At 42.3% G+C, this 72,089-nt stretch overlaps 2 protein-coding genes across 2 annotated transcripts; both read left to right on the forward strand.

The window, feature by feature from the left end:
* Positions 1-14,996: 14,996 nt before the first annotated feature.
* On the forward strand, positions 14,997-19,871 carry LOC122645038 (homeobox-leucine zipper protein ROC3-like). The gene is made up of 10 exons (XM_043838393.1): positions 14,997-15,177; positions 15,282-15,399; positions 15,531-15,719; positions 15,872-16,357; positions 16,445-16,546; positions 16,947-17,159; positions 17,258-17,426; positions 18,153-18,421; positions 18,524-18,619; positions 19,392-19,871. Exons 1-10 carry the CDS (start codon positions 14,999-15,001, stop codon positions 19,869-19,871), a joined length of 2,301 nt encoding a protein of 766 aa, XP_043694328.1. The 5' UTR covers positions 14,997-14,998.
* Positions 19,872-65,456: 45,585 nt separating this feature from the next.
* On the forward strand, positions 65,457-71,049 carry LOC122646673 (probable fructokinase-4). Its single transcript, XM_043840264.1, has 4 exons — positions 65,457-65,893; positions 67,053-67,385; positions 68,914-69,030; positions 70,854-71,049. Exons 1-4 carry the CDS (start codon positions 65,477-65,479, stop codon positions 70,977-70,979), a joined length of 993 nt encoding a protein of 330 aa, XP_043696199.1. The 5' UTR covers positions 65,457-65,476; the 3' UTR covers positions 70,980-71,049.
* Positions 71,050-72,089: the final 1,040 nt, after the last annotated feature.

The raw sequence follows: 72,089 nt of genomic DNA on the forward strand, positions 1-72,089 counted from the left end.
GTCACCCTGATGAGATGAATTGTTCCAAATTCGACATGGATTCTAATATTTTTTCAATATAAGATGATGCGAACATACCATCAACTGCCTAAGTGAGGTGGAATCAAAGATAAAAAATGTGTCATCACATGAATTAATTTTGTTTGTACATATTGTTTGTCTGTGCATAATTAATCTTTTTGTATCATGAAATAAGTCTCTTTTATTTAAGGCATAATTCCATATAAAAAAGCTTCTCGTTATCTACATGGGCTCGTCACGACGATAGGCTATCCTAAATCAGTTCGATTTGATCCCCAGAGGTCTTAAGAACTTCCCTTTCTCCACTTAACCTTATGAGACAGAGTTCAGTCAATCCTTTCCCAAACAAAACCACCATGCATCCATTAGGCAGTGACATACTTGAAGTGTAGTTGGATCGACATATGAATCAGTTGCAGACTGAGATGGTAGAAATGAGGCAGTTTATGGCACAAATCTTGCAAACAATGCAAGGCCAGTCCCAAGGTGACAAAACCCCTACTTTTGGAGAGCTAGAGTATGCTCAACCTATGACCCCCAGGGCAGTCTCGATAGTGTCTAGGACACCCACTAGGATTTTGATAGCAGTGGAAGAAGATGTCGTGGTTAACACACTTCAGGAGTATCCCGAGATTGAAAGGGAGCGTCAAATGAGAGAGAAAGTTGAAAATTTTGAAGTTGCTATCAAGGGCAAGGCTCACGAGAAGCCTGAAGATGACTTAGTGTTCTTTCTAAAAGGAAAAATATCGGAGGATTTCAAATGGAAACTTGACAAGTTTGATGGGACCAGAGATCCTAAGGTCCACCTCAAGATCTTTATAACTATAGAAAAGACTTGGAACCTTACGGAGAACCAGATGGGTCAAGCATTCCTCTACTCACTCACCAGATCTGCATTGTGATGATTGACGCAACTAGATCAAACACAGACTCAAACATGGTCAACAGTTGTGAATGCCTTCACGAAGCAATAGTTGTACAACACTGAGGTTGACATCACCCAATGAGAATTGGAAACGCTAAGTCAAGGGCCGAATAAAGAGTTTTCCAATTTCATCACGAGTTTCAAGGAGACTACCACAAAGATGTGGAACCGCTTGAGGAAAGCAAAACAAGTGGGGATAATTCTAGAAAATCTATATGGAGAATATCATGATTGTCTCTATTGTCATCACCTAAAGACTTTCAAAGTGCTCATGGCCATAGGAAAGCACATTGAAGACAAATTATTTAGAGATGCACATGGTCAGCATAGTCACACGATGCAAAAGTAGAGCCAAAACTCGGAGATGAATATGGTAAACTCAAGTCAGCATAAGTTCATTGATTTGGGCATGGCTAGGTCACTAGTGTATGTTGAACTAAAAAAGGCAAGACTTTTGGGCATAGTTTCTCCATGACTGGTCTGAGATCTCCAGCATCCTGGTATGATCAAAATCAGTATTATGACTATCACACATTCACACCCAAATGGGGCATCCCACTGATGAATGCATTGCACGCAAGCATACTATCTGGGACTTACTGAAAATAGGAAAGTTCAAGTTGAGGGTAAAATAATAGCCTAACGATCAAACAATCAATGTTTTCGAAGAAGATTTGAGAGAATTTGATCCCACCTCCTTGATCCAAACTTTTTAAGAAAAGGTCACGATAGGTCAGATCTCTCTAGCAATGTCGGTCACCCAAAATGCCAGGAAATTTTCCATTCCTCCCTCGACCAATATGATTATTGCTAATATAGGAGAGCCAAGTGATCTTGAGGTCAATACGGTTACAGAGAACAAATTTTGGTAGAAGTGCAATCTTGGATTAACCATTTACCCTTCCATCTTCAGGAATAGATTATGCATCAGGTCCTTTGAACAAGGGTTGAAGAGTGCCTAAAGTTGTTTCATGAAATTACTCTCCTCAAGCAAGGGAATGACGTTATCCCGCAAAAGTTTGAAAAAATATATTGAGAGGCTTTTGCTACTAGAAGCATCCTTTGACAAGTTATTATTCCGAGCATTTTGGATATATACCAACAATCTTATTGATCGCAACGTCAACAACTTTTGTCAATAACTAGACTAGACCCTATGGGGTTGCTCCTTCATGATCTACATAACACTGTCCTGATGGCAACTGCATTAGCAAAGGATATTAGAAAGAGTCTACCTGACCTAGTTAGCCCAAAAGAAATAGCCACAGAGTCCCCTTTGTGCAAATTCTTTGAATCCTCTGACACACCCAAACAGGTTAAGATCTATCAGGATGTATCTCCCTGGCGGAAGGTACCATGAGCTTCAAAATCGATTCCCTCATGGCACAACAAGACTCATCACCGTAGCAGGCTCAGGGAAAAAAGAAATGGTAAAGTAAACTAGGGGCAACTATGGCCGTGTTATACACCAACCGAGCTAAGAGAAATAAGGCTTTTAGACACCATTCCTCCCCGTTCAATCAACGATCCTCTACAAAAATGGTACAAGCTAAACTTGTATTGCCATTATCATTACCAAAAGGGTCATCCCATTGATTAATGCTTCCACCTCCAACACTCCATCCAGGATTTGTTAGATGCTGGGAAAATTGAGCTATTGCCCGAAGGCATTAAATTACAGTCATTAACTTGATGAGCTTTAATCTTGCTGGCAGACTTAAAATGGATCCAACACTCAACTCTGGTTAGAAGGAGGTACTTTTTGGTGTTACAAGCTGCGCAATCCAGTAACGAAGCAATAACAATACTTTACTCTTGTGTAGACGAGGTTGCACTGAAGGCATCACCGGGTCTGCATCCCTTAGGTTTTTAAGTTTTTGTCAAATTTCTCTTTGTAATCTCGCCCGATGCGTCTTTTCATTAGTTATCAATGAATATGTTTCTTTTCGTACATTCGATTGCTTTCCTTTTTCATTTAATCCAAATGGCATTTTTATGCTAATTCTATGACGACTTGTCCCCTAAAAAAATTTTATCAGTCCATAATGACTAGTTCCAAAGAAGAAAAAAATCCCTTATCAAAGTCTTGATAGCCAAAGATCTTAAGCTTTCCATAAATCTAATCCCCTTTCAACGAGCCGAAAGCTTAGAAGAAGATTTCATCTTATGAAGTCCATTAAGGGAGGCCATCTTTGGTTGCAAGTTATCTTAAATAAATCTTGAGACAGCGTAATCCACTAATCCTTTGTTGTGCCTCAGCCTTTCCTTTGAAAAGCCCATTTCGGCCCAACTATAACCTATTATCTAGTTGCTACATGTCCCACTAGCTTCTAGGTTTGGCCAGGAGAGATCCTCATATTGAAACTTAATGTCACAAGGGCAATGTGGTTCCAAAAAAAATGAAAAAGGAAAACCTATTTCATTTTCACAACCTAACTTGGGCCAATCTAAAAACGAGAGAAAAAAAATGACGAGAGTTCCAAAAAAAAAAACAAAAAAAAAAGAAAGAGAGAGAGAGGATGCATTGGCCCAAGATCTTATAAGCAATTGGGAGCCATAACAAATTTTCAATTAAAATATGGTGGTAAAAATGACCAATTTTCTTAGTTAAGCCTTTTGGACAAAATTGTTAAAATTTTCAGCCCATCTTTGGAGGTGAAATTGCCAAAGTTTTTAGTTAGAACAAGGGGGAAGAACTACCAAACTTCTCAATTAAACTTCTGGAAGGCAGAATTGCCAAAACAAACCTTTGAGATCAAATTCACTAATTTCTCAATTGAACTCTAGGGGCAGAAGTATCAATCATGGTTGGACCCTAAGGACACGCTTGAGCCTTTACCATCTTTTGAAACCTAGTCCTAAGCCCCATTACAACCCAGTAAAGTCTCTCTGGGCTAAAAAATGGTGAGATCCTTATTGACAGCTTTGAGCTCACCCAACTATGATGGAATTTAACTATCAAGGCTTTGATAGCAAGTCACTTGTCTTGAGCTACGTTTGACCTGATCCTATTTGGGGTACATAGGCAACTTGATGAAGTAACAATCAACCTCGGTCCTCCTACATGTATAATTTTCCATTCGTTCATAGAAATTCACATTTTTTGCTTTCCTCATATACAATTTATTCATGCTTTCCATTCGTTTACATCATATCTATCACATTTATGCTTTTTTCCTTTTTCTTGTCAGTATCTCTCTCTTTGATGCGTTACAGTGATGTAAAGTGAAAAATAGAAGGAAGCTCATATGCCAAAATCAAAGAGATTTATGGTTTATGAAGGTATTATCATGATGATCACAATATCAATGGCATTGTGCTCACCCTTCTTACCACCAGTATGGTCACTAGCATATGAAAAGAAGAATCATTTTGTTGCTGGGGCAATATCTATCCAAGATAAGGAGGATAAAAGATGTGTTTCCCCTTGGGGCGAACTACCAAGGCAAGAGCATGTGAAATTGAAGGTACATATGGTCCATGGTGATTGGTCTTAATAATTGAAAAATCTCGCCTTAAGAGACGTGGCAACCTTACAAAAGGGAATGATGATACTGTTTGGGAACAAATACCATGACTATCCTTAAGTATATCCATTAAGTAAGGGAAAAATGGCCCATCTACCCATCTTGTTTATAGCCATATCCCCAGTTCATTTACCCACTGACTCACTTTGTCAAAGTTTTGCCCAACACCTATTTGATCTTGGCCCATTGATGTTCATCGAGCCTACGTGTGTAAAGGGGATGTGAATAACATGCCTATGTGGAATTGTGCACTACCAGGTCAGAATTTGAATGACTATAGGTTTTCAAAATAAAATACTTTTGCAAATGAAATGTTTTTCAAAAGTATCGAAGTACATCCAAAAGGGTGTCGAATCACTCGTACATCCTGTAATTGGTAGAAGGGTGCCAGATCACTCTCGTACACTTAGTAATCGGCTGACGAATGATTATTCCCATGCACAAGTGGCACTGAATTGTTCCCATTCACTTGTGACCGGTCAAGAGGTACCAAATCACCCCTTTTTTTCTTTTTTATTTTCCAATGAAAATAATCACTCCCATATCCCCAGTGGAGTAATTACTCCCATATCCCAAGTGGAATAATCACTCGTGTATCCCTAATGGAACCTTCATACATTTGTTCTCGATTGAGTGATTCCTTATCACCCTCATACATCTGTTCTCGATTGAGTAGTGGCTTATCAGCCTCATCTTGGTTGAGTGATGCCTTATCACCCTCACACATCTGTGATCGGTTGAGCGGTGCTTGTCACCCTCATATATTTGTAATCGATTAAGTGGAGCCACCTCACCCTCAACCCTTAGGCATATAGCCATTTGGACTGCCAATAGGGAGTATCTTTCAAAACCGTCTGATCCTTATGAAAGGTGAAGTAGATATTTTCAAAATTGTCTGGGCCTAATGAAAGGTGAAGCAGATTTTTTCAAAACCGTCTGATCCTTATGAAAGGTAAAGCAGATATTCTTTAAGAATGTCTGAGTCTTAGGAAAGGTGAAGCCTTATGGAAGGTAAAGCGGATATCTTCAAAACCATCTAATCCTTATGAAAGGTAAAGTGGATGTTTTCAAAACTGTCATTCCCATAGTTGAACATAGTTATTTCATGAAATAGCTCTAGGCACTCTTCACACTTTGCTCGTAGGACATGGTGCACAATCTTTTCTTGGAGATGGAAAGGAAAAAGGTCAATCCAAGATTGTAATTTCGCCAAAACTTGTTCTTCTTTGGATTCCTCACTGTCCTCATGCCCACTTGGCTCTCCTGTATTGGCAACAATCATATTGGTTGATGGAGGAAGAGGACATTATCAGACATTTTTGGTGACTGACATTCGTGACCTCTTCTGAAGGAACTGACAAATTTTGGATCAAGAAGGTGAGATCAAACCCTTTTAAATCTTCTTCGAGAACATTGATTGTTATTATTAGACTGCTGATTTGCCTTTCCAGTAGGTCCTGGATAGCATGCTTGAGTACAATACATTAATCAATAGGATGCCCCTTTTGGGTGTGATAGTTATAGTACTGATCTGGGTCATACCAAGATGGTGGAGGATCTTTGACGGATGTGGTGAAACTGTGCCCAAAAGTCTTGCCCTTTTCATTTTAGCATGCACCAGAGACCTAGTCACGCCCAAATTGGTGAACTTACGTTGCCTTGAGTTTTCTATATTCACCTCCGATTTTTTGCTCTAATTTTGCATCGGGTGACTATCTTGATCATGTGTACCTCTGAACAATTTGCCTTCAATGTACTTCCTTGTGGCCATGAGCGCTTTGAAGGTCTTGAAGTGTTGGCAGTAAAGACAATCATAATATTCTTCATATAGATTCTCCAGGATTATCTCCACTTATTCTAATTTCGTTTGATGGTTCCACATCTTAGCGACTTTATCCCTAAACCTCATGATAAAATTGGAGAACACCTCATTTAGGCTTGCATTGTCTTAACGTTTCCAACTCTCACCGTGTGATATCAACCTCAGTGTTGTACGTGTTATACCGGCACCTGAGATCCAAATAAATTATTATTATCCTTGTGACATGTAGATGGTACTGCCATGTATGCTGGTGAGCTATTCTCGATGGTGGTCAAACCTAGCTACAAGATCATTGATTTCAGCACGGGTTTGCCCATCAAGGAAAGATTCCTCAGCCGGGAGTGGGAGAAATTCATCTATGGTGACTTCACCGAATATCCTCCTAGTACAAGCCCTAAGAGTGAAGAGTACAGGAGGGAGCACCCAGTGCAGTGCCATATCGACATTTCGTTCCTTAATGAAGTTAACACCAAAGTGGGAAAGCTCTTCCGGATCATGGGGCACACATCGTGATGGATAAGGAGTAAGTCACTGGCCCTATTTATTACTTATTATCACCCTCTCAAAGTCCTTAAAGTGCGGGCCAAAGCTCGGGTCTTTTTGAAGTGTGTTAAGACCTTTTCCTGGCAACAGATGAAGGGACAAATGCAAGGTCACTGGCTGCATCCGGCCTTGCATCCGATGCTGCTGTCAAGCTTCAATTGAATGAGACTTTGTGTGGGGCCCACATGCCCGTGCCTCGGGTGTTGTTGATGTCCCCGAGCATGGTTAACTCCTACCCTAGCTTCCCTTTACCTTTTTGACTTCATGAGTGGGCCCATAAGATCCAAACCATGCCTTAAATGAGTTATTGTGTTGTGAGCCTTAGGGGACCCTAACCACACAGACCCTAAGTGGGGTATTACTATAAAAAGGGTAAGTAAGACTATTCATTAGTCATTTTACTCATTTCCTACCTAACCAAATCGTGGGAGATAGGGAGAGTTAAAAAGAAAGAGAGAAAGAACAAGGAGAAGAAGAAAGAGAAGGAAGGAGATTGGTTGAGGTTGCTTGACCCCACAAGGGAGGAACCTCTTGGAGCCCATTGATTGGTGCTTCTAAACCCTTGGCCAGGTAAGCTCCTATAATCGATCCTCTCTTTCCCTCTAAATCCTTTTGGGTTTGGGCATCAAGGGTTTGGGTTTTGAACCTAGGGTTCCACTTGAAACCCAAGGTCTGACCCTAGCTTTACATGAAACTTCATTAGTAATGTATTTCACTCTTGTTACACTCCATTAAAACACCCAAATGAACGCTCTTGACTTTAGGGTTTCAAACACCCAAGAAGAACCCTAGATTTTGGATTTTAATAATTAATCTATGAATCCCTCAACCTTTGTATGCTTTGTGTTTATAAGACCTTAATGGACCCTAGGACACCCCCTCCCTAACCCTTGGAGCTTGGGAACTCAAGTGGAATAATTTGGGTTCAAGAAACCCTTTAAAATTTATGTTTAACAAGCATAAGAGGCACAGTCAGATCCAAGCCTGTGCGAGAATCTGTACTTTGATCCGATCCATCTTGCACAGACACAAGCATTAGAGGCACAGTCGGATCCAAGGTTCCCCTTGAATCCGTACGTGGATCCGATGTTTCCTGCTAGTTTGCTTGCATCGGAGGCACGGTCGGATCCAAGGTTTCCCTTAATGCATCTGATGTTACTGTCAAGGCCTGTAACCCTTGTAACCTATGGGGCTTCGCTACAGGGACCTTCCCTACCCCTTCTAACTCTCTTACACACTTCCTTAGGCATTCTTACACGTACGGAAGGGTAATATAAATGGAAATCGATATGCGAATATGAGTTCTAAAACAAACCATCAGTGAGTGGGTTGGGGTAACTGTTTGGGTTTGTTTACTATTGCTTACTCATATATATCATGATATTACCTTATCATTTAAGCATGACTGCATATTGCATTTACTTCTTAATTGATGACGATGATGATGATGACGATGATGATGATGATGATGATGACGTTGATTGTGTCGGGTTACGGTGCCGGTAAGTACCAGTACCGAACCCCAGGATTATGTGAACTTGTACTTGCATGTCATTCCTGCATATATGTGTCGTGTTGTGCTGGTACTCGGGTATTAGATGGAATGGGACGTTGACACACCCGGAATACCTCTCGACACGATAGGATTCATGTAGTATATCTGTGGTTAGGTTCAGTTCCCTATGTTACGATCCTTACCAACAGGGGTTTAGGTGTTGGGTAGCCAGAGCACCTGCCACCTGTGGAGAGTTTGAGAGGCTAGGCCAGGGGTAGTAATGGTTATCGAGGTCTGTCTCTGGGTGGCATGAGGTTACGACTGACATGGGCCCCAAGGTAATAACTGAGATCTCCCTGTGGCGAGAATGGAAGGACCCACAATGTTTCTCGAGTTATTGTAGTAGTATATACCCTTGACTTAGAATTGTGTGTTAGGTGACAAATTGATAATAATTACATGCACCATAGACTATCTGCGATTTATGTGTGTTTGGACATTCTTCATTCCCTCACTGGCTCAGTGGAGCTAACCCCCTTTGTGCACACTATTTTAGATGTTGTTGCAGGTGATGCATATTTTGCTGAACTTGAGGTTTAGGCCTCCGAGTATAGTGATATCGATATTGAGGACCTAGAGGCTATGACTGAGGAGCACGGCGATGGATGTCCTTGTGATGACTCTACTTACGATACTTGGGACTCGTTCCCTCTTTTTTATTCTTTTGGGGCTTTGAACCCTTATATAAACATTATTGTTATACTTGTATTTTGAGTAGTTACATCATGGTCAGTCGGGTAAACAGTAATATAACTTATTCATGTAACACTTAGCCGGTTGAACATGTTATAACTGCTATTTAAACACTTCTGCATATTTCTGATCATTTTGGAGATTTAATATTGTTTCCTTTTCCGTACTCTAATATTAATGTAAGTTGATATTAATTTATGACTGTGGCTTGGGACACTGTATCTATGATCCTGGTAGCTTATTGGGATGACACATGTCATCCTAATCACACCCTTTTATATTATAATCATTATTGGGATAGGGGCGTGACAGTATGAGTAATGCTTTGTGAACGCTTTCACAACTGTTGACTAGGTTTGAGTCTATATCTGGTCTAGTTGTGTTAGCCATCGCAAAGCCGACATGGCTAGTGAGTAAAAAAATATCTGACCCATCTAATTCTCTGCAAGATTCCAAGTCTTTGCAATAGTTGTAGAGTTCTTATCGAGCTTCCATTAGTCCTCTAGTATCTTTCCTTCCAGAAAGAACACCAAGTCTTCCTCGGGGCTCTCATGAGCCGTGTCCTTGACAGCGGGTTCAGGCTTTTCAATTTTCTCCCTCATCTTACGCTCCCTTTCAGTCTTGGGATACTCTTGAGGCATGTTGACTGCGAAATCTTCTTCTTTTTCCACCACAATCTTGGAGGGTACCCTAGACACTGTCGGGGCTGCCCTGGGGGTCATAGGTTGAGTACACTCTGGCTCTTTGAAAGTAGGTGTTGTGTCACCTCGAGATTGGTCTTGCATTGTTTGCAAGATCTGGGCCATAAGTTGTCTCATTTTTGCCATCTCAGTCTACAACTTATTCATTTGTCGACCTAAATGCACTTCGGGTAGATCACTGTCTGATGGATCCATGGTATCTATACTGACAACAACATAACTGGACTCCGTCTTGCAAAGTTAAGTAGAGAAAGGGAAGTTCTCAAAACCTCTAAGGATCAGATCAGACTGGTTCGGGTTAGCCCACCATTATGACGGACCTACACAGGTAATGGAAATTTTTTTTACGTGGAATTGTGCCTTACATAAGTAAGAGAGACTTATTTTAGGACACAAAAAGATTAATTATGCACAAACAAACAATATATACAAACAAATTTAGTTCATGTGATGGCACATTGTTGATCTTTGATTCCCCTTACTCAGGTAGTTGATGGTATGATCTCCTCATCTTATATTGAGGAGATATCGGAATCCATGTCGAATTTAGAATGATTCCTCTCATCACAGAGATCGATATTTTACATTATTCAAATGTGATTGATATAGTCATTCCATAAATCCTTCGCCGTTTGAAAGTCTTGGGTCAAACTTGAATCATAACATGAGAACAAGCAAGATGGCTTAATCAAGAATAATCGAGTGGTTAAACCTACACTAATATAAAATGCCATTTACTGCGGGATAATTTGAGCTCTTTTATTGACATGTTATACTAAATAGTTTACCTTTTTGATGGACAATAAGAGATTCACTTTTATCGGTACACTACTCTAGATAGACATATCATTTTAACAAGGGACAAGTAGAGCTCTCTTCTGATAGGCACATCATATTATGAAGGGTATACCATTGAGATCTTAATTTGAACCACAAACAATCTATTGAGTTAGTTTGTGGCGTACCCTAACCATATAAGGTGTAATTTCCTACATGATGCATGCAATAGGTTGGATATAAAAAGGTCACCCTTGACAGAACCAATATAAATATCACTCGAAGCGAGTTGGGGGTACATGGTTCCTTTGATATACCAATTGGTACAATATCAAGGGGTGTGGCTTCGCTGTGAATTACCCATGATTACACATGGGGTCCAACGACTAACCATGGGGGTGTCGTATGTGTGTGCATGAAAGTGGTGTAGGAAGAGGCTATCATCCGATCTCAAAGTACTTGTATGATTTGCCCCAACTACTCAGGGATAGAGGCCCAACAGGGAGTACCCTAGTCGTTTAATTTCACTTCGAGTACGATGTAGTTAGTACAATCATATTGCAAACAAATGGGTTAGCCAAACATGTTATCATACAAACAATGCGTAAGGGAGAAGATTCTTTCATTTAAAGGGAGCATTTGATGTTAAAAGCTTGACAATTACCACACAAAAAAAATGTTAAAAGCTTGACCATGAATATTCCCCACCAGAGTCGCCACAATTGGTATCACGACTTTCAGATGCGAGGTTCTTCGCCTTGCAGGGGGATCCGGAGAGTTCTTACCTATCGGGGTCCCTTGATGACGGGGGTCTGATTTATGCTTGGGATTCATTATTAAAATGGAAGGTTTAGGATCATGTTACGTATATCAAAATAAATGGAATCGCCACCTAGGATTTAGGCCTAGGGCTCAATGGTGGTAGCCCCATCCATAATGAGGAAAGGGCTACCTGATTCTATATGATTTGGTCAGATAATATAGATAAGTGGTCAAGTTACGAGCATGGGAAGGTATTAGCACCCCATCTCGCACAGTTAAACCGGTCTTTCTACTAGATGTTTGATTTCGAATAATCTCCCATAATGATGTATTCTATTCTAACATGTAAGGCTATATGATGCATCAAATATAAAAAGAAATCAAACATGATATTATAACAAATAAAAATTACTATGTACACTAAAAACAAATTACTTTAATAGTCTACATTCTTCCAAAATAAAGAGAAAAGAATTATTATATATCTATGAACGAAATTAATCAAAGTAAAGAAAATACAAAAGATACGAAATATGATGTGTCTCACAGCTCAAGCGGAGACGGACGATCAACTGGCCTCTCTTTTGTCGGACAGAGTAACAACTATGTAAAATAGATTTTGCTGCTAAGACTTCAGACAAAGTAACGATTGTAATAGGAATATTGCTACTCGGACTTTGGGGAGATTAATGGCTGAAAATGGGACTATCGCTAATCGGACTTCGGGTGGAGTAACGACTGGAAATGGGACTTTTGCTACTTAGACTTCAGGCAGAGTAACGATTGAAAATAAGACTTTTTGCTATTAAGATTTTGGGCAGAGTAACAATTGAAAATGAGACTTTCGCTACTAAGACTTTGGGCAAAGTAACGGTTGGGAACGAGACTAAATATGGTCAAGAATGGTGAAAAAGTGGGCTTTTGGGTGACTCGGGTCACAGACTAGGTAACGGGGGTGAAGGTTTACTTGACCCAGCTGCAACCCTAGGCCGGAAACAAGGTAGGATGCGCAAGATAAAAACATATACTTACAGCTCATCTACTGCCCAAAACCAATTTCTGGAAAATATTTATTACGGGCTTATCCAACCTCTATTCATGCGGTAGGTTTAAGCGTCATATATACATATGCCATACAAAAGAATTTTATTTTAAGAAATAATATTAAATATTTTTTTTTAATGAAAAATAGCTGTACAGTTGAAAATACAAGGAAAAAAAATGTAACATACAACTAAACCTATTGTATAATTTTAAAAGATAACAATTTCTTTCTACGAAAAATAGCTGTATGGTTGAAAATACAAGGAAAAAAAGCAACTTACAACTAAACACATCGTATATATAATCAAGATATTCCAAAAATGTTGAAGCTTACCTGATTTTAAAAGGTAACAAATCTTTTTCGAAAAATAGCTGTACCATTGAAAATACAAGGAAAAAAATTGTAACGTACAACTAAACACATTGTATAATTGAGTTATGCCAGAAATATTGAAGCTTACCTGATTTTAAAAGGTAACAATTTCTTTTAGCAAAAACTAGTTGTACCGTTAAAAATACAAGGAAAAAATTTGTAGCGTACAACTAAACACATTATATAATCGAGATATGTCAAAAATGTTGAAGCTTACCCCATTTTAAAAGGTAACAATTTCTTTTTTCTGAAAACTTGCTGTACTATTGAAAATACAAGGAAAAAATTGTAGTGTACAACTAAACACATTGTATAATTGAGATATTTCAAAAAATGGTGAAGCTTACCTGATATTAAAAGGTAACAATTTCTTTTTCCAAAAACTTGTTGTATCGTTGAAAATACAAGGAAAAAAAACTGTAACGTACAACTAAACACATTGTATAATTGAGATAATTAAAAAATAGTGAAGCTTACTTGATATTAAAAGGTAACAATTCCTTTTTCCAAAAACTTGCTATACTGTTGAAAATACAAGAAAAAAAATTGTAACGTACAACTAAACACATTGTATAATCGAGATATTTCAAAAATTATTTTTTCAAAAACTTGCTTTACTGTTGAAAATACAAGGAAAAAAAATTGTAACATACAACTAAACACATTGTATAATCGAGATATTTCAAAAATGTTGAATCTTACCTGATATTAAAAGGTAACAATTTCTTTTTCCAAAAACCAGTTGTACTGTTGAAAATATAAGGAAAAAAATTGTAACGTACAACTAAACACATTGTATAATCGAGAAATGCCAAAAATGTTGAAGCATACCTGATTTTAAAAAGTAATAAGTTTTTTTTTGTTTTTCTGAAAACTAGATGTACCGTTGAAAATAGAAGGAAAAAATTTGTAACGTACAACTAACACATTGTATAATCGAGATATGTCAAAAATTTTAAAGCGTACCTGCTACATTTTTTTTCCTGGACAAATACCCGATACATAGTGTAATACACCTATCCAATAATCAAAATATCCTATATAGTAGTACATCATTTGCTACTCTTGGGTTTTTCTTTGGTTCATAGTAATTTTGGTTACAAATATTTTTCAATAAACCCCAAATTAAACCTTAAACCAATCTGATTAATTTAAAAAAAAAAAAAATTGTAAAATCAATACACAAAAAACAAAAACAAAAAATCCACAACCGTTTACCCGACCCGATTTCAACCCTTGGCGTGAATAGAAAAAACGTATACTTATAGCTTACCTTACCTACCCCCACAAACCAGTGAGTTGCCTATATTTATTATAAGCGTAGCAGAAGGAAGGAAGGAAGAAGCGAAGGTTGACTTTTCACTCTTAATAAAAACGCTCGTTCACCCATTGTAGCCGTTCCATCTGTCCATGAACAGCCATGCTACATTAACTGACATTATCGGTTTCTGCCCAACGCAGTTATATTCCTCATTTACCTTCTACGGTCATTTTAATTACCATGTTTTTGGCGAGTTTGTCGAGTGAACCAGTAGAGAGAGAGTAGAGAGAGAGAGAGAGAGTGTGCTGGAAACCAAGCAAGCATAGAGAGTGATGTGTATATATATAGATACATGGGGGGGATAGATCATAGTTCATAGATGAAGAGAGGAAGAGAGTTGTAGAGAGAGAAAGGAAGAGAGAAGAAGAGAGAGAGACTTGAACTTCTCTATCTCTGAAAAAAACAGAAGAGTACACCGACAGGTTAATCTTCCCCCACACTCTTTTTCTCCCTCTTTCATCAATTAATTCTTTCTTTTTCTCCTTTATTTGTTGCTTCAAGCTTTTCATGGCAGTTTTGGAACTCTAATAGATCTTGAAGGTTTTCTCTTTCTTTACAGTTTCCAATATAAACTGTTACTGACTCAAAAAATAATGCAGGCAAAGAAGAAGAAGAAGAAGAAGAAGAAGAAGAAGAAGAAGAAGTAAGAAAGCAAAGATGTATGGGGGAGATTGCCAAGTCATTTCATACTTGGGAGGAGGAAGCAGAGTTCCATCGGACACACTTTTCTCATCTCCGATCCAAAACCCTAACCTCAACTTCATGCCAAACATGCCCTTCAGTCCTTTCTCTCCTACTATCCTTGCTGTAACTCTTCTTAATCATTTTCTCTCTATGTCTATTGTGCATGCTAAAATGCGTTGGGGGGTGGATGATAAACGGTTCTTAATCTTTGTTGTAGAAGGAGGAGAATACGATGTTGATGATGACAACGATGATGAGAGGGAATAATGAGGAGATAGAGAGCGGCTCCGGCGGTAGCGGTAGCGGCAGTGGCCATGCTGAGGAAGTTTCCGGTGACGATCAAGAACAAGGGGATGAGGAAGAACAACAGAACCCTAAGAGGAAACGTTATCACCGTCACACAGCTAGACAGATTCAAGAAATGGAAGCGTAAGCCTCTAATCTACACCACACCACTGAGGAAGCTTCTTCTTCTTTTTTTAATATTATTTTTTGGGAATAATTTATTTATTTATTTATTTTTGGACATTTAGGTTGTTTAAGGAATGTCCACACCCGGACGACAAGCAGAGACTGAAACTGAGCCAAGAACTTGGCCTTAAACCTCGCCAGGTCAAGTTCTGGTTCCAGAACCGGCGGACTCAGTTGAAGGTGCGCATTATAGCAATAACCCCCTTTTGTATACTAACATGCGCCTTCCCTCTTTTGTTTTTTTTTTTTTTAAAGCTTTAAATGGGAAGGAAATAAAACCTCACTATCTCATTTGAGATCCTTTTGTGTAGGCACACCAAGACCGAACAGATAATGTGATGCTTAAAGCTGAGAATGAAAATCTGAAGAAAGTGAACTATCGTCTGCAAGCAGCTTTGAGGAACATTGTCTGTCCTACCTGCAGTTCCCCGGCCATTTTTGGTGAAATTTCATTCGATGAACAGCAACTTCATATTGAGAATGCAAAGCTCAAGGATGAGGTATATAAGTTTTTTCTGTTAATTTTAGTTATTTTCTCTATTCATTTTAAGTCGAAATTGTACCCATGTGAAACATTATACTTCACTAGGCATGGTGAGGGGAAGAAAACCCTACTTCTAAAATTTTTTTATTTTTTTATTTTTTTTTGCAGCTTGCGCGTGTCACTTGCATGGCATCCCAAAGATGCGGTGGCGGCCGGCCAATACAGGCATTGGCGGCGCCACCGGCACAATCTGTGCTGATGCCTTCCTTGGACCTTGAAATGGGAATCTACTCCAGGAATTTCCAAGAATCTATTGGAAATTGCAATCATATGGTACCGGTACCATCGCTATCGGAGAACCTGTTTATGGCTGGAGGTGGATTGATAATGGAACAGGAGAAGCCATTAGCACTAGAACTAGCTATGGCTGCAGCTAATGAACTGATGAAGATGTTGCAGACTGATGAGCCTCTCTGGGTCCGAAACAGAAATGATAACAATGAAGTGCTTAATTTGGAAGAGTATGCAAAGATGTTTCCATGTCCTATTAGCTTGATTAAGGGGCAACAGAATGAAATGAGGACAGAAGCTAGCCGTGGCAGTGCTCTTGTAATAATGAATAGTATCACCTTGGTGGAGTCATTCTTAGATGCTGTAAGTCTCCATTTACACAAACAATTTTATAGCATGTTTGAAGCATCTCATAAGATTGAAATACCCTTTATTTTTTTTGTGTTTCAGAATAAATGGATGGAACTGTTTCCTACCATTGTTCCTAGGGCAAAAACTGTTCAAATTATTACTTCTGGAGTTTCAGGAACTCCCAATGGTTCACTTCATCTGGTAATGATCTCAACTGTTCTCTCTATTTTTTTTTAGTACCAAATATTATCTGGGTCCTGGGGAAACCCCAAAATTTTATTAAGATAAAAAGGCAATAAGAAAAGAAGGGGGGGGGGGGGTTACACTGCCCGTACTTGACTCAAGTACATCTAACAGAGGAGGCAGAAATGACTATCCTACCCCCTGCTCGAACACATTGCCCGAGGTGGGGTCTACCTCCCTCTATTAGATGTACTTGATGGTAAAGTACGGGCAGTGTAATTGAGAGGATACAAATTCGGGATAACCTGCCTTACCCCAACCCATGAAGAAAAAATCACTCTCAACTAGAAACCAAATCATCTGACCCTTTCCCATCAGTCTTCTTAGTTCCCACTTTTCAATCTATTGTTTTGGACAGATGTATGCAGAGTTGCAGGTCCTTTCACCATTGGTTCCTACCCGCGAGGTTCTATTTCTTCGGTATTGCGAACAAAATGAAGAAGAAGGAAGTTGGACAATTGTTGATTTCCCAATTGATATCTTACATGACAATCACCAATTTTCCTTCTCTATATACAGAAGAAGGCCATCTGGTTGCATCATTGCAGATATGCCTAATGGATATTCGAGGGTATGGATTGAAATGTGCTTAATTTATTTGACTTTTTAAATGGCATTTTTAGCTTCTTAGTTTCATTTTGATGATTTAATGGAGCCATTTCAACACAGGTTAAATGGGTAGAACATATAGAGATAGAGAATAAACTAGTTCATCAGGTTTTCAATCAATATGTAACTAGTGGAATGGCATTTGGGGCACAGCGCTGGTTAGCAGTTTTACAAAGGCAGTGTGAGAGGTTTGCAAGTCTCATGGCAAGAAATATATCTGATCTTGGAGGTACTTGTCTCTTTTTAACCTTTCCCTACATTGAGATTTAATGTTGTACATTAAAGTATTGGACTTTGTTTTGATACATTTGTGTTTATTATGGTATTAATACATGATAATAAAGCAAATTCTATATAAAGTTACTTAAGTGTGTGTGTGAATGAGATATTGGTATCATGGACAATTTTGGTCTCCGTCGATGAATCGTTATTTTCTCCTGTTACAGCACAGTGTTGTATTGCATCGTGCGGCGCTGCAGAGGTCATGTGGCACAGAGGGCCCCACATGGTGTACATGGCCTCTGCAGCCGCCGTACGATGCATTACAACACCGTGCTGTAATAGGAGAGGATAAAAATTACTCCGTCGATACCAATCCGATATCGATCTGGATCTCCTCCCCACCCCCCCCCCCCCCTCCAAATATCAGCCCAGATCGATTGGTTCTTCGTTTTCATTAAAAGTCGAGGTTTTTATGTATGTCCCATTCCATGGTCGTCAAAGTAAGCCCAGTCTCCCACTCCAGAGAAAAAGATGGAGTAGCTGCAATCCATAGGGAGTCCAGCTTCAACCATGAATAACAGTGATGAAGGGAAAATCATTTTGTCTCCATATCAGAGACAAAATGGGATCAAATGAAAGGTCTATGTACTATTCATTTAGAAGGTTGAAATAAATTTCTATATTTCTAATTCTTTTGGTACATAATTCATTTTTTACTGTGTGTATATTGCAGTGATACCATCTCCTGAGGCAAGGAAGAACTTGATGAAACTGGCACAAAGGATGATAAGAACATTTTGTGTTAACATTAGCACATCTGGAGGTCAATCATGGACATCTCTCTCTGATGCTATAGAAGACACTGTTCGTATAACAACAAGGAAAAACACAGAACCTGGCCAACCCAATGGCCTAATCTTAAGTGCTGTTTCAACAACTTGGCTTCCATTTCCACCTCATCAGGTCTTTGATCTCTTGAGGGATGAAAACCGCAGATCTCAGGTTAGTAAAAACAATTTCTTTTTTTTTTTTTTAAGTCTTCAGTTATCTCTTGGAACAATAAATAGGAAATGGAAAGAAATTACTAACCTTTCTGTTTGACAGTTGGATGTTCTTTCAAGTGGGAATTCATTACATGAGGTTGCTCATATTGCAAATGGCTCTGATCCTGGGAATTGCATTTCTCTTCTTCGCATAAATGTAAGTTCATCATCTTTGTCGTTTGTGTTCTTAGATAGCACAAAATGACCACTCTACCCCCCATGGAAGGCGAAAACCTCACCCTTATTGATGCTTCCGTGCCCTCTGTCATCATGGACCTCTCAATTGTGATAGGGCCACATTGCCTTTCAGGAACCTGTAGTGGAAAGTGCCATAGGGGTCCATTAATCTAAGTCTAGATCAGCTTACACATACGCGTATGGTTATGTACGGTTAGGTGATGACATATGTACTTTTTGCTTTAATAAATACCCCACCATGCCCTCCCATATGTGTAGGTTTCATGTCTAGTTGGGTGATGACATGCCTTTTTTGTTATTTTCATAAATGCCCTTCTATGCCATCTTAATGGCAATGGGTGGGAGACATGTCATCACCTGTCTATGGTAGATGAACAAAGATTCTCCCATCAACTCCATCAAATAAGGGGTGTAGGGAGTTTTATGTCATTTTGGATTGACATTTATGTCAATTTGACTGCATTTAATGTAGATTATGCATATGTACGGCCCTGCGTGAAAACTTTTGCCTAAAGCATATGTCTTATTAGCTTAAGGGAAGCAGTTTTCTATACGGGCCCGCCACACTCCCATGGGTCTATCTCTCTCCTCCTTAAAATAAGGGGGTAGAGGTGTCTTTTCACATGGGGAAGAGAGAGATAAACTCATGAGAATGCCGGCGTAGGTCATACTCCCGTACAGAGATCTTTTTCCTACTAACTTATTATTGCTTCCTTGTGGAATGAATGCAGGCACCAAGCAACTCTTCTCAGAATGTAGAGCTGATACTGCAGGAAAGCTACGCTGAACCAGGTGGTAGTCTGATCATCTACACCACCATCGATGTCGATGCCGTCCAGCTCGTGATGAGCGGTGATGATCCATCTTACATCCCCATCCTCCCTGTAGGCTTCTTAGTGCTTCCTGTGGGTCCCACCGACAGTGATGGAAACCTAAACAACAACAGCATCGACGTCAATGGACCCTCTTCAGGCTCTTTACTCACTGTAGGGCTTCAGGTGTTGGCAAGCACCATCCCAACTGCAAAACTCAGCCTCTCAAGCGTGGCAGCCATCACTAACCATCTCTGCAACGCAGTTCACCAAATCAATGCAGCTCTCAGCACCAGTGCTGCTAACAGCGGCAGCGGCAGTGGCAGTGGCAGTGGTGGTGGTGGTGAAGGTGAACCCACCACTAGAGGTGGAGATGAACCCACCACTGCATCCGAGTGACAGTGTGGAAGTCCCGGCAGGAATTACCTTAAGCCTCCTTCCCTTAGGATTAAGCTAAACAGGTACCCTTGTGCTGAAAATGACAATAATGCCCTCCTTCTGGGCATTATTGTCATTTCTTGTTCAATGGATGGGAAAAGTGAGAGGGAGGCTTTGGTAAATCTGCTGGAAATAGATATAGGCATTTTTTCTTTTTTTGGGGGAAACAGAAATAAAGACATTGAATATAGTGAATTTTAGGTAGCGAGCAAATGGGAATTTTCATATTTTCTATGGGATAAAAGTGGAGAAAAAGGATGTTATAGAGGAAGTCAAGAGCGCACCAAATGAGATCATTGCTTCTTGGTAAGGCGAGGGTTCCCAAATTTCTAAACCCACCACCATTAATGGTGGGTGATGGGGAAGAAAAGCTGGCTTCACCTGTTAGCAAGGGTGGTGGTTCGGGAATTGACTTCCCTTGTTGGGCTTTTTTGTGGTTTTAATTGAAGTTTCCCTTGTGTTCTTAGTTCTTAGTTCTTACTAAATGAAATAAAATGTTTCCCTTTCGTTGTTGCCTTTAGTGAATCTGCTTTGCTCCCTGTTGTGATGCAATATTTCCTCCTGTTATTTTCTCTATTAATAGTGATTTGAATGAACACAGAACAACCTGAGCACCTGTTACTTAGAATAAATATAAATTTATTAATAAGTAGAAAATTTGGTAGGGAGCATATATACATGGGGTCCCCAATCAATAATTGACCTTTCAATCCTGTGGGTCCTCAATCTGTTGCTGCAAGGCCCTGTGGTGATTTCAATGAAGTTCTGAATCCTGGGGATAAGTTGGGAGGGAAATCTTCTTCCCAATTTAACTCGGCAGCCTAGGCTTTTAAAGATTTTAATTAATTTCTTTGACTTAACAAAAATTTCTTTATCTGGGTCCTTATTTGATTGGACAAGTGTGCAAAGATCTCTCAATTTTGATAAAGGAATGTTTAGATAGATGTTTGGTTTTTCCTTCATATGGTTATCTATTTGGCCTCAAGCGTTTCTTAAGTATTACCCTTAAGTAGATTTAGATCATAATCCTATTTTACTTCACACTTCACCAAATAGAGCTCTCTTTTAGAAAACTTTTTCATTTTCAAGTATCCTAGTTTAGGGGTGCAACAGGATTGGGGTGGGCTGGGTTTTTTAAAACCCTAGCCCAACCCTCGGTTCCCTTAACTCAGCCTTGTCCCATTTAGTTCATCCCTGATTGACTTTGATTTTGGGGTGGGTTGGCCTTGATTGACCATGTTGGCCACTAAGTTTTGCTATTTTAGGGTCAGATTGGCCCTGATTGACCTTGTCTACTCCTAAGTATTATTTTAAACTATTAATGTATCTGATATTCCTAGGTTGTATACTTGTATGAGTTAGAAAATTCTATAGGACTGTTGTTCGACCGGCCATGATGTATGGGGCAGAATGTTGGGTAGTTAAAAAGTGTCATATTGATAAGCTTTGTGTAGTAGAGATGAGGGTGTTAAGATGGATGTATGGAAAAACAAGAAAGGATAAAGTACGGAATGAACATATTAGATCGGACTCGAGAGTAGCCCCGATCAATGACAAACTACGAGAGAGTCGTCTAATGTGGTATGGTCATATTCAACAAGGGCCTAGTGATGCCCCCCAGTAAGGAGGAATGATATGATTCCGATTGAAAAGTCTAAATGATCTAGGGTGTCATGCCCCCATCCCGATGAAAGATATTTTACATTAAAGGGGGTCACTAGGACAACCAGTGTCATCCCAATACCTACCAGGATCACAGATACAATGTCCCGAGCCACAGTCCACCCTATTATCAAGTCATGATAACAACAGAGAACGTACCCAATGGAATAAATCGTTTCAATTACAGAGTTAGCGGAAGCAAAAATTTAATTAAATCATGTGAATATAGAGCATCGATTCTCTAATAATAACACATATAATACAATTTCAATACTCGTAACCATTCATTTCTCTCCTTTTAATTAATCATAAAGTTTATATATGATTGTGGATGAATACAGAAATTAAATAATAAATCACGTCATTAGGGCACCATTCTTGAGTGTACATCGACATCCAAGTCATGGCCACCGGCTCCACTTGATTTGCATTCAATGGTGTTCATCAAGAGATTACCTGCATATCAACTAAAGAGGGGTTGCGCAACGGGGTTAGCTCCACAAGCTAGTGAGAAAGCAAAGGGGAATGCACATACACAAACATGCAATTTCAAGCAATTATGATGCATGCTAATGTTAGATTCATTTTTCACCTAGCACACAAATTCTATAAGTCAAGTGTATGCTACTGTGATAACTCGGGAGATACTGAGGGTCACTTAACTTATCATCCCAGTGAAACCGCAATTATCACACGGGAGCCTACGTTGGTAGAAAACATCAGGTCACCCAGTGGCAGACCCCGATAGCCATCACTACCCCTGACCTGGCCTCTCCCACCTCCACAGGCAATAGGTGCTCAGACTATCCAACACATAAACCCCTGTTGGCAAGGGTCGTAGTATAAGGGAGCAAGAATCCTAGCCACAGATATACTATATGCAAGTCCTATCGTCCCTAGAGGTATTCCGGGTGCATCAATGTCTCATTCCATCTAGTACCCGGGTACCAGCACGGTACGGCGCATACAGATCAGGATGACAGGTACTAAATTTCATAATTTAAATTGGGGTTCCGGTACCGGCACACCTGGCATCGTAACCCGATACAATAGTGAGAATAATATCGCATCACATTCATAGCAATTCAGATTTGAGATCAATAATGCAATGCGCATCATACTTATATTTATATAATAGCATGATAATGGTTGCTTAATATGTATATTCAAGCCCAACAAAGTCACCCAAAACCCACTCACCGAACTCGAGTGTCACTTGACATGGTTGACATGAATCTCACCAGTGTACCAGCTATCCATCAAGTTGGGTAGCCTAAAAATATGAAAGCAATCATCAAAAGGTGTATAGAGGTGTCCCATGTTATGTCCCCAAAGTTAAAACTAAGCTTGAACCAAGACAGCATGAGCGGACTCATGGACGAAAGCAACAGGGTGAGTCCGTCCCTGACTCTGTTCAGGCCAAAAGGTCAAAATACGAGGAGCGGATCTATAGACGGAACTTCTTGCTTGGATCCATTCCTATATCCGTTCAATTTCTGAGACACACCCGAGAGCGAGCGGATCCACGGATGGATGCACCATCTTAATCCGCCTTTGCATCTATTCGATCCTTGAGACATACCCGAGAGGGAGCAGACCCACGAGCGGAGGCAACAGAGTAAATCCGTTCCTTCATCCATTCAGGTCCAGTCATTGGGATTACACTGGACGGAACCACGACGGTGAATCCGTTCGTGAGTCCGTCGAAAATCTTTTCCGAGATTTTATAAGATTTTTCCTCCAGCTTGAAGCCTGGAGTTCACCTTGTACTCAGGGTCAGGGAGGGGGTGTCTTAGGTCTCCCTAGGGTCATTAAACCTAGGCTTACCTCATGGATCCAAGATCTCATAGGGATCTAGCTCCATTTGGTCCAAAGGTAGGGTTTGGTGGTTTAAAACCAAGGATTTAGCAGCAATGGCTGCAAAGCAGCTCATACAAGTCTTTAATAGGGTTTGGTCTTTACCATTTGAGCTCTATTAAGGGTTGAGCTTCACCTTGAGTCCTAAATGGAACCCTAGGTTAGCTCAAGCTCAAGGAATCTACTTAAATCAAGAATGGGAAATGGGAAAGAGAGATGTACCAAGGTTTAGGTCATACCTTGGTGAGTGGAGCTCCATGCCCAGCCCTAGCCAACCTTGAAGATCCACCTCCTCTTCCTTCCTCCCTTCCTTTCCATCTCCCCTTTTTCTTCTTTTCTTCAAGCCTTGTTCGGATAGCAAGAGGAGGGGCTGTGGGGCAGTCAGCCATCTTAGCATGGCTTCTATCTTCTTCCCTTCCCCTCTCATTCCTCTCCTACTTCCACTTCTTCTTCTTCCTTGTCCCTTCTCCTCCACGGTTTGCTTGGGAGGGGGAGAGATAAGGGAATATGAGGCTTATCTTTTCTTTTAAAGACCAAAGGGGCATTAGGTCTTGTTTGTTTAGGTGCCCCTAAAACACTAAGTAGTCTTTTGGATTTTAAGTGGGCTTTAGGGCTTGTTTGGCCCAAGTCATAACCCATTAGGTCTATTTAGTTAGGACATGTTTGGGTCTACCCTAAGTCTTATAAAACCTATTAGTCCCTAAGGCTTGTTTGATTCAAGATAAGATAGTGAAACTCATTATTTATTTAAGTTAAGCCTTGTGGGCCCACTTTCATGGCCCAATTAACCAATTTATGGTAAGGGTGGGGGTTCACCTAGTGCGGGGATCTAATTATGGTGTCCGAAATAGGGGATGTGGGTCCCACAAAAAAAATAAATCAAAAGGGCAAGTAACAGCATGGGCAGATCTACGAGCAGAACTAGTCGAGTGAGTCCGTTCGTGACTCCGTTGCTGCTGTCAAGGTCCAAATCTCGAGAAAAGTTACAAGGCTTTCACCCGTATTTCCAAGACTTCGAGAGGACACTTATAATAAAATATTAGGTTCAAGGTCATAGATGTTGACCATAGCCACCATGGCATTACCTTTTGGTAAGGTCTAATTTGCCCTAGGGTATTTGGGTATATTTCGGGTGCGGGTGTAACATAGGGGCAGACCTAAAATGACCATAGGAGAAGTGGTGAGGAAGGACATGCATAGGCTAGGGCTTGTTCCAAGTATGACCTCGGACAGAGCCTATTGGAGGTCAAGGATCCATGTCACAGACCCCATTTAACTGAGACTCTCCTAACGGGTTGGGCAGTGCCTCTTTCCTCTTACTATCTTTCATTTTTCATCGCTCATTTTTCTATTTATTTCCTATCTTTCTTTTTTCCTTTTTCCTTTTTCACCCTGCATCTCTTTCCCCATCTCTCCTCTACCATCTTTTCTTTTTTTTTGGTTAAAACTGTGTTTTCCATACTTTGTTTGTCTGGATCCATGTAGCCGACCCCATTAAGTTGGGATAAGGCTGAGTTAGTTGTTGTTGTTCTTGATATTCCTAGGTTGACACTAGGAGGGGAGTGAATTAGTGTATTCAAAATTTTCTTCTCAATTAAAATCCGGATGATCAGCACACTGTCTGTACTTATGACACTATCTCAATCACAACCACTGATTGGCTAAGGCAGTCCCGATTTATCAATCAAACACAATCTTGTGCACACCCACCTAGCAACCACTATGTGGCTAGCTATATCAGGTAGTACGTGCACACTCATCTTGCAAGCATACACAACACACTCCAATATTTACAAGTAAAATCACACAGTCAGACAACACACAATATACGTGGTTTGGCAAGTTGCCTACATCCACAGAGCAATGCCCTATTTGGGCTTCGTGTATTGCTCAATACACTTCTCTACTTTGACTACTACAACAGTCCAAGAGTACTTACCCATGCTTCGATCTATGCTACAACACAGATCAGGTCTACAACCCCAAATCCTGTCAAGCCCCAACTTAACAAGAGCACAACAGTCAAACCATGAATTTAAAATGCAAACCCCAACTTACATCAAAGAACTAGGTTTCCTTAACATGAATCTCAACCTAGAAAATACAAATGGGGATTTGTCCAAGTGAATTATCTCACCTTGTGTAATCCCACAATAGATCACTCACTTGAAGTACAGAAATCAACTTGCATGTGATTCAATCTTCAAGTGGGTCATCCTTGCCATCAATGTGAAGATTTTGGCATTAAAGATGGTTTGCTTCCCACCTTTGCTCACTCCTCTTAGCTTATTCACTTTCTTAGTTTAATTCTGAGCACAACACAAACAACTAGGGCAAAAACACCCTTAAAATGAGCTCACAATGCACAAAACAATCTCAACCCTTAGATCAAAATAGGTGGCAGCCCTGAATGAGCCCAAATAGAATCTCATGACAAGGTAGAATCTCACAGCCCGACGTCTCAGTTCTCAGTCGTAGGAACCAAAATGCGGGTCAATTTCTAGCCTTTGGATCATCTCATTGTGTTTGAAAGAATGTAGGGGAATCTTTGCAGATTCACAGGTACGCAACAATGCACTGGATAAGATACAAAGGGCGGTCTAAACTACAGCAGTCTACTCAGGCCTTGAAAAAGTACGAGCAATCTCGATTGTTAGATTAAGCCCAACGCGTCACAGAGAAAGTAGATGGAATTAAAGTCGTTGAATCAAGATCTTCAATTTGAGGGCGGCACTAGAATGCAAAGGCCGGAGCTCACCACATTTTGCGAAGAGGAATCTATTCCATTTGCGCTTGTGCATGCGTAACACAAAATTGGAAGGATGTTACAGTATTGCACGATGCATGGAGGGATTAGAGCACATCTAATCAGATGCGCACAATGGTATTGTAGGCACCTCATTTTTTCAACCCGGAGGTTGATCTGAAAATGATGAGTTTCCTTTGAAACATGTCAGTTTTGTATCTATAAATTTGGGAAGTTTCCTACACTTTTGGTACGTTCATAGACCATCCATGAAAAATGACTGAAATACACCTTAGGAAAAAATTATTAAGGTTCGATATTTTGATCCGAAAAGTTGTCGATGTGTCCGAATAAAGGTTTATTTCATCATATTCTATTTCAGTATGGAATTATGTCCATTTACCCCTTATTCGATAACCCATTTTTTATGTGGGGTTTACACTGGAGGCAGTTCCTGTTAGCTAGTACAGTCCGTAATTCTTGTGCCAAGTTAAAGTATCTGAAAAAGTCTTTTTGAATTGTTCAATTCAGACATATGTAGCCTAAGTTATAGGCATTTCAAGGTCCTAGACATGTATTGAATAGGCTTGACCTATCTCGGTTCCACTTGGAACTAGCCCAATTTAGAAGCGAACTAGCCAAAGTGGTACCAATGACACACTACTGTGGATTGAAAAAAAGAGCTCGAGTCGACATCTATATGATGTCGGTCGACAGATTCATCTATCAATTAGCTTCATAAAAAGTGACGAACAGTGTTTGAGAAATGTTAAATTTTTCAGAAAGATCCATCGACAGATTGTAGGTTATATTCGACATCGGTGCTTATGTAGCTCTATGTCGACTCAAACCTAAGCGATGTCGATTTCTGGGAATTTACCTAGACAAACATGGACTCTCTTTTTCTTCGGGATTGAGCATCTTTGTGTGTTCTAATCTGTTCTTGGAGGCCATAAATCCATCTAAGTTCATTTCTTAGCTCCCAAGGTGACTCATGAACGTGACACACATGGATACTTGCTAAAATCTCATTAGTTTTGAGTGTTGTCACTCATTGATACCATAGATGAGCAACCAACCTATATAGATGGTTGGGATGGGTTGTGAGACCCTAGAACAGATCTAGGAGTAGGTAGTTCCTCCTAAGTCTATAAATACAGGTACGTTTCATGTTTTTAAGGATCTTTAGCTACTACTCTTGGTCTATGGTTGATTATTTCCCTCTTTAACAAGAAGGCATCTCATAAAATACGTGAAGTTATTGCTACAACATAAACGTGCAATCTTCATCACATAACTTCATCGTACACCTTTGGAAACACTTCCTCACCTTCGGCAACAACACCTCATGCACATTAGGACTAATGTCTACATCCTCATCATGCCAACTGCATCATCCCTGATGTCTATTGCTAATAATGCCAACTTTGCCATCCTTCTCACTGACAACTATAGATGATGTCTTGACAACTGTACCATCTCACTAACACTAGCACTGCCATATTGCATGTTGCCTATGCATGACTCACATGTCAACCAAGCCAAGCTCAACCATGTAAGCAATCTCTTCTTAGCCTATGCTCTTTTAGTTCACATGTCACATCACCAATATGCCTACTAGCCTCTCCACTTTGTTCCTCCACACATGTCATCTACTATGCAACACTAGAAACACTATGTGAGTGTGATGATTTTCTGACTGTGTTGACAAGAATGACAATATCAACAGCCAAACCTCCAACAGATACCACTTGAAGGTGGCAAAGGTAGTGATTCGATACATTATCTATCTAAAATTTTTTTATGGAACAAGGATCTCAATAAACATATCAAATGAATCAAACAATGTAGATTCATGGTTACCTAGAACACATAAATGGCGTGCTCCTCCAAAGGAATGCAACACTCGATCACGATCTCCATCAAATGCACCTTCTCTAAAATCCCAAGCTTGAAGAAGAACAAGACTTTATTTCTCTCTCAAAATTATGAGTAGCGCAATGTGCAATTAGGGTTTCAACCAAAATTCTCTTAAATAGAAAAATCTATATTGGGAGATTACAATCTAACAGACTAGGCCCTAGGGATGTCAATTCTAGGCCCGGCATAGGCCCGACCGAGTCCACCCGATTAATACCCAAACTGACCCGACCCGATGGATAAACGTGTCGGGCTCAAGCCCGACCCATTTATAATCGGCCGTTCCTGGTGTAGCCTATAGGACCATTGGGCACCTAACCGGACTGAATGTATAGTAGCCCGACCATTTGCCCAAGTTTAAGCCCGACCCTATTAAGAAATATAAGTTTCCAACTCTACCCCCCAAAGCCCAAAGATTTTGTTTTGAAAATACTCAAACCTTAAGGGCTAAGGTTGTAAGGCACTAAGGCCTAACCTAATTTTGAGTCTTTGGGACTTCGACTGTGCTTCTCAGTTCTCATTTTCTTACCATCGTTTTGCTTATAACGGTGCAACCCACCACCGCACCACGACACCACCATTCAGTCTGATCTCACATTTCCAAATGCAGTAAATCCATAGTGATTTGAACTCCATTGACTGTCCCATTACCATCTGAGTTTTGAACTAGCAAGTCCCAAATGTTTAAAACAATATTTTAGCCCCTCTGATCGGTGACAACAACATAGATTAGGCATTGCTCCTTTTGTAATGGCGTGAGAAGAAGTTGGAAGCATCACTTCCCTGACTGGAAAAGCCGTCAATGGGTGACGCTTGGACCTGTAAGTCTGGGAATTGGAGGGCGTATGCGACTATAATTCTTTGTTGCTTGGGTGTCGTGACTCGTCACTCCTCGGGGAGCAGAGGCGATAGATTTTCCCTTTGCATCAGGTTAAGCTAAGGGTTTGTTGTGGAAGCTTCTCATCACTTTAGGCCGTTGAGAGTTAAGCGGCTCATTGTTCTAATTTAGGCCCGTTTAGCCCGAATAAGGGTGGCCTGATTAAATACCAAACATTGACCGACTGAAATGAAATAGTACTATGCCCGCCCCAATGCAAGCCTGGATGCTTAAACGGTCGGACACGGTGCAATCTGCAAAATTAGTGAGGTCCAGTTAGGCCCAACCGAGCCCAACCGGTTGACATCCCTACTAGATCCTGCCAAATTGTGTGATCCCAAAGGGCAGCTTTTAAGTTGTCCTAAATTGCACTAAAGGATGATTTCACAAATCACGTAACTTGGAAAAACTTCACATCAATGAAATTAAGTCCATTGTACATAAATCTGAGTGGTTTTTTAACTAGTGATAGGATGTAAAAAACATTTGAACACACTTTTCAAATATAATTTATTTAATATAATTATAAAATAAAGGGTGCATCTTGTTGCCACCAAGTAGGTGAAGTAAGAAGTTGTAACCTTACATTTTGCCCCCCACCCTTTTTTTTTTCTTCTTTTTGCTAAAGATCAGCAAAGATATATTGATAATTAAAGAAAAAAATACAAGTGCTTAACGTCTAGGCATACCCAGGCAAATACAAGAAAACAAAGAAAAGAGAGAACTAACCCACCTACCACAAAGCCATCAGCCGAAAAGCTCACCTTTTAAGTCATTTTGCTCATTGTCTTATTCTCAAAAGTTAATTAAATCAAGAGCAAAAATGCATTTTTTAAAATAAGTTGAAAATAACTTATCATTATGTCATTTTCAATAATTGTCATTCTTATGTGAAATAACATCATTTACCTTAAATAAAAACAAACAGAAGTGAGTTATACTAAAAGGGTAAAAAAGTTATTGGTGCAACACTTATTATGAAACCCAAACCTATGAACACTTTGGCCCAAGCCCATGCAGCCCAAACCCAAAATCCATGAACAATTTGAATCCCGCTTGACCATTGGCAGCCTTTAATTTTTATTCACCCCTCCGTACCAGTACATCCACTTTTAATAAATCCTCTTGAGTATTGCACCCACTTTAAATGATTTTAATATCCACTCTTGACCAATGTTATCCTTTTATTATTATATTCCCTTCCAATGGAGCTTTCTTTTTACTCTATCATACCGACTTAACTTCCGTCCTCCTGTTATCACCTGGATTGTTCAATGTATAAGACACCCAAGATATGTTATTTTCCTCAATGATGCACAGTCTCCTAGCTTCTCCACCAATAGAGACTTGAGACGGAGGTGCCCAATGTCGTTCTTTCTTTTTAATATTATGTTTCAGTTATTCACTGATGCGCTTGCATTGATGACAAATGCAAAATCAACATAGAATACATACCAAACGCTGCCATAAGTAAGAGGTGAATCATAGATTAGTTCATTATATTTGATATTTAATTATACCCTTATGAAGCATCACCATGTGAAGGTGTGTGACTCCGACTGCACTCCAACCCTCGGTTCTGTTTTGTTTTTTTTTACTTCAAGAGGGAGGTGGTCAGGGGACTGACCACTTTCCGTGGCATTCTAAGTAAACCCTACACCGGTAAACCTCCCCCACCCCAATTCTCATGTCTTAAGCGCAAGTGGGGACTGGAGAGAGAGAGAGAAAGAGAGAGAGACAGAGATTCATGGGGATCTATGCCTCGCTAAACATTTAAAAGGGAGCCTTTTTAAGACTTTAAAAGCAAGAAACATGAGGTTGCTTGATGAAACCATGGGCCTCACCCACCAAATTGAATTTAGAAGAAAACAACGATAGTACACTACCCACACCCGCTCCCCCTTCCCAACAATAAAACAGTGACCTTTCATCTAGAGCTCTATCATTTTTTAATGTATTCTATTCATTCCCACCCCCAGCCCCCCGGGTTATTTATTTTATAGTGTGTCAATTCATTTCGACTCAATTCTGCAAAAAAAACCCAGGTTTTGCATATTTCGATGGAATATTCTACAATCCAATGACCACATTTATTAAAAAAATAAAATGCGAACCAGCCATTCTTTTTTTTTTTTGGTAATAGAACCAGCCACTCAAGTGGGCTTAACTAGCACCAACAATCTTTTGGGTAAGACAGCGCTGTTTGGTCGTGTAGCTCTTGCACCAGCATTGAGGGCTGAGCAGTAATTTCAAGTGACCCTATCTAGTACAGGGCTCTTGACCTACGACCCAGCACCTAGAAGGTGTCCAAGGAGGAATCCAACAGCCCTGGACTGCTAGGTGCATTAGGATGTGTGCTTGTGTGGGGCCCAACGTGCATCTCAACGCATCCAACAACCCTTTGGGTACTGGGCTTGTTTGAGTGGAGTTGGATCCTCCTATGTGTGGGTGTAGGAACCACGTGACCAGTTAATATTATTTTTCACATTCTTTTTTAGAAAGAGAACGTTACTGGGGCATGTGTAGTGCACTGTCCCTGCACCCAGACACAAAGTTGCACGAAATGGGTGGTCTTTTCCTATGTAGATCGAACTACTAGGTTAATTAGCCTTGCTAATTAAACCTAGATATGCTTGCATGATAATATTGTGGATGAAAACCGACCCAAGCTAGGTAGCCAGCTAGATCTAATTACTAAAAAATCTATATGTATGTATGTATTGTTATAGTCGAACTATGGGAAGAACAATATAAAAGTATAAGCAACAGTGCGAAATATAAATGTAAATATCCAAACAAATATACTTACTTGTAACTCGTAGATAATTGCCAAGGAAGACAGAAAGTTGGATCAAGTCGTATGTAGATGACACTCTCCTTAAGGTCTTTAATCGCCCCTTAATAATGATCGGATACTTTGCGATTATACCTCCAAGATGAAACGATCCACTAATCACTAAAGACAACACTCCCAAAGGAATTACAGAAGGGGTCCGAAAGTTATACCCAACACTCCTCTTTCCAGAGACTGAGAAGATGAACAGAAACAGAGAAGAAACACTCTCTGATAGAAACAGAGAAGCAAACACTCTCCTTAAGTTGCAGTAAATGGGTACAGAAGAAGTGAAGTATACTCCTGCCAATACCCCTGTATATATAGTATACGTAGAGGCAGGTTCTAAAAGGTACTATATGTATACAGGCATCCCTGTATATGTACAAGTACTTTAGGTGTCTCCTTGTGTATGTACAGGTACCAATACATACTCATACAAGTGCTTGGGTGTCCCAGAGTCTTATACACGTACAGGTAAGGTACATGTATTGGTGGGTGCATTGTATGGAATTATTAAAAATTAAATGTATAAAAATTAGATATTTATACATTATCCACACCCACACTCACACCTAAACTCGATTTGGTTCGGTTCAACGCAAGTGATTTAAAAGCACCCCGGACCAACCCCCACACAATTGAGAGGACGCATTTGTCTCTAAAGAACCTTATGTCTCTTAAGGACTCATGAAGACTTATAAACAAACTCACATCCTTGAAGCTAACCAATGTGGGACTAAACATCATTGATTCTTTTACAAATGTAACTCAAAAAATAGAGGGAAATGAAAACTCAAATTTGAATAAAAATAGACAATGACAATGACCTTTTAGACAAGCAATAATGACCTTTTGAATCTTTACAATAATAATTTTAAATCTTTTAAAATCCAATCCAACATGTATGTATGTATGAATGTATGTATATATAAATGTATGTATGTATGTATGAAAAGAAGTAATGGGGGAACACATGTGTATGTGGGGGAGACACCGATCCAAAGCATAAGGTCAGCTGGCCGCCTATTTGCAGCTATTGGTTATAGATCTTGGGTTGTCACACATCTTTAAGCCTTAATTTAAAGTTGTGTGGTATTGTCCCAATGGTAGATATATATATATATATTAATTATTAATGTTTTGTCCAATATTTATATGCTAGTTTTGCTTACTATGGACATCCGCAAACATAGTCTGCATTTAACAGACTTTCATCAAAATGTATAACTTATCTACGGTCATCCGAGGATAATCATGGACGTCTTTGTGAGAATCCGTAGATTTAAAACATATTTGCCGTAAATTTTAAAATAAAAATATTAATTTCCTTGTATTTTTCTTCAAGCAATTGTAAATTGAGTTTAATCATCACTCTTGGTTACTCTATTAGTTTTTTGTTAAAAATTTCTAGAAATGTTTATAACTCCTAACAAAGTTTGTTATGATAATTAACTAAAATAAATGAAGAATGAATGTTTTTGTTGAAAGGTTTCAGTTTAAGAATTCGAAAAGAACTGTACTCCTAATTGACTATACATCGAGTCTAAAGCATTTGATTAAGAAGGTAAAAGGAGCATATCTAGAAGACCAAGTCTTCAGACAATTTGAATTCATTCTATAAAATGTTGATCCATTAGTCCATTGTGTCTCATTTCAAAAATTTCTCCTAACTTCCAGTTCTTGGGGCTATCTAGTGTTCAAAATGGAAAGAGACCTAGAAAACTTAGCAACTTTATTTGTTTTCTACCAAGTAAAGTAGTAGAAGCTTGCTCAATACTCACTAGATCTCGTCTGAACATCCTAGAGAACGAAGTCGAAAGAATGTTGAGGAAATACAAAATGTTTGTTGTATATATCGCGAAAACTATGTTGGAGTCTATATCAGATCACATTTGAATTTTGAAATACAGATAAAAAATATTATTGAAATTAGATGGACGATTAGTAATGAGGAATTCTCAAAGGATAGATTGTATGTCTTGAAAAGGATAGAGAAGAAATCTTGAAGGATAGGGAGAAGGTTAAAAATCTCTTGATCAACCTGACAACAAAGATGTTTGATCCAGAAGAAGAAAAGGAAGATTAACGTAGCATGAGAAGAACAATCATGTTTGAAATTAAGACTAATTCTAATCTTCTTGTATGGCTACTTAATTAAGACATTTCTGTTTGTACTTAATTTATCTAATGAAAAGTTAATTTTAATTTCTTAAGTATTTGGTATTATAAAACAGAAAATATAGTTAGATTAATTTAAAAAGATAAAATTTTCTCTTCAAATCAATACTTTAATTGATTATCTAGAAAAGTTTATAAGATTCAAAGGGTCATAATTATATTTAATTAGATACAATAGAAAGATATAAACAGAAATTTATTATTTTTCTACCAAAAAAAAAAAAAAAAGAAATTTATTATTTTAAAGATTAATGTGTGTGAATGATTGAAAAATTTATTTATCACTAGGATGAAGTTGTAGCACCATCTAGATTATGAAATATGTATCTTATATCCTCATGGCTATAAACCATCAGTGAATGTGTTTTTGGGTCTTTAGCGGTGAAAAATAATCCAGTAAGATATAAAAATAAATCCAAAGTTGATCAGGAACACAATCAAAACTATGTACAAATTGGGGGCCCATAAAACATAAATTTTAATGGAAGGATGGTCAGTCGATGTAAATGGATAACTGAAAATTCAAATCCATTCCGTATCCGTATTCGTTTAGAGATATCTAGAAAAAAATCTGAATACTTCGATAAAAATTCGAATTACTTGAAAATAAAAAAAAATAAGTAAATAATGATCTTGAGGGTTTTTGAAGATTCAACATGTTCTAGAATATGAGAAAAAGATAATCATAATCTAAGAGATATGGATTGAGAGTGAATTCTATCCTCTAGGGGGCAAGGTTCAAAATCCAGATATGGTCATGGCTGAAACCTTTTTGGATCGGGATTGGATCGGTACAAATCAGTCAGGATTGGTCTTGTACCGGCTAGATTTGGTGGGTGTTGTGATCTCGGGATTGGATCGGTCAATATCGGTTGGTATCGGTCAGTATCAGTAAGTATCGATCAATATCAGTTAGTATCGGTCATGATAATATAAAAAATAAAAATAAAAACTTAAAAAATTTGAAAAAAATCCAAAAATATTCAGTTGGATCGGTCAAGGATTGGATCGGATCGGCCGATCCAGTCATACCTTGCCGTATTGGTCTAATCTCGTGATCGGCCTCGACCGATACCGATCCGATCCGGCCGATATCGGCCTCGATCGATATCGATCCGATCCGACCGATATCGGTCTCGACCTATACCGATCCGATTTGGCCGATATCGGCCTCGATCGATACTGATCCAATCCGATTGATATCGGCCTCGACCGATACCAATCCGATCTGGCCGATATCGGCCAATCCAATCCGAGATTATGAACCATGCTAGGGTGAGGAAGGTTTGGATTACACAAGGCAGAGATGTGGTTTGGATAGTAATATCTTAAAAGTTTGGGACAATTTTGATGTGGTTTGGATACCCAATTCACTCTAGAGTCTAAGAGTCACCTAATTTTGATGTAGTTTGTAGCTATTGACAAAGCCAATAGTTTGATTTATATATGTGTTGGTGAAAAACTCCCCAAACACTTACACGCAATGTACGCACGTGGTGCGAATAATGCGGGGGTGCCAGAACCTTTGCGCAGGTTCAAACGAGGCCGAGAACAGCCTAATCTGACTACTTACCAGGCTAGTAGCTCTAAGGTCTTTTGGGTTAAGCCAACAAACTACGGACTGCAGCCCGAAATGCTATTGCTCAAATAAAAAGGGAAAGAACCTTGAGACACAAACAACAATGAACTGAAAGTAGTAAATGCATTAACCAATCATTCCAGATACAAGTGTGAGCCTTGCGCATACACCCCTGCTGTCTTTAGTATGTGACCGTACATTCCCTTCAGGCTCAAATTAAAAAATAAACAATAAAGAAATGTAGAGCAAACAAGTAAAAGTAAAATGCAAAACGAGTAAAGTCAGAATGTTGATTGTCAGATGTGTTGTCCCCTTCCACAGATAAGCCTTCTCCGTTATATAAGATAAGCCTTGGCAGTTATCAATCTGGGCAACCGTTCCCTCCAAGGCCACCCTCTTTGTCTCATGCTTCCCATGCTCCAACCAGGTGTTGCCACGCAAGCCACCAACCCTGCTCTCACTCCAATTGCTGCAGCAGTGGCGGGCCCCACCAACATGGCCATCAACCTCGTTCCCTGCGAGACGCAGACCTGCGCCTGGTACTGCCAATGTCTCTGCCACGTGGGCCACCCCCTCCCCCAAACGTTAGGGGTGCAGCCACGTCTCTGTGTTCTTCCTCGATCTCGGCCCAACTACGATGGCCCACTCTTGGTTCACTCCTGGCCCACCCCAATCAGAACCAGGTGGTTTGGGCCACAAACAATGCCCCTCACAACCTCCTTGAGCGACGCCACGTGGCCCAAGCTTTGGGGGGTTGTGGCCAAAATGTTGGTTACCTTAAGCTGTCCTGCCGCACGAAAACCCCTCGTCGCTTCGTCTTCTCGGGCCGTTAGGGTTTTGAATTTCAAACCTTGGCACCATAATGATGGCACAACTTCCAGCTCCCATTTAAACCCTCGCCGGTTTTCGAGAGTTCAACGAATCCTTTCCTCTTCCCATTTCTGCTCCGCTCGACGCATCGTCCTCCAACATTGCGTCTCTGCTCTCCTTTGCCAAAAGCATCACCCTTCACCATCTTCTCTCCTCTACTTGCCATGGCCCATAAACTCGTAGCTCCACCGTCGGCAGAAGAGTTGGAAAGCCTTTGGCGCAGAAGCGCTTGCTCCTTCCTTACTCGGTCCAGCCTGAGGTACTGATTTCCTGTTCTGAGCCCTCCGTTTACGCACTAGGCCTTGCGTTTACTTCTTGCCCTACCGATGTATCGAATTTCCCCAAATACGACCAGGAGCAACTACTCTTCCAAAACCCTACCCCCTGTAGCTAAAGGAGAAGGCTTTCGCGTGACTCTGGCCCCACTTTCTTCCGAATTGGAAGACTTGGGTTGATTGGGTGGCCTGTGATCGCTCTAACCTACTGATCAACCTCGGCGTCCTCCATGCCATACAGCTTTCGACCACTCCAGTCCCCCTCGATCGCCCCTTGCTCATGGCCGCCCTTCAATTTTGGTCGCGGTCATCCAACACCTTCCATTTTCGATTCAGCATGGCAGGCCCTACCCTCTTGGACATTGGCGCCCTGACTGACCAGAAGGTCGAAGGGGAGGAATTCAACGGCTCGTCAGCAGGTCAGACTAATGCCCAAGACAACGAGGTTTACCATGGCCTGGAATTCTCTAAGTCAGCCAGTTACAGCCATTACCTGCGTTCCTACTGCCAGACTCGCGGCTCTGTTTCAACCCAGGAGCTCACAGCCTTCTTCCTCTTTTGGATCTATCGCTATGTAGCCTGCGTCCATTCTAACAAAATCTTGAATACCTATCTCCGCCTCGCCAACGCTTTGGCGCAAGGCCGAGTGATTGATTTGGCCTCCTTTGTCCTGGCCGCCCTCTTTTGCGGCTGTCATGATATTACAGAGTCTGGTTTTAACTATGGTGGTGGCCCCTTCTGGCTACTCCAAATGTGGTTTCGCGCCTATTTCACCGACCTGTATGTTGTGCCTTCACCACTCCCAGTTTGCTCTGTGGCTGGGTACTTGTATGCTTCTTCTCCCTCTCATGATTTGAAGTCCCTTCAAGAGTATTACCGATTCTTCTCCTCCTTTGAGCCTGATCCCAGTGGTAGCTTTTTCCTTCCCTTCGAGTCACGGGACGCTATCCCTGAATGGCTCTCCTTGGCCATGGACTGTCCTCCATCGACTTAGGCCCTGTGGGCCAGGTTTCTAGTCTGTCGAGACCTGCATATCGGCGTGACTCTGGAACCATCCGACAACAACACTTATGGGTTTGAACTGTACAACCCCCACTTTTGTGCTCGTCAGTTCGGTTTGTGCCAGATGATCTCCTGTCCCAATTTCTATTCAGTTACAGACTGTGAGTTTGAAAGAGTAGTTTACTCAAAGGTGGCCGTCCTTCTCCACGCCTCGGCCTTGAATGCCCTGGTTCTCTCCAAGTTTGATCTGCAGTACTTCCTCTCGAAGCCCACAGTGACCAAAGACTTCATAGCCTAGTGGGGTGAATACATTGCCTCTCTGCTCCCATTTCGGTCTTGCCCCAAAGGCAGCAAGCAAGCGCCATCCGTCGACCTCGGGCACTGCTAGTCATCAATCAACTGCTTCCAAGCAGAAAAAAGTGACAACCTCCAAGCCAGCCACTGGTAAGCATTATGCCTGGTCCCCTTTTCTTTATCACCCCTACCCACTTTTGGACTGACACCTCTTATGGCCACAACCAAGTCTTCAGCCCGACCATCCTCCTTGGCCCAGTCAACGTGGAGCGACGACGGTTTATCACCAGAGGACACTGAAGAGTCGGATGAAGAAGAGGAACCCCCCCTAGTCAGCAAGAAAGCCAAGAGTCTCAGCCCGGCGAAAGCCTTCCCTCTCCAGGCTGCACTTCCTAGCATGTTTTCTCATGGTCAGGCTGTAAGTACCAAGCCTCTCAGCCCAGTTGCACCCCCTCCAACTACTTCCCACTCTATGAAAGACCGTACACGGTCAAGCGTGCGCCTGAAGAAGGCCGTACCAAGTCAGACTGCCCACATCATTGTCACCAGCTCCTCCACCTTTGGGTCTACTTCTCCCTCCCACCATGAATTAGAGGGTAGCTCCGAGGAAGAAGTAGAAGAAGAAGAGGAAGAAGAAGGAGACAGCCATGGCGACGCCCCTGGCGGTCTTAGAGAGACTAAGCCTAGTGGGTCCAAAACCCCAGTACATGACCTGGAGCCTCCGTCCTCCCTAGACCGTGCTGTTCTTGCAGTGACCCCTACGGTATGCCTCTTAACTCCATCGCTCCCTTTCACGTTCCATTGATTCTAACCCTTCCTTTCTCCTCAGGTCGTCAGCCTTGAGGCGCTTCTGGCCGAGTTGAGCTCTTTCAAAGATGATAAAGACGCCGACGCTGCCTCGGGCTCTAGCCTCACCCCCGCACAGGTGACCGAGGCGAAGGTGCTCCTACAATCCTTCTTTCAATCTCCTTTTCGTGAGGCCGTGAGTATCGACAATCTGACATCCATCGCCGAGTCCCTTCAGATGCTGCTGTCTTCCCCAAATCTCCCTGCCACGGCCCAGGCATGGCTGGATGGGGCCGTTGCATTTATGTTTGACATGATTACCTTAGCACCTCTCGCTCTTCAGAATGTTCAGCGCTACGAGACCCTCCTCAAGGGGATCGACACCACAGATGAGCATTTTTGGAAGTTACGAGATGATCTAAAGAAGGTGTTGGATGAGGTGAAAGATGGAGAAGATCGTCTAGCCTAGCTGGACCGCAACATTCAGGACCTGGAGACCCAGCTCACAGATCTTCGGTCATAGAGGACTACCCTGAGCCAGGATAACAAATAGAAACTCCTTGGCTCTCGGGCCCTCTCCGCGGATGTAACGACCCCCAAGGTCCAAGTTAAGGAGCTGAAGTTGCTGAGACCGAGCCATGAAGCTAATCTGGCCGTAGCTAAGGAACATCTGACCGTGATGGAAAAGAAGTAGAGTGAACTGCAAGAGACTACCCCCAGGACTTTCTGAAATAGGCCTGCGTGCCTTCCCTTCCCCTGCCAAAAGAACAATGATACTTTATTTATCTTTTAGCTTATTTTGTGTTTGGCCTATTTAAGCCGCTCTTGACCTTCTTTTAGGAGTAAAGCCTGTGTTTCCCTTAATTCATAGCCTCGCTCCAATGGTGTGGTATCCTCGTGTTGTTCACCCCAAATCCCAGATCGTAGGATGAAAGGCCTTTAGGAACTTATCGTTGATCGGCCTGATCTGGATGCAGCCTTCCAAGTCACGTAGCATGTAGGCTCCACCCCGGAGCACCTGGCAGACCGTAAAGGGTCCTTCCCATGTCGGGGACCATTTGCCCAGTTTGGGATCCTTTGCTCTAATCGGAAGTATGGCCTTCAGGATCATGTCCCCTTCCTGGAAGTACTTTGGGTATATCCTTTTGTTGTAGATAGCTGCAACCTTTGTCTTCTGAACCTACATCATGTCCAGTGCGGCTAAGCGCTCTTCTTCCAGATCATCGAGCTCAGCCATCATGGCCTCACTGTAGGCTATTGGCGTGAATCCCTGTTGGAATGCCACCCGCGCTGACCTTGCGCTAACCTCAACGGGTAATACTGCATCATGATCGTACATCAACACAAAGGGTGTAGTGGCTGTGCTAGTCCGCTATGACGTCCTGAATGCCCACAATACCTTAGAAAGCATGTCTGCCCATCTTCGTGGGTTGTCATCCACAACCTTCGCTAAACACCCCTTGAGAATCTTGTTACTTGCCTCGGCTTAGCTATTGCCTTGTGCGTAGTACGGGGTAGAATGGGTGAATGTTATCCCTAACTCCGCTGCAAATGCCACCACCTCATCCCTAACGAAAATGCTTCCGTTGTCGCACGTAACAGTCTCTGATAGCCCAAACCTGTGAATTATGTGACTTTTGAGGAATTGGATGACTTCGGCCTGACTGACTCCCTTCATTGGCACGACCTCAACCCACTTGGTGAAATAGTCTGTGGCAACGATAATGAAGCAATGCCCCAGCGTTGTGGGCGGGGTAATCTTTCCTATGAGTTCCATTGCCCACCCTCTGAACGGCCATGGCTTGACCACTGGATTGAACTCTGTTGCTGGTAACCGCTGCACTGGTCCATGAGTTTGACACGCCCAACAACCCTTAGCGTATTTGACACAGTCCGTGGTCATGGCTGGCCAGTAATACCCATGACGTCATATCAACCACTTCATCTTTGGCCCGACCTGGTGCGCTCCGTAAATGGCCTCATGAACTTCGGCCATGACCAGTGTTGCCTCGTTCAGGCTAACACATTTGAGCAACAGGTCATCCCTTCCTTTCTTGTAAAGGTTTTCCCCAGCACGTACCCCGTGGCCCTGTCTCTGATCCTTCGGTCAAACCCTGGCCCAGGGTTGCTCAAATACTGGACTATCAGTGTTCACCAATCAGGTTGTGTGTCCTCGAAATGGTCGACCTCTAGGTAGCTACCTTCATGGACCGTGGACCGTGCTTGCCTTTTGATGACGATGGTCTTCTTTATACTGCCCTCTGGCAGGCTGATGCCAGATGCCACCTGTGCTTACCCGTTCGTGGCCTGATTTTTTTTATCACGGGACGTGACGCACTGCTACGTCCTGGAATCCTTCGATTAACCTCTTGGCCTGCTCAAGGTAGTCCACTAAGTGTTCACTCTCACACCGATACTCCCCGGCCAACTGCTTGATCACTAGCTGTGAGTCTTCGATGATTTCTACGGTGTCGGCCTTAAGGCCCAGAAGCAGGCCCAACCCTAGTATGAGAGCTTCGTATTCGGCCTGGTTGTTTAAACAAGGGAAGTTGAGCCGAAAGGCTACCTAAGTATCCGTCCCTTCTGGTGACCGCAACACAACTCCTGCCCCGGTCGCCTGCTCGATCTTGGACCCATCGAAGAAAAGCTTCCATGGCATCAGGCCGAGGAGGGATATCTCCATTACCCCTCTGGTTGCCTCGATGGGTGGGTGATCTGCCAAAAAATCTGCAAGCGCCTGCCCCTTAACCACTTTCTGGGGCACATATTGGAGGGCGAACTCAGTGAGAGCGAGAGTCCATTTTCCAACCCTCCCTCTAGAAATTAGGCGTATGGGCATGTACTTGATGACTTCGGTCTGGCAGACCACGTCTACCGTTGCCGACAATAGATAGTACCTAAGCTTGCTGCAGGAGAAAAACAATGCCAAGCAAAGCTTTTCGATCACAGGATACTTCCGCTCTACTTCTGTCAAAGCCCTGCTTAGGTAGAACACAACTTTCTCTTTCCCGGCCTCATTATCCTGCGTGAGTAGGCTCCCTATTGAACCTTCCGCTGCGGCCACGTATAGTTTTAGAGGTACTCCTTTCCTTAGAGGCATTAGGACTGGAGGCTTCGTTAAGTTGGCCTTTATCTGTTTGAATGCTTTTGGTGGGTTTCCTCCCATTTGAAGTCCTCGTCAGCCTTCAATTTTAGCAACGAAGAGAAAACCTTTATCCGTCCTGCGAAGTTGGCAATAAAATGCCTGAGGAAATTCACCTGTCCTAGGAACTTCTGTAACTCCTTTTTGTTTGTAGGCGGCCTTGCCTCCTGGATGGCCTTAGCCTTGTTCTTGTCTACCTCAATTCGTTTTTTATGAACCAAAAACCCCAGGAAGTTACTAGCCGTTACCCCGAAGGCACATTTCAACGGATTCATCTTCAGGCCATGACTCCTCATTCTGGAGAACACCCGCCTCAAGTGCTCCAGATGCTCGTGCTCCTACTTCGACTTGACCACAAGGTCGTCAACGTAAACCTCAATAAAGGTGCCAATCATGTCATGAAAAATGGTGTTCATTCCTCGCTGGTAAGTGGCGCCAAGGTTCTTCAACCCAAACAGCATGACCAACCACTCATACGTCCCAAAAGCGCCTGGGCATCGAAAGGCTGTCTTTGGGACATCCTCTTCCATGATGAAGATCTAATTATATCCAGCGCGGCCGTCCATAAAAGACATGATGTAGTTTTTCAAGGCCGCATCAACCAGCATGTCGACCACTGGCATCAGGTATTCGTCATTGGGGGTAACCTTGTTCAGGTCTCTAAAGTCAATGCACACCCTTAGTTTTCCATTCTTCTTTATGACCAACACTATATTCGACACCCATTCCACGTACCTGGCAGTCCTGATGAAGCCTGCCTTAAGCAACCGTTCGATTTTGTCCTTGATTTTTAGGACGACGTCCGGTGCCATTCACCTAGGTAGATGTTTTACGGGTCTATAGTTATCTTTGATGGGAAACCGATGTTCAACCAACTTTTGGCCAAAACCAGGCATCTCAGAATAGTCCCAAGCGAAATAGTCTTTAAATTCCTTCAATAAACTTACAATACCCCCCCTTAACTCGGGTGAGAGTAGACCACTAACATAAATAGGCCGGTGGTCCTCGGTTGTTCCTAAGTCTACTTCTACTAAGGGATCTTGGACCTCTGTCAAAGTTTCCTCCATCTTCGGTGGTGCTGGTGGTAGATCTTGCAGCCTGACTTCAGGGCCAGCCACCGCTTGCTCCTTGGCCGCAACCTCAGCCACCAATCTTGTTTCATGAGACATCTTCTGCTCCAGGCTTGCAACTGTCAGTCGGCGCATTATGTCTGCTACAACCTTCTGGCTTGTCTTCATAGGTAGTCTTCGTCAAGGTTCCTCCATCATTTTCCAAGATTCGGCAGGGCTTCGTCTGTGGTCCCTTCAACTGGAATACTTCTTCTAAGATAGGAGATGAGGTAATCAAAGATGTAGGCCTCCCATGTTCATCTGCTCCAGTGAACTGGATAGGGCCGATGCATCCATCGTACAAGACGGCCTCCGCATGGCTGGTGTCGACCATGAACGGCCGGTTATCAGCCATCACTAACTCAATCTTCCCTTTTTGCCACAGTATTAGGAACTGGTGCAAGGATGACGGGACGCATGAATTTGCGTGGATCCAATCTCGTCCTAGGAGGGCGTTGTAGTTGGCCATAGCGTCCATGACAAAGAAAGCCGTCAAGGACGTATGGTTCCCCACCTTTAGGTCGATCGAGAGTACTCCTCTTGGCTTAGTGGAGCCGCCCAGAAAATTTGTGACAGATACATCGGCGGGTAGCAAATCGGTCTCATCTCGACCGAGCTGCTTCATCATTCTTGAGGGTAAGATATTCACCGTCGCTCCATTATAGACCAAAACCCTGGTTACTGATTTGCCGTCCATATGAGACTGAATGTACAATAGCTTCAGATGCCGCATCATCTCACGAGTTGGCTCCTCGAGCATGTCGGCCACCTTCCCCTGTGGGATCGGATTGTCAAAAGTATACTCTGTTTCCCTGGTGCTAACTGTCCTAACTTTGTCAATGGGGTCCCGCTGGTCTGGCTCACTGCAGTCTACTTTCTTCTCTGCTTGTTCTTGAGTGGGCACCAACTCTATCCCCAATATTTCTGGATGCGAGCCCCCCTCGTCTACGTCTCCTTCCAGCTACGTCGCCTAGCCGGGTTGATACTGGAATGTCTTTGGCAGGACGTACACCATTGAGATCTGTACCTGAGTCGGGATCGTAACGAACATCATTTCAACCAACCCCCCGAAGTCGATATCTGGTGAGTGGATGGGACCACTGTTGTCCGTACTGTCAACTCTCGGGCTGGCGCCCGTCACTATGTCTCCGAAGACTTCAGGATCACTGTCACGCCCCCATCCTAGCCAAGGGATGAAAGACATTATAAAGGGTGACTAGGACGACGCGTGTCATCCTACTAAACCGCCCGGATCACTGACACAGTGTCCCAATGCACAGTCAAATCAATATTAACACAATATAATATTAGAACGTGGAAAAAGGAATATTACATTCCAAGGATCAGTAGTATTGCGGAAGCGTATAAATCGAATAGTTACAAGATGTTCAAAGGCTAGATGATAAATACAGTAATTAGTTACATTTCTAATGACCATCTAATAACTATCAAAATGTTATAACAGTAAATATTTCAACATAGGCCTTAGTCCCAAAAGTAAATCAAAAGGGATCAAGTCCCGAATATCCTCACGGCCCGTAGGCACAATCATCGCAAGGACACCCGTCGCCATGTTCCTCAAACACGGCCTCTGGCTCCTCCTCACCAATCTCATCGTATCCCGAGGGCTGAACTCCAAGTCCCGCGAGATATCCGTCACCTGCATCATAATCTAAAAAAATGTGCGCACGAGGGGGTTAGCTCCACTGAGCCAGTGAGGGGATGGGGATGCACAAACACGTAATTCACATAGTCCAATGATGCATGCACATGCTAAGTCCATTTTTCCACCTAACAAACAACTAAGTCAATGGCATATGCTACTGTGACAACTTGGGAGACACTGTGGGTCACTTAACTTATCGCCACAATGAAACCTCAATTGTCACGTGGGACCTACGCCGATCGAAGCCTCCAAGACCACTCGGTGGCGACCCACGATAACCAATACTACCATGATGGCCTCTCCCACCTCCACGAATCCGGTATCGATTACCCAACACCTAAACCCCTGTTGGTAAGGGTCGTAGCATAAGGGTGTGAAATCCTAGCCACAAATATACTACATGCAAGTCCTATCGTCCCGAGAGGTAATCCGGGCGCATCAACTTTTCATCTCGGTTTAGTGCTCGGTTACCCGACAGACACGTGCATCTGATTCAACATGGCATTCAACATAATTTCTTCATAAATATATATAGTATTCGGGGTTCGCACCGTACCCACCGCACCAGACCCATCAAAGTACAACATCTCCCATCAACATTATAATAATCATATATAAAAGTATGCAATATGCGAAAACATGCTTAATAATTATAATGATTACATAATATATATAATACAATAATAATATCAAGCCCAAACAACCAAACCCACTCACAATGTATATGCCAAGCACCAAGATTATAAGTTGTCGCCTCAATCAAGCAATAAGCCACAAGATGGATATATTAACCTAAACAAAGAGTAAAATAAGGTTAAACGAGCGAAGGGAAAGGATCCCCAAAAGGTCTCCCATAATCACTTAAGTATAAGGTTTCTGAACCAGAGTGGTTGCAGGAGTGGTTTCATGCCCAATTTCTGCAACCACATGTAAATCCTAGGAAACCAGGGGTTCAGGACAGTTTCAGTCAAGGTCGGTTGCAGATACGGTTTCATGCCCAAATTCTGCAACCACATGTAAATCCTAGGAAACCAGGGGCTCAGGACAGTTTCAGTCAAGGTCGGTTGTAGATGTGGTTTCTTAGAAAAATGAAACCGCCCATAAATCCGAGCTTTCCAGGGGCCTTCTCAGGGAGGTAATTTCAAGGTGGTTTCTTGCAGGTCTGAAACCACATGTAAATCCTCACACCTGCAGGTCCAAAATCCGAAGGATCCCCCTCCAAGGGCTCCATTTTCAAGTGGTTTTAAAGCATAAGAACATCTAGGAAACTCCATCCTAAGCTCATTAGGGTCCTAAGACCTCTCTAGGTCCATTCAATCACAATAGGTTCAAGAGAAGGAACCGAGAAGAACCTAACCTAAAGCATAATAGGGTCCAACCTTAAATTTCTCAAATGGAAATGAGAACCCTTACATTAGAGCTCATAATGGAGTGAAATAACTCCACCATAGCTTAGGCTTTAAGGCTCCATCGACTTCTTAGGTTCCAAGAGAGCTCTAGGTCAATCTCTCCCATTACCCAACCCCTTTTAAAATCCGAAATAGAAGAAGGAAGAAGCTTCATTAGCTTACCTACCCCCAAGATGAGAGAGCTCCACGATTTATGGCTCCAAGAGATGGGGTCTCCACCTTCCACCAAGCTTCTCCACCTTCCTCCTCCTCTTTCTCTCCTCTTTCTCTCTTCCACGGTTTAGGGTAGATGAGAATGATGAAGGAAAAGTAAATGTTCTCTCTCTCCCTCTTGGACTTATTTATAATAAATGGGTATTTGGGTACCTCTAGTCAAATGGGTCATGAGGCTTAATGGGTCGACCCATTAGTTCTATGTGGGTAAGTGAATGGAATAACCCATCATTGTGTCAATTGGTTAAATGGGCCCTTAGTGAAATGGGTCATACTAGTTAAATGGCTTCTTAAGTTAAATGGGCCTGCCCACAACTTTAATTAGGGAAAAACCCATTTTTAAGATGGGTTCATATGAGATGGGTATAAGTCCCCAATGTACTTCCCAAAGGTAAGTGGGACCCAAACTTAAAATATTCCCTTCTCTCATGAAATAGCTCGAGCGGTTCGGGCCTGGACCCGTACTTCGAGGTCACCAAGGGAAGAATAAATAATAAGACTTGAGGGCTAGAACTTACTTTTCCCCTGTCATGGTTTATCACCCATGACCCCGAATAGCTTCGCCACGGCAATGCCAAGATCATCACTGAACGAATTATCCAACTAAGGTGACGGTCCAGGATGCTCTCTCCTAAACTCCTCGCTTCCCGGACTGGTACTTGGAAGATAGTCAACGAAGTCACCGTCAACGAACTTTGCCCACTGACGGTTGAGGAATCTTTCCTCCACAGGCAAACCCGTACTGTGGTCAACGATTTTGTAGCTAGGTTTGACCATCATGGAGAACAGTCACCAAGATACATGGCGCGGTATCTACACGTCACGAGAAGAAATAATATTTAATTATATCCGGTGCGGTATAACATCCCCCCACCTTATAAGAAATTTCGTCCTCGAAATTTGACGTACCTTGTAGATAGGCAAGAAAAGGGTATTTCGCCCGCATCTCTACCTCTGCCTCCCAAGAAGCTTCCTCTTCCTGGATGGTTGCACCATTTTATCTTCACATAATGGATGGGCCGGTTGCGAAGATGAACAACCTTGCTGTCCAAAATCTTTTCAGGCAGCTCTTTATAGGACATGTCGGTCGCAAGTTCTGGCGGTTCATGTGTCAATACATGGCTTGGATCATGGGCATACTTCCTCAACATGGACACGTGGAAGACGTCATGCACACCTTCTAAAGATGGAGGGAGTGCTAACCGATATGCCACTGGTCCAATCCGTGCAAGGATCTCAAAAGGTCCTATAAATCTCGGACTCAGCTTGCCCTTCTTGCTGAAACGCATCACCCCTTTGGAGGGTGATACCTTAAGGAACACTTTATCGTCGATAGTGAACTCAAGGTCTTTCCACCTCAAGTCTGCATAACCCTTCTGCCTGGACTGTGCCTCCTTGATTCGCTCACGAATCAAGTCCACCTTCTCGCATGTTGCCTGAATCAACTCGGGTCCAAGAATACGCCGTTCACCTACTTCATCCCAATATAAAGGTGTCCGACACTTCTTCCCATACTGAGCCTCAAACGGTGCCATGCCTATAGTAGCCTGGTAACTGTTATTGTAAGCAAACTCAATAAGTGAGAGATGCTCGTCCCAGCTGCCCTGCATATCAATGGCACAAGCTCGGAGCATATCTTCCAATGTCCGAATAGTCCTCTCCATGTCCGTCGGTCCCGAGGGTGGAAGGCCGATCGAAACTCAACAAAGTGTACCCATTGCCTTCCTGAAAACCACCCCCAGAACTTAGATGTGAATCGGGATCCCGATCGGAGATGATCTTGACAGAACTCCGTGCAGCATTTAACTATATTATCAATGTACAAGCGAGCCAGCTTGTCCATCGAATAGGTAATCTTCATGGGGATGAAGTGAGCCGTCTTTGTCAATCTGTCAACGACAACCCATATGGTATCGACACCTCTAGGCGTGTGGGGCAACCCAGTGACGAAATCCATGGTAACATGCTCCCACTTCCACTTTGGAACAGGCAATGAGGTCGTTGTCTATCCACCTTCACCTGCTGACAAGTAAGACATTTTGCCACATACTCAGCCACCTCCCTCTTCATTCCACTCCACCAGTAATATTCCTTCAGATCTCTATACATCTTCGTACTACCTGGATGAATAGAATAAGGAGAGTCATGGGCTTCAGCTAACACTTCCTTCCTCAACTGAGGGTCACTAGGAACACATAAGCGATGTCTAAACATGAGAACACCACTCTCTATTAAAGTAAAGTCCAATTCCCGCTGCGTGTCTCCCTTGATAGCCTCAATAATCTGTTGAAACTCCTCATCAGAAGCCTGGGCTGATTGGATTCGCCCTACCAGCGTTGACTGTACTGATAAAGCTGACAGAGATAAGGTAACACCATCAACCAGTAATTCCAAGTCCATTCTTCTAGCTTCCTCAATGAGTTTCTCACTGACTGCTAGTGATGCCAGTGACAAGGACTGAGATTTTTGGCTCAGCGCATCAGCTACTACATTTGCCTTGCCGGGGTGGTAATGGATAGTACAATCATAATCTTTCAACAACTCCAACTACCGTCGCTGCCTCATATTGAGCTCCTTCTGTGTAAAGAAGTATTTAAGGCTCTTGTGATCACTGTATATTTCGCTCTTCTCACCATATAAATAATGTCTCCAGATTTTTAGAGCAAAAACCACAGCTGCAAGCTCCAAATCATGGGTCGGGTAATTCTTCTCATAGTCCTTCAATTGCCGAGAAGCATAGGCCACTACCTTCCCATCTTGCATTAGAACACAACCCAAGCCCATTTTAGATGCATCATGTAGACTACCATCCCTCCAGTACCATTAGGAATGGTAAATCTTGGAGCAGAAAACCAGCCTCTGCTTGAGCTCTTGGAAGCTCTTTTCACGCCTATCGGACCACTCGAACTTCACTCCCTTTCGGGTCCGTTGTGTCATAGGAGCGGAGAGCCTTGAGAAGTTCTCAATAAATCTCTGTAATAGCTGGCTAGTCCCAGAAAGCTGCGAATGTCCGCCACATTCTTGGGTGTCACCATCAACTATCGACTTCACCTTACCAGGGTCAACCTCTATACCCTTACCGTAAAATACGGTGTCCCTGAAATGCCATGTTGTAGCCAAAACTCACACTTACCGAATTTGGCGTACAATCGCTTCTCCTTAAGCGTTGCAATACTAGGCGAAGATGGTCGCATGCTCCTCCTCGCTCTTGGAATAGACCAAGATGTCATCAATGAAGACAATGACATACTTGTCTAGAACATCGTGGAACACCCGGTTCATCAACTCCATAAAGGCGGCCGGGCGTTGGTCAACCCGAAGGACATGACCAAGAACTCATAATGACCATAGCGAGATCTGAATGCTTGTCTTCGATATCACTATATCTCGATCTTCAATCGATGGTACCTGACCGAAGATCAATCTTCGAGAACACCTTAGCACCCTGTAGTTGATCGAATAGGTCATCGATCCTAGCTAAAGGATACCGGTTCTTGATTGTCAATTTGTTTAACTCACGGTAGTCAATGCACGTGACGCATACTACCGTCCTTCTTTTTCACAAACAACATAGGTGCTCCCCAAGGAGATACATCTGGTCTAATGAAACCCTTCTTCAACAGGTCATTCAACTGCTCTTGTAACTCCTTCAACTCAGTTGGGGCCGTCCTGTAAGGTGCCTTGGACACTGGGGCTGCACCAGGAATCAGATCTATCATGAACTCTGTCTCGCGATCTGGTGGCAACCGCGTTAGATCCTCAGGAAAGACATCTGGAAAGTCTTTCACTACACTCAACTCTTCCAAAGGCTTGACTTTGGCTTCAGTGTCTATCACGGATGCCGGATAACACGACATCCCTCGCCAACAACTGTACTTGGAGGCAGAGATGATAACTTTCTTGGGTCTCTCCCGCCTAGTACCCATAAACACAAACTCTTCACCTTCATGGTTTGAACAGAACCTTCTCTCTCGAAGCATTAGACTAGCCTTGTGAGTTGATAGTCAATCCATTCCCAAAATCACATCAAAGTCTTTCATATCCAGCAGTACTAAACTTGCTTGAGTCCACGACCACATACACATACCGGGCAAGGACCATAAACCGAGTCAAGTTCAACCTTGCTTCCGTTGGTGTCTCGACTATCAACCGGGCCATTAGCTTTGGTTCAATGGACATCTTCTTAGCAAAACTAGGGGACACAAAAGAATGTGATGCCCCGAGTCAAATAAAGCATAAGCAGGTTGAGAGCAAACAAGAACCACACGACAAGCAACAGACAACCAATCATAGAAACAAAAGCTATAAATATGCACATCTTAAGAGTAGAGTGCATTACTGTAATAACACTAGGATCGGCCTGGGCCTCTTCATTTGTCATGAGAATACACCGGACCTTGAGATCTGTGGCCCGAAGTAGGAAGAAGAGAACGCACAATGCCTTGGCTTGGGGTGCCTTTTGTGTAGCTGCACTTGGAGGACCTATCATCCGAGGATGAGGACAGTCTCGAACCATATGCCCTGACTCCTTGCAATTGTAACATATAAGAGTCTGGGAACCATAGTGAGGAGTTGATGTAGGCCTAGGTGCTTGCACCGCATCTGTCCTCCGGGACTGGACCGGAAAAGTAGTAATGTAGGGTCCTCTCTTTTGGAATTTTGTGGATCCCCTAGGTTCATGAGAGGTCATGGGTCTTTTACCAGCCTGAATGGCCCTGTAGTTTTCTCTTTGTTGATCCTCAATCACCTTAGTGGCCTGGACCATCTCAGCATAAGTAGGGTACTTGTGAAGCACCACAGAAGTACTAATGCTAGGTCTAAGCCCCTTCTCAAACTTCCTAGCCTTTATATTCTCGGCCTTCATGTGTACTGGGGCGAAGTAAAATAGCTCCTCAAAAGCTTGCTTGTACTCAAGGACCGATTTGGATCCTTGAAAGAAGCTCACAAACTCAGACTCCTTCTTATCACGGAAGTTACGAGGGAAGAAATTTTGAAGAAGACTTCTTTGAATTGAGCCCAAGTTGCCTCTGGGTGAGTTGCCCAAAAATGGTCTTTGGAGGAGAGCCACCACGCATCAGAATCACCCCGAGTGGTAGGTAGCACACCGGATCTTGTCCGTGTCATTGCACCGTATCACTTCAAAGATCCTCTCAAGATCCCTTATAAATGTTGCCGGGAAAAAGGAATCATGGGCCATCTTGTAGAAGGTTGGAGGGCGATGTTTCTGAAATCTTTTCGATAGCCTAGCAGCAGCATCTACCCAGCTGGAGCCCCGAGTGAGGAGGTAGAGTAATCGGCACCTCTTGTGTCAAAGGAATTTCGGCAGAGCTTGAGCCGGAGGAACACTAGGTACAACAGAACCCACAGGGGCAGGTGGGGGAGGATTGACTTGCACAAGAGGAGGCACTGGCTGCCTTTCCCTAATAAAGTCTTAGAACATAGCAGTCATGTTTTGCATAAATTAGCGTTGCTCTTGTTGCGCCTCCCTATGCTCTCGTTCCATGGATTGCAGCATATTGCTCAACAAAGCGGCGACATCCGCATTATTATTAATAGGCGGTGCTACCGGTAAAACCGTATTCAAGCCTCACCGGCCTCTTCCCTAGCAGGGAACGGTTGGCATTTGCGTGTATTAACCATGGTTCACACCTGGTTACGACCAACACCACGATTATAGGCACAATAGCAATATTAAGCAAACCAACCAAAAATTGATTTACAAAGGTAAACACAGGCTACACGAGGGTAAGGGAAGCAATAATGAGGGTAATAAGCATTATAAACAAGTCGGTTAAGCAAAACAGGTCAAAAAAACCCTTTACGGCCGGATCGGTTTAGGTGCGGTTTCACTAGGCTGCAACCACGGTAAATCCGAGCTTCACGAACCAAAGTTTGGTCTCGGGAAAACCGCGGATTCATCGGTTTCATAATTTTGCAATCGAGTGTAAAACCGTATGGCCCAAAAATTAAAATCTCTAACTCGAAATTCTCTTAAACCCATTTCCTATTTCTAAAACACACCCTACGCTCTGGAGAAACCCAAAACCGCGATCATTCTTGCCCCATTTCCCTTCTTGGTGGATTTTTGGCACTCCAACTCACTCTTCAACAGATCCGATCGAGTTCAGGTATGGTTTCTTCCCTCTCTATCGATCTATCTCTTTCTCCCTTCGACTTCTCTTATGGAGAAACCCCAAAATCGATTTCGGGTTTACAAGGTTTGGGTTTTTTTGTTTTCTCCTTGCTAAATAGATGGATTATTGTCCATTCTCCATTCGTTTCCCATCACATGCAACCTAGGTGAGGTATTTCCCCCAATTTTGCACCTTCATCATGGGTTTGGGTTGGATTTTGGAGAAATCCCAAAACCCTAACCGAAAATTTTATTTTATTTTATTTTATTTTTTTGCCCAAATCAAGTTCGGTTTTGCTAGGTAGGCTTTGTGTATATAAATTTGGGTTGTCTTAAGCCATAACTAATTTACTTCTTGCATTTGGAACTTCAAGAATCACATCTGAAAATTTTCTTTTAGAGATTCAAGCATGCCTCATGATCGAATGCACCCCTTGTTTGTTTGTATTTATCATTTCATAAGAGGGCTTAATCCCAAACATAACATGGCTATGAATAGTTGTCCCTATGATTTAAAATCCATGCACCATATCTGAAATTTCTTTTCTTTGAAGTTCTAAGCATGATTCACTACCAATTAGCTCCATACATTGCTTGAACTAGGTATTTGGTATAAAACCTCATGTTCTAGGTATAATATGGCCATGTATTTATATTGTTTACCATGCCATTCAACTTCCAAACCCAAATTTGAAAATTTCCTCTTTGGATTTCTTAGCAAATTTTCTTATCAAATCAATCCAATTTTGTTTGAACTAATTACTTGCATAATATAATGCTCTCCAAGCATAATGTGGCCATGCACATTTATTCTCTATGATTGCATCTACCTGGTGGCCACATATTCCCCTTTTTTCCTAACTCAGACCATTCACCACAAAATTTTCTAGTAAAATTCCCTGCTGTAATTTAATTAATTTGTTGTAGGAATCAAGGTCTAGGTTCTAATTCCTTATCTCTTTTCATTGAATATTTGCTTAGGCCTTAATATCCGAGCATTGACTTAATAGGTTTCTATATTCTTGGCCTTCCTTGGTTGCAGGTTAGGGAAATCAATGGCTCCTAGAACAAGGCGTGCACGGGCCGAACAAGCTGCCCCAACTGTTTTGGATGCACTATGGTTCCAAGACCTAGAGAAACAAGAGATGTACCAAGACTACTTTTGCTTTAAGAGTATTTTGGAGGGAAGGGATGTAGTACTGGAAGACCTCAAGGCCTACAAAGTAGGGCTGAGATTTGAAGCTCTGGGGTGGTCCAACCTCCTCAACCTTCCGAGCCATTTTATCCCAAGCTCATTCGTCACTTCTACTCCAACTTGCACACCGAGAGCCTGGGCACACGAGATTACCGGATCATCTCATATGTCAAGGGAGTCACTATTTCGTTCACGAGGCACAGTTGGGCATCCTCAATGTAGCTATTTGGGGAGAGAAGACCTCTGCGCACCATGGAAGAATCCCTACTCTTTTCTCGGAGAGAAGCATACAGGAATTATACAGGAGCTTACACATGGGGCATTCGAGAAGAAGGTGCCGAGACTTCTTTGCTAAGTCTCCAAGGATATTGAGCCGAATTGTGCAGCACAACATCATGCCTATAGTAGGTCACCGCACCATGCCTTCCATCTTTGTAGGCTATGTGGCATATCACCTCTACAAAGGCATTCCAATCTGCCTACCCTACATTATCATGCGGACCATGGATCATGCAGGACAAAATCCCAGGAAGAACTTAGATTTACCCTATGGGAGGTTGCTCACCACTATATTCCAGCATTTTGGAGTTGACTTGAGTGAGGAGGATCAAGACTTAACTGAAGATCCACCTCTAGATCGTAATGTAGTGGCGAGGATGTGAATTGTGATGGATGCATATAGTGATGAGGAGCCAATGGTCCCAAAGAGAGGGTTACGGGCCCGAGCCTCGTGTACAGAGCCTCTCCTCGCCCGGCTGTACATGCGGCCTCTTCATCCAGCACTGCTCCTAGTAGGTCTGACATCGACAGGATTCTTGCAGCTTTGGCCCAGATGAGCACCAGCATGGCTCAGGGGTTTTAAGGAGTGAACACTAGGCTCGATGCATTAGACAGGCGCATGGAGAGCTTCGAGCAGCAGATGGAGGACTTGCACTCCTACCTCCATGATGAGGGCACAGAGGATGAGCCCAGCAGTGATGATGAGATGGAGCAGTAGACCTCCTGTCCATTCCCACCATGCTCTCTATGGACTCTTAGTTATTTGTCTTTCCATTTAGTATTTTTCTTTTTCTTGGTTGTAAGAAATTGAAGTCTATAGTTCAGCTGAAATTTTTTGTAATCCCTCCTTTAGCTTATGGAAGATGTATTAACAGCTGAAACTAAGGAATATATACGTACATATATACACATGTCTTTTTTTTCCACTGTTGTGCCTATTATTTGCTATTGTCTTCGGCTTTCTCCCTAAACTAGTTTTCTCCCTAGCATTCGCACACATTCCAATTATGCATTGTTAGAAGCTTTTAACTTAGCAACCTATTGTGTAGAGTAAATCACAATTCCGCTAGACTGTGGCTGGTGCAGAGCATCTCTCTCTGATACCACGCTGTCACGCCCCCATCCCAGCCAAGGGATGAAATACATTATAAAGGGTGACTAGGACGATGCGTGTCATCCTACTAAACCGCCCGGATCACTGACACAATGTCCCAACGCACAGTCAAATCAATATTAACACAATATAATATTAGAACGCGGAAAAAGGAATATTACATTCCAAGGATCGTAGTATTGCGGAAGTGTATAAATCGAATAGTTACAAGATGTTCAAAGGCTAGATGATAAATACAGTAATTAGTTACATTTCCAATGACCATCTAATAACTATCAAAATGTTATAATAGTAAATATTTCAACATAGGCCTTAGCCCCAAAAGTAAATCAAAAGGGATCAAGTCCCGAATATTCTCACGGCCCGTAGGCACAATCATCGCAAGGACACCCGTCGCCATGTTCCTCAAACACGGCCTCGGCTCCTCCTCACCAATCTCATCGTATCCCGAGGGCTGAACTCCAAGTCCCGCGAGATATCCGTCACCTGCATCATAATCTAAAAAATGTGCGCACGAGGGGTTAGCTCCAGAGCCGAGTGAGGGGATGGGGATGCACAAACACGCAATTCACATAGTCCAATGATGCATGCACATGTTAAGTCCATTTTTCCACCTAACAAACAACTAAGTCAATGGCATATGCTCTTGTGACAACTCGGGAGACACGTGGGTCACTTAACTTATCGCCACAATGAAACCTCAATTGTCACATGGGACCTACGCCGATCGAAGCCTCCAAGACCACTCATGGCGGACCCACGATAACCAATACTACCATGATCTGGCCTCTCCCACCTCCACCGAGAATCCGGTGTACTGATTACCCAACACTTAAACCCCTGTTGGTAAGGGTCGTAGCATAAGGGTGTGAAATCCTAGCCACAAATATACTACATGCAAGTCCTATCGTCCGAGAGGTAATCCGGGCGCATCAACTTTTCATCCGGTTTAGTACCGGTTACCAAAGACGGCACGCGGCATACGATTCAACATGGCATTCAACATAATTTCTTCATAAATGTATATAGTATTCGGGTTCCGCACGTACCCACCGCACCGAGACCCATCAAAGTACAACATCTCCCATCAACATTATAATAATCATATATAAAAGTATGAAATATGCGCAAACATGCTTAATAATTATAATGATTACATAATATATATAATACAATAATAATATCAAGCCCAAACAACCAAACCCACTCACAATGTATATGCCAAGCACCAAGATTATAAGTTATCGCCTCGATCAAGCAATAAGCCACAAGATGGATATATTAACCTAAACAAAGAGTAAAATAAGGTTAAACGAGCGAAGGGAAAGGATCCCCAAAAGGTCTCCCATAATCACTTAAGTATAAGGTTTGAAAGCAGTGGTTGCGGGAGTGGTTTCATGCCCAATTTCGCAACCACATGTAAATCCTAGGAAACCGGGGGTTTGGAGATTCGATCAAGGTCGGTTGCGATATGGTTTCATGCCCAAACTGCAACCACATGTAAATCCTAGGAAACCAGGGGCTCGAGAGTTTCGTCCAAGGTCGGTTGTAGATGTGGTTTCTCAAAAAAATGAAACCGCCCATAAACCAAGCTTTTGGGGCCTTCTCAGGGAGGTAATTTCAAGGTGATTTCTTGCGTGTCCGAAACCACATGTAAATCCTCACACCTGCAGTCCAAAATCCGAAGGATCCCCTCCAAGGGCTCCATTTTCAAGTGGTTTTAAAGCATAAGAACATCTAGGAAACTCCATCCTAAGCTCATTAGGGTCCTAAGACCTCTCTAGGTCCATTCAATCACAATAGGTTTAAGAGAAGGAACCGAGAAGAACCTAACCTAAAGCATAATAGGGTCCAACCTTAAATTTCTCAAATGGAAATGAGAACCCTTACATTAGAGCTCATAATGGAGTGAAATAACTCCACCATAGCTTAGGCTTTAAGGCTCCATCGACTTCTTAGGTTCCAAGAGAGCTCTAGGTCAATCTCTCCCATTACCCAACCCCTTTTAAAATCCGAAATAGAAGAAGGAAGAAGCTTCATTAGCTAACCTACCCCCAAGATGAGAGAGCTCCACGATTTATGGCTCCAAGAGATGGGGTCTCCACCTTCCACCAAGCTTCTCCACCTTCCACCAAGCTTCTCCACCTTCCTCCTCCTCTTTCTCTCCTCTTTCTCTCTTCCACGGTTTAGGGTGGATGAGAATGATGAAGGAGAAGTAAATGTTCTCTCTCTCCCTCTTGGACTTATTTATAATAAATGGGTATTTGGGTACCTCTAGTCAAATGGGTCATGAGGCTTAATGGGTCGACCCATTAGTTCTATGTGGGTAAGTGAATGGAATAACCCATCATTGTGTCAATTGGTTAAATGGGCCCTTAGTGAAATAGGCCATACTAGTTAAATGGCTTCTTAAGTTAAATGGGCCTGCCCACAACTTTAATTAGGGAAAAGCCCATTTTTAAGATGGGTTCATATGAGATGGGTATAAGTCCCCAATGTACTTCCCAAAGGTAAGTGGGACCCGAACTTAAAATATTCCCTTCTCTCATGAAATAGCTCGAGCGGTTCGGGCCTGGACCGTGCCGAGGTCACCAAGGGAAGAATAAATAATAAGACTTGAGGGCTAGAACTTATTTTTCCCCTGTCATGGTTTATCACCCATGACCCCGAATAGCTTCGCCATGGTAATGCCAAGATCATCACTGAACGAATTATCCAACTGAGGTGACGGTCCAGGATGCTCTCTCCTAAACTCCTCGCTTCTCGGGCTGGTACTTGGAGGATAGTCAACGAAGTCGCCGTCAATGAACTTTCCCCACGACGATTGAGGAATCTTTCCTCCACAGGCAAACCCGCATCGTGGTCAACGATTTTGTAGCTAGGTTTGACCATCATGGAGAACAGTCACCAAAGATACATGGCGGTATCTACACATCACGAGAAGAAATAATATTTAATTATATCCCGGGGTACGGGTATAACAATCACTGTCCTCGATCTTGTAGTCTGACGCCTCTGGCTCCAGAGCTCCTTCTCCCCCTATGACATCGTCTGGGTCTTTTGCCCCTGATGCCCCTTTGATCACTTAACTCTGTTCCTCGGAGCTTATGCCCTCTTCGACCTGGACCTGGGGGAATCCCCTGGCACGGCCCTCGTTGATCTGGGCCTGTTGGTGCCATCTTTGGGCCACCCTCTTTCTTTGCCGTCTTCTTTTCTGTGCTTTGGACAGGCGAGTTTGATCAGCGCTGGCCGGGAACTTTGGATGCCTTGCAACCTTCCATCGTTCTTCATTTATCTTGGGAACAACCTTCCTCGGCCTGTGGCCCTCCTGGTACTGAATGGCCTCCCATCTAGAGTATTCTGAGTGCGAGTAGCCAAGCCCGCATTGTTCATACGCCAAACGCCTCCTTACTGAAGCCCTCCTAAGCCGGTCTTTAGCGGACGGCCTGGAGGTGTGTGATGCCAGATAAGGAACTGGCCTCCTGTCTGTTGGATTAATCTCCTCTCGAACCCCAAGGGAAGGCCGTGTGCCCTGATCAAACGGCGCTCGGCCTGACTAAGCTGTGTTTCTATTTCATCGTCCCTTGATTGGGTGACTGCAACTGGGACCAGCTTCCTGATGGATCCTTGGCACTTCACTCAGCCTAGGTGTGCCAGTCCCAAGTCCTTCTGCCCCTCTTGCTTCTTCTTGCAGACTAAACTCATAGCGGGGATTCACTATCGGTCATTTGCCCCTCCTTCACCGTCTCTGGATCCTGACCTGCTCCTCAGACCAAGCTGGCACATTACTAGACCGACCCATGACAGGTGCCCTGGGTTGCTCAGGTAGGACCAGACACGCCTACGCCATTTAGCCCGCTGCATCCCCCAGATTGCTAGCTGCCCGACCATTGTTGGCTTGGGTGCGGAAAGGAGTGGCCTATGGGCTCAAACGGGATCCTGACGACCGTGCTGCTGGATTTGGCCTGGGTGGATGGCTCCCTTGCCCGATCCTCACAGTTGGCACTACATCCTCTCTTGGTCCGGCCATCCTTGAAAAGTCGACGCTGACCATGTTGACTAGAAAAGGGTCTTCATCGACCATCATGACCCCCTTTTCACTTTCAGGAAACTGCAAACGTCCAGTTGTAATTGCTTTCTGCAAGGCATTACGTAAAACCACACAGTTAGTAGTAGCGTAGTGTTGTTCTACTTACAGTATTTCTTGTCACGCCCCTATTCCAGACAAGGAATATAATATAATATAAAGGGTGACTAGGACGATGCGTGTCATCCTACTAAACCGCCCGGATCACTGACACAGTGTCCCAACGCACAGTCATAACCAACATTAACACAATATAATATTAGAATGTAGAAAAAAGGAATATTACATTCCAAATATCAGTAGTATTGCGGAAGCGTATAAATCAAATAGTTACAAGATGTTCAAAGGCTAGATGATAAATACAGTAGTTAGTTATATTTCCAATGACCATCTAATAACTATCAAAAGGGTATAACAGTAAATATTTCAACATAGGCCTAAGCCCCAAAAGTAAATCAAAAAGGGACCAAATCCCAAATGTCCTCACGGCCCGTAGGCATAATCATCGCAAGGACACCCATCGCCATGTTCCTCAAACACGGCTCCCGGCTCCTCCTCACCAATCTCATCGTATCCCAAGGGCTGAACTCCGAGTCCCGCGAGATATCCGTCACCTGCATCATAATCTAAAAAGTGTGCGCACGAGGGGGTTAGCTCCACTGAGCCAGTGAGGGGATGGGGATGCACAAACACGCAATTCACATAGTCCAATGATGCATGCACATGTTAAGTCCATTTTTCCACCTAACAAACAACTAAGTCAATGGCATATGCTACTGTGACAACTCGGGAGACACTGTGGGTCACTTAACTTATCGCCACAATGAAACCTCAATTGTCACGTGGGACCTACGCCGATCGAAGCCTCCAAGACCACTCAATGGCAGACCCCTGATAACCAATACTACCATGACTGGCCTCTCCCACCTCCACAGAATCCGGTGTACTGATTACCCAACACCTAAACCCCTGTTGGTAAGGGTCGTAGCATAAGGGTGTGAAATCCTAATCGTAAATATACTACATGCAAGTCCTATCGTCCTGAGAGGTAATCCGGGCGCATCAACTTTTCATCTGGTTTAGTGCCCGGTTACCAGCACGGCACGGCGCATACAGTTCAACATGACATTCAGCATAATTTCTTCATAGATGTATATAGTATTCGGGGTTCCGGCACCGGTACCCACCGGCACCGAGACCCATCAAAGTACAACATCTCCAATCAACATTATAGCAATAATATATAAAAGTATGCAATATGAGCAAACATGCTTAATAATTATAATGATTATATAATATATAATGCAATAATAATATCAAGCCCAAACAACCAAACCCACTCACAATGTATATGCCTAGCACCAAGATTATAAGTTGTCGCCTCGATCAAGCAATAAGCCACAAGATGGATATATTAACCTAAACAAAGAGTAAAATAAGGTTAAACGAGCGAAGGAAAAGGATCCCCAAAAGGTCTCCCATAATCACTTAAGTATAAGGTTTCAGAAACAGAGTGGTTGCAGGAGTGGTTTCATGCCCAAATTCTGCAACCACATGTAAATCCTAGGAAACCAAGGGCTCAGGACAGTTTCAGTCAAGGTCGGTTGTAGATGTGATTTCTCAGAAAATAAAACCGCCCATAAATCTGAGCTTTCCAGGGGCCTTCTCAGGGAGGTAATTTTAGGGTGGTTTCTTGCAGGTCTGAAACCACATGTAAATCCTCACACCTGCAGGTCCAAAACCTAAAGGATCCCCCTCCAAGGGTTCCATTTTCAAGTGGTTTTAAGCATAAGAACATCTAGGAAACTCCATCCTAAGCTCATTAGGGTCCTAAGACCTCTCTAGGTCCATTCAATCACAATAGGTTCAAGAGAAGGAACCGAGAAGAACCTAACCTAAAGCATAATAGGGTCCAACCTTAAATCTCTCAAATGGAAATGAGAAACCTTACATTAGAGCTCATAATGGAGTGAAATAACTCCACCATAGCTTAGGCTTTAAGGCTCCATCGACTTCTTAGGTTCCATAAGAGCTCTAGGTCAATCTCTCCCATTACCCAACCCCTTTTAAAACCCAAAATAGAAGAAGGAAGAAGCTTCATTAGCTTACCTACCCCCAAGATGAGGGAGCTCCACGATTTATGGCTCCAAGAGATGGGGTCTCAACCTTCCACCAAGCTCCTCCACCTTCCTCCTCCTCTTTCTCTCCTCTTTCTCTCCTCCACGATTTAGGTTAGATGGGAGAAGTAATTGAGAATTGAATGCTTTCTCCCCCTTTGGCTTATTTATAGAAAGTGGGTCTTGGGTCTCATAAGCTAAATGGGTCAAGAGCTAAATGGGTTGACCCATTTGTTCTATATGGGTAAGTTAATGGAATAACCCACCCTTGGGTCAATAGGGCTAAATGGGCCTTTAGTGGAATGGGCCATACTAGTTAAATGGCTTCTTAAGTTAAATGGGCCTGCCCACAATTTAAATTAGGGAAAAGCCCACTTTAAGATGGGTTCATATGAGATGGGTATAGGTCCCCAATGTACTTCCCAAAGGTAAGTGGGACCCGAACTTAAAATATCCCCTTCTCTCATGAACTAGCTCGAGGGTTCAGGCCTTGACCCGCACTTCGAGGTCACCAAGAAAAAAATAAATAACAAAACTTGAGGGCTAGAACTTACTTTTCTCCCTGTCATGGTTTATCACCCATGACCCCGAATAGCTTCGCCACGGCAATACCAAGCTCATCACTGAATGAATTATCCAACTGAGGCAACGGTCCAGGATGCTCTCTCCTAAACTCCTCGCTTCCCCGGCTGGTACTTGGAGGATAGTCAACGAAGTCGCCGTCAACAAACTTTCCCCACTGGCGGTTGAGGAATCTTTCCTCCACAGGCAAACCCGTATTGTGATCAACAATTTTGTAACTAGGTTTGACCATCATGGAGAACAGGTCACCAGCATACATGGCAACGGTATCTACATGTCACGAGAAGAAGTAATATTTAATTATATCCTGGGGTACGGGTATAACATTTCTGGTCTTTTAGCTCGTGACTGGGCGGTATCTGGTGCCCTGGCGACAACTTAATCTGCTTATCCTTGAGCAACTGGTCAAAGATCAATTCGACCTTTGAAATATCGAAGGAGTATATCACCTTTGAATCAAAGGTCCTCTGAGGAGCAGCCTTGCATGGCTCAGTTTGCTTGGCCTAATCATTCGGCCTGGCCAGAGCTTTACATACATAGGGTTTTCCTTCTGCGATTTTCGCAGCGTCTACCTCAAACTCAATGTAGTCAACCTATTTTTGCTCACTATTTCCTAACAGCGGGAAGGCGTGGCTAGCTGCATCTTTATAATATGTTCCAATAGAGGCTATTTTCCACTGACCCTCCTCTTTTAAGAGCTACTCATAGGGCACAGCCTGCAGCACCAGCTGACCGAGGTCAACAAAGTACTGACCAACAAACCTTTTTCGGAGCTCAAAACTAAGTCCCCCCAAGGCCATCTTCGTGTATTCAGCCTCGGGCAAAGTAGTTGGACATTTGTATTTGGCCGTCTTGAACCGGGTAACGAACCTCTCGACAGCCTCACCTGGCTCCTTGGTCATTTTGGCCAGGTCCCCTATGGTGATCTCAGGCTCGGTCCGGTAGAACTGAGTGTGAAAGAGGTCCTCCATTGCCTGCCAACTCTAGACTGAATTGGCGGGTAAATTGAAGTACCAAGTGAAGGTCGATCCCATAAGGGAGTTGGGGATCAACCTGAGCTTGGCCGCTTCCAGTTCGCCCAAATTACCACACTGGACCGTAAAGCGGGCTATATGTTCAATAGTGGACACCTTGTCCTCGCCTGAGAACTTGGTGAACTCTGGGATCTTGGGATTCCTCCCGAGGTCCACCGCATCAAAATACTCGGAGTAGGGCTTCCTATATGTAGGACGTGGGGTCGTCCTATAGAAAGGATTAATGCTGTCCTGGATGATCCTGGCCAGTCCTCCCCCGTCAACTATCAATGGTACCCCTTGAGCGACTGGATACCCCGCCGCGTCTGCCGGCCATGGGTTACTGGGGTAGGCCAGGCCAGGCTGAGCTTTTGGGAACGCCTCCGGCCTTGGTTCGAATCCGGGCACACTCTCCCTGGTGTTCACCCCTATGGGTCTATACCCAGGCACTCTAGTCGTTGCACTGCCACGTCCTGGAGGGGGGTATCCCCCTAAGGGAACAACGTTTGGCCCTGTGGCGGCTGTGTTATTTGACCCTGGGATGGACCTGATGCCCCCTGTCTGGGTAGCACTCGCAGCCGCTGGCCACTGCAGCACCGCTGGGATAACCGCTATGGGCGCATGGCCTGTCCCTAGGGTTGTTGCCTGATTAGCGCCCCCCTGGATGCCTGTGGGAGGGCTGCTGGCCACATAGCTCCCAACCGGGTTAGGGACGCTGGGTGGTGCGGCTTGATACAGGGGATTAATGAAAGTCGTCGTTGGCAGATTGACCCTAGGCCAGTCCCCAACAATGGGATTTTGGCTCGAACTGCCGCCATACGCGGCCTGAGCCAACATGCCTATGCGGCCCACCTCTAGTCCTCTACCTTTGGCCCTTGAGGCAGTCCCATCAGGTGGTGTGACCGTGGCATTCGGTCTTGCCCCTGGCGTGGCCTGCTGCCTCAGGGCAACAAGGGTTTCACGAAACTCCTCGAACTGACTTTGCTGACTGGCTACGGATTTATCAATCATAGCCATCATGTGGCGTAAATCGTCGGAAGTAGGTCTAAAGACGTGCACAAGCTGCTGTATACTGCCCGCGAGGGGGTCTACAGCGTTATGCACCATAACAGCTAGCTGATATGCTGAGTCATGGCTGGCATTACTGCCATGTGAACCGCATGGTTCGTCCTCGGCTTGGTCTGCGAATTCAACTGCCGTGGGATTCTCCATTTCTTCATCCACCATATTTTCCTTTTGGATACGAGGACGTCCTGGTCCTTTCTTTTGCCTGACCATAGCAGTCGTTGGCTTATAAGGGTCCCACCCGGAGTGCCAAAATGTGTTGGTGAAAAAACTCCCCAAATAATTACACGCGGGGTACGCACATGGTGCGAATAATGTAGGCGTGCCAGAACCTTTGCACAGGTTCAAACGAGGCCGAGAACAACCTAGTCTGACTCCTTACCAGGCTAGTAGGTTTCCTTCCTGCTTGAGTAGCTTTAAGGTCTTTTGGGTTAAGCCAACAAACTACGAACTGCAGCCCAAAATGCTATTGCTCAAATAAAAAGGGAAAGAACCTTGAGACACAAACAACAATGAACTGAAAGTAGTAAATGCATTAACCAATCATACCAGATACAAGTGTGAGCCTTGCGCATACACCCCTGCTGTCTTTAGTATGTGACTGTACATTCCCTTCAGCCTCAAATGACAAAAAACAATAAAGAAATGTAGAGAAAACAAGTAAAAGTAAAATGCAAAACGAGTAAAGTCAGAATGTTGATTGTCAGATGTGTTGTCCCCTTCCACGGATAAGCCTCCTCCCTTATATAAGATAAGCCTTGGCAGTTATCAATCTGGGCAACCGTTCCTTCCAAGGCCACCCTCTTTGGCTCATGCTTCCCACGCTCCAACCAGGGGTTGCCACGTAAGCCACCAACCCTGCTCTCACTCCAACTACTGTAGCAGTGGTGGGCCCCACCAACGTTGCCATCAACCTCGTTCCCTGCGAGATGCAGACCTACGCCTGGTACCGCCTGTGTCTCTGCCACGTGGGCCACCCCCTCCAAATCGTCAGGGGTGCAGCCACGTCTCCGTGTTCTTCCTCGATCTTGGCCCAACAACGATGGCCCACTCTTGGTTCACGCCTAGCCCACCCTAATCAGAACCAGGTGGTTTAGGCTGCAAACAATGTGCATCATCTCAGGCAGGTGGAGTACTTATTTTGAAAGAATCACATTGCTAAAATACTCGAGGGGAAGGTTTTTAGTACGACAGTTTGTACGCGGTGGATGACAATGCATCCATCTAATAGGAGGCTTTTGGTCATTTCAACCAATTGACTGGGACCATCAGACGACATTTATTAGAGCGCTTTGTAGGTGAGCTGGCAAAGGCAGTTTATCTTTAAAAGAAAGGTAAATTAGGTACGAATAATCATCACCACTTGCATTTATAAAAAGAAAGCAAATCTCTTTTCAAATATTTTACTAATTCACGCCAACCAAAGTCGACTCCCTCCTTGTGTCTACCATCTCTTTTCCTCTTTAAGACTCGGAAAAAACTCCTCTTTCTCAAAAAAACCCCATCTCTCTAAAAACCCCCTTTTTTCTCTCTCTCTCTCTCTGGATTTATCGCTTCATCATGGCCCTAGCGAACGGAGATTCCAAAGTCAAACCGGACGGTCTGATCGTGAGTTTCGGCGAGATGCTCATCGATTTCGTCCCCACTGTCTCCGGCGTCTCTCTCGCCGAAGCACCAGGTTTCTTAAAAGCCCCCGGTGGCGCTCCAGCCAATGTCGCTATTGCTGTTTCCCGTCTCGGCGGCAAATCGGCCTTCGTTGGGAAACTCGGCGACGACGATTTCGGTCACATGTTGGCTGAGATATTAAAAGATAACGCTGTTGATATTGATGGGGTCTTGTTCGATCAAGGTGCAAGAACAGCATTAGCTTTTGTGACGCTTCGAGCGGATGGTGAACGAGAATTCATGTTTTTCAGAAATCCAAGTGCAGATATGCTCTTGACAGAGGCTGAACTTAATCTGAATCTCCTTAGATCGGTGCGTTGGGTTCTTCTCCTTCTCTTTCTCTTTCTCTCTTCAATTTTGTTTTTCTAAATCTTCCTTCTCTTCTCTCTTCCTCTCTTTCTCTCTTTCCAATTTTGTCAAAATCTCTACATTTTCGTAGGTTTCGATGATTCTGTGAGATCTACCCCCATGTGAGGTCCGGCTTAAAATAATATGATTTCAATTGTTCGGGACCCACCATATATAGTAATCGGTATCGGTCTCTGCCAATATCGATACGAATCGGTCTGGTTCAGATACCAATCCACTGATATGGGATCAGTCGGAATCTGATCTCCACCGATACCGATACAAATCAAACCTTGCTCTGGATGGATCAGTCGATCCAGTCCCACTGAATCTGGGTTGGCGACTTTCGTTTCGGTTCAGATGGTTCAATTGTAACATCCTTGTGTCTGAGCCAGATTGTATTGGTTATCTGTTACAAATTCATTTAAAGCAAAAGTTTTCTTCCACCCGCGTGGTATCAGATACAGGATCGGTCTCGGTAGATACCGATCTGGTATTGATACAGATCGGTCCGTATTGGACAGTTTTGTCCCTTCGCCTCATAGTTGGCTTTTCCCTTTCAATTGATTGTTGAGATGTTACATTGGATATGTAGGATTCGTTCACTTTCTCTTTCTTAGTAGTTTTCTTCCCTTCACTGGCAATAAATATAGATACTATCCATCATTATCTTAATATCAATACCAATTATATATATAAATATAAATACTGTTAGAAAAAGAATGTTAACCGGCCGTGTGGTCCATGTGCTCAGAACATAGACCATGTGAATTTACCGTTCAACCTCTAATACAATAAAAAATTATATTTCAATATATCCACTTATGTGTGTTCTCATTGGCCCCAACCTGATGCATGCACTACACAGACAGAGTGATCTCTTGCCTTAATATTATTTTGGGCGCACGTTCTCCATCTAGGAGAGTGCATCTGGGCACAGCCTGTGCCCAGTCACATGGAACAGGACATGGTAGGGTTTGGGTCATCCAGGAGAGGGGGTGGATCCATCATTTCGCCCGCCCCATGTGTCTCGGTGCACCTGCGCTGCGCCCCAGTGCAGAAAACTTTGTTCCTATTATTTATGACTGACTATTTTTTATCATGAATGGATTCAAATTGACAGGCTGAGATTTTCCACTATGGATCGATAAGTTTAATCACAGAGCCTTGCAGATCAGCTCATCTGAAAGCCATGGAGGTGGCTAAGGAAGCAGGTGCATTGCTATCGTACGATCCGAATCTCAGAATACCGTTGTGGCCATCAACAGATGATGCCCGTGAGCAAATCATGAGCATCTGGGACAGGGCTGACATCATCAAAGTCAGTGATGTGGAGTTTGAATTCTTGACTGGACATGATACAGTTGACGATGAAACAGCAATATCTCTTATGCATCCAGGGTTAAAGCTTCTGCTAGTAACCCTTGGAGAGAAGGGCTGCAAATACTACACCAAGGTACTACCCTTTACAACTCTCTTTCTTCAGTTCCCTTTATTTAATTAATTAATCACTGAAAATTATCCGAAATGGGTTGGTTCTAGTAGAAAGCTCAAGCCCATCATAGGTTCATGAAGCCCATACCCAGTGTTTTCTTCTTAATCCATTTAATGGAGAGATGTATATGGATGGAATACGAATCAGATGTATCGGATCCAGATACACTACTCAGATTAGGGGGTGTCATTCGGTCGATTTGGACAGGTGTCAATGTGAGAATGAGTGAGCCCAAAACATGATCCAATAAGGGTGCACCGATTTGGGTTCAGTTTGGTTTTGGGTTCTTGTCGGTTTCCCTTATTGGTTTACTATTGCTTTGGTTTTTGGTTTACCATGTAAATATATTCGAAAGTATAAAAACAAAAGGTGTTTTGTCATGAATTTAGGCTGCTATTGGTTTATTTCGGTTTCGATCTGATTTTTTAAGTTGGGTTTAGTGTCTTATCGGCTTCAGTGCGGTCTGATTTGGTATCGGTTTCACAAAATCCAAGCCCAAAACATGATCCAATAGGCTCATATCGGTTTCGGTTTTGTCAGCTCAGGCTATGTTTTGACACCCCTAGCCCGGATACGGATATCTCTAAATGGATATGGATGCGAATAGAATTCGGATTTTCGACTATCCTTTTACATCCCTAACTTCTGTAACCCGGACCTTGTTCCCCCTTGCGGATACGATTCGCTCTTAATCCATCTCTCTTAGTTGTCTTAGTCTCATGATTCTCATTTCCTCTTTCTTTATGACTTGTTGAATCTTCAAAACTCTCAAGATCATTAGTTATTTAATTTTTATTATTAATTAGATATCTATTTGAATCGGATAAATTTTTTTTTCCAAACTAATCGAATTCAAATATGGATACCCTTAAACAAATACGGATGCAAATCAAATTCGGATTTTCGAATATCGATTTACATATCCTTAAATGGAGGGTATGAGCAGTTAGTAACTATATATAAGACCTTAATTTCCCTTCTAATGTGACAAAGAGAGTAACCACCTGCACTTGCCATATGTACAGTAATTAACTGGTCTCACTAGAAACAGTCACAAAGGGGGAAAACAATTGTGCCTTGTAAGAATTGCTTTTCTAAAGGCCTGATTCCACCAACATTAGAACAGGTTTTATAATGATTAAAGGGTTATGTTAACATGACATGTGGGATGATGAAAGTTTCATCCTTCCTGTGTGTAAAAGCAACTAATAGCAGATAAGAAATGAGAATTTTACAGCTATTTCAAACCCTTGGCCCAGACTAAGTTTCTAAGATACTTTGTCAAATTTCATCCTCTCAAAGGCATAATTTTCTATCAAAATAGTCTTTTCTCCATGAAGGTTATATGGATCATAGTCTCTTTGTCATGGAAGGTTTGTAAGTATTAAACTATGAAAAAAAAATTTAGGGTTCAAAAGTTCATAAGAGAAACAAAGCAGGAGAATAGAACTTTTGATCTATTTACTGAGACAAATTTCTTGAAATATAGGATTTCAATGGAGCTGTTGATAGCTTCAAGGTGGATGCAGTAGATACGACTGGCGCAGGTGATTCGTTTATCGGCGCCCTACTTTGCAAGATTGTTAACAACCCGTCCGTACTTGAAGTAAGTTTACTCTGTTATTTCTGTTTTGAATTTCTTATTTATGTGCTCTTAAGGTTGTGGATTGGTAAGTATTCTAGGAATAGATTCTGTGTTTAGAATGCAATTTGAAGCTAGAAAATAGAGAATAATCATTTACATTTATATGGATTTTAATTCATTAAGATAATAGTAGTCTATAACTGTAACCTCTGAATCAACATGAATTTTAAGCTTAGAGATGTTCAAGTAGTTCAAAATACCAGTTTATTGCTAGCATTCTACTTACCTTGGATTAGATCTCTTTAAAACGAGCTATCAAGCATCTTGATTCTGGAATTGTACATGCCCTCACTCTTAATGCTTGGATTCGAGGATCAGGTGCTGGTGGGAATGATCGTAAATCAAAATTTCATACCCACAAATCGATCTCATATGCATTAGGGTATTCGTAATGAAATGAAAGAGGGGTTTAGGATTACCTCTGTGCACCACAAGCACAATACCTTCAAAGGAATATAGTGCTTCCGCACAAGTCTCCTCTTCGACAAACGGGTCTCTTCACACAACAGAATCAGACTCTTACAGTGAAGGGTTTAAAATCATAATTTGCTAGAGAAGAAAATGGAGAGAGATATAGAGAGAGAGTCACAGGAAGCCTGTAGTGAGGCTCCCATGATTTTACATGTTTCTCCTCTTAAAACTTTTTATTTATAACTTTGAAATCCTAATCTACTAAAAAAGAATCTATATATTAAGTGGTGAGATCTTATTTGGTGATTCTACCTAAGTTTGTCTGTTATGAATTTGATTCAACTTTAGTAAGTGGTATTATTTATTTCTAAATGCTACTCTAAGTAATATTAGTTACTCTTAACTACACCCTAGGATGGATATAACTGAAAATCCCTTTCAATGATAGAATTATATAATTTAGGCTTCTACTTAACAATATCACATGACGGATTCATGGGCATGGAATAAATTACTATAAAAACACCTAGTACGTTGAAATAGGTTAGTCAGAGAATTTCGACCATTGATTAGATATAAAAATTTATAATATAGTTTAAAATATAATTATTAATAGGTTTTATTTTTGTGGTAAACAATTATTAATAAATAATAATAATTTAAATGATCTTCCAAACTCTTTATAAAACTATGACTGAGCTCAGAATTTTGTCCAATCATTGTAAAATATTTCGCTCAAAATATTCACCTTATTCAGAAAATTGATTCTATGTTAAGCATGTATTCGATTCACAGATAAACATTGTATATCTTGTATGCTTACATATAGCTAGTAGAGGCATCAACCTTTAGTACACCAAAATGTTGAAGTTTAACTACAAGGTAAGGACCTCTCAGGTCTAAAATTAAATTAACTGTCACAGAGAGTCTTGTTTCGCAAACAATTAACGATAATCCATACAAGACTGTCAGATGATCTAGTTCCATATACTCATAATATGAATACTCACATTTATATTTTGGAGTCATATTCTTAAAATATATAATGTAATAACCTTATGAACAAATTGTCCAATTTTATCCCTAATTGCGAACAATTTAAGTCTAACCTTAGAATAGTTTATTGCCCCTAAAATAATAATGCAAAAATTTTATTTAAATACTTTAAATTGAATTTGATGAACACCTAAATCCAACACTGAGAGTATGAGCAATGCCATCCCTATCAAAAGGATTAGGTCAATAAATAGTAATAGTAGTAGTAGTATAAGAAAATTTATATCTTCCATTGAATTCAATATACTATCTAATAGTATAGGAAAAAAATTATCCTCTTTCTTACATTTTCTTTTAATTGGACAATGGTTTTGCAGGATGAATTAAAGTTGATACAAGTACTGAAATTTGCAAATGCATGTGGAGCAATTACTACCACAAAGAAAGGGGCAATTCCTGCCCTTCCCACTGAGTCTGAAGTTCTTGAGCTACTAAAGCAGTAATGAGCATGTTCAAAACTTTTTGCTTTAAATTTTTGTTTTTAAGTTTCAATTCAATAGTAGTTTCAAATTTAATAGAAACTGGTGACTGTATTTCCTCTCCTTTCTCTTTCCTTCAAATAAAATTGAAAAGACCAGTTTGCATCAATCAATGTTTGAGTTTTGTTAATGCTTTGATTGGAATGGTCCACAAAAAGGAAAGAGCACCAATATGGATGAGAAGCACACATCTTCAATGTTTTTTTATCCATTTTTTTAATCCTCATATCTAGAAAGAAATTTTTTATCTAGTTTTTAATTGTTATTTCTAACTTGCAACGGTTGAAAGGAAAAAGGACCTCGAAAGAAGCATTTTGTTATGACTATATTTAAAAAAAAAAAAAAAAGTAAGACTATATTAATCTTATAGGTTTGGTGATATAGGACTGACTGTATTATTACCCAAAAAAATATAGGACTGACTGGTAGTGATGGGTAAGGGATCTTATTATTTTCTTCTTTGAACCCACTTGGTTTAGAGGAAAAATTCAAAAGCTTCTTTTGTTTGAGTGTAAAATTTTTGTTATGTATAATTTTACATGAAAAATATTAGTGTAAAATTTTTCATGCTGAAATTTTATCTAATATTTGATTTCAGAAGATAGATATGATATAAATTTTCATAAAATTTTAATTATTTTTTATTATTTATTTTATATGGTAGAATTATTTAATATAATTATATATGATGTCAGCATAATAATTTTAAATTAGGACGTATTGGATATTATGAAATTAGATGTGTGTCCATCAAACACTATTTAATGAGATTGATTAAATTAATTATAATTTAATATTATGGGGTTGTCATTTTTATTTTTTCATGTGCAATTGCTGGGGGTGAAACAAGGCAGGTTGGGCCGGGTTTTTTCAAACCCTAGTCCAACCAACCCTAAGTCCTCTTAGCTCAACCCGAGCCCAACCCGGCCCAGGTTGGGTTGGGTTCATCCTAATCGACCCTAATTTTTGTTAGGGCCTGGTTTACCCAAATTGATCAGTCTCATATAATTGGGTATTGGTTTGTTTCATACTCAATTGACTATTTGACTGTTCTTTGGGTTAAAAAACTTAGTT

This window comes from Telopea speciosissima, chromosome 11 (assembly GCF_018873765.1).
Source record: "Telopea speciosissima isolate NSW1024214 ecotype Mountain lineage chromosome 11, Tspe_v1, whole genome shotgun sequence".
In the NCBI taxonomy this organism is placed as follows: domain Eukaryota; kingdom Viridiplantae; phylum Streptophyta; class Magnoliopsida; order Proteales; family Proteaceae; genus Telopea; species Telopea speciosissima.

Coding starts and splice junctions, on each gene's coding strand:
- LOC122645038 (XM_043838393.1), top strand. CDS start 14,999: ATGATGAGAGGGAATAATGAGGAGATAGAGAGCGGCTCCGGCGGTAGC. Junction 16,358..16,444: donor TGGAGTCATTCTTAGATGCT/GTAAGTCTCCAT, acceptor TTTGTGTTTCAG/AATAAATGGATGGAACTGTT. Junction 18,422..18,523: donor ATGAAAACCGCAGATCTCAG/GTTAGTAAAAAC, acceptor TCTGTTTGACAG/TTGGATGTTCTTTCAAGTGG.
- LOC122646673 (XM_043840264.1), top strand. CDS start 65,477: ATGGCCCTAGCGAACGGAGATTCCAAAGTCAAACCGGACGGTCTGATC. Junction 65,894..67,052: donor ATCTGAATCTCCTTAGATCG/GTGCGTTGGGTT, acceptor TCAAATTGACAG/GCTGAGATTTTCCACTATGG. Junction 67,386..68,913: donor GCTGCAAATACTACACCAAG/GTACTACCCTTT, acceptor CTTGAAATATAG/GATTTCAATGGAGCTGTTGA.